General features: G+C 39.7%; 2 protein-coding genes and 2 non-coding genes across 4 annotated transcripts; 2 read left to right on the forward strand and 2 right to left on the reverse strand.

Moving 5' to 3' along the window:
* The first annotated feature begins 10,744 nt into the window (after positions 1 to 10,744).
* On the forward strand, positions 10,745 to 15,589 carry LOC148565744 (uncharacterized). The gene is made up of 2 exons (XM_088487223.1): positions 10,745 to 12,923; positions 13,236 to 15,589. The coding sequence occupies exons 1-2, from the start codon at positions 10,745 to 10,747 to the stop codon at positions 15,587 to 15,589; spliced, it is 4,533 nt and encodes a 1,510-aa protein (XP_088343349.1).
* A 1,091-nt stretch (positions 15,590 to 16,680) lies between these two features.
* On the reverse strand, positions 16,681 to 17,375 carry LOC148565745 (uncharacterized). Its single transcript, XM_088486571.1, has 2 exons — positions 17,181 to 17,375; positions 16,681 to 17,109 (listed from the first exon to the last, which is right to left on the reverse strand). The coding sequence occupies exons 1-2, from the start codon at positions 17,373 to 17,375 to the stop codon at positions 16,681 to 16,683; spliced, it is 624 nt and encodes a 207-aa protein (XP_088342697.1).
* Positions 17,376 to 27,848: 10,473 nt separating this feature from the next.
* Positions 27,849 to 27,957, reverse strand: LOC148565746 (small nucleolar RNA R71). The gene has a single exon (XR_015885372.1). It is a non-coding gene; the product is annotated as a small nucleolar RNA R71 (small nucleolar RNA).
* Positions 27,958 to 52,543: 24,586 nt separating this feature from the next.
* Positions 52,544 to 52,651, forward strand: LOC148565747 (small nucleolar RNA R71). Its single transcript, XR_015884307.1, has one exon. It is a non-coding gene; the product is annotated as a small nucleolar RNA R71 (small nucleolar RNA).
* Positions 52,652 to 72,089: the final 19,438 nt, after the last annotated feature.

The following is a 72,089-nucleotide window of genomic DNA, read 5'->3' on the forward strand; positions in this document are numbered from 1 at the left end:
TCATATATAAAGCTTACATGTAGCCAAGTTAATTCACATTCTCAAGGAGTCATGTATATATATATATATATATATATATATATATATATATATATAGCCAACCCTTAAACAATAAAGCATTTTAGCAAATGAGATGGGAAAGAAAACATTGTACAAACTTGCAAAACAATTAGTAAATTTAAGCACAGATATATGTTGATGAGTTATTGAACCCTCACTGGATTTTGTGTTTACTCTCTAGTCACTCAATGTTTATTGGGTTTATTCACTCTATTTTTCTTTTTATTCTTACTTTCTATAGCTTTGTTCTTCATCTAACCAATCAACAATTATAGAATATAGTCATACCAAAAAGTCATGAGGTCTTTAATTGAGGTTGTAATGGGGTCAAGGTAAAGGTAAGGATTTATGTATAGGGTCAAGTGAGCTAATAAGTGAATCCTTAATTAGACTAAGATCTCACCTAACATACATATTTAGTAAAACAAAAATCTTTTTACCTATTTTCCCATATTATTCCACTTATTGTTACATACTCATGTTTCACTTTTTATTTTTTTATTCCATGTGCGTTGCTTTTATTTTGCATTGGGGAATTTCTTTTGTATCCCCCTTTTATTTAAATGCTGAAAAATAACTCTTCTTTTTTTTTTTTCAAGGCACATGGCAATTAAATCACTTTGATTTTCTCATGAGCATGCTTCCCAAATTTATTTTATTTCTTTTAACTTCTCTACCTTTTGTTTCTATCATCCATGTTCCCAAAAGGTTTCCCACATTTAACTCTATTCATGATTTTCTATCTTAAGCTAACCAAGGATTCACTTGGGATTTTCTTTTGTTTTTCTGCTTAGGGCTAGTAATTTGGCTAAATAGAATAAAGGGGTTTTAAAAGGCTCAAGGGGGCTAACAAGGGTGATGTAAAAGGTAGGTTAAATTGGGGTAAGTGAGCTGAAATCAAATGATAGCCTCAATCATTCTCTTGGTATGTATCTACATTCTATATTCTATAATTGGACATATAGATTAAAGCAAAGTAAAGAACATCAGAATAAAAAGAAATGAAACGCACAAAAATGAAATTATGGTTTGAATGCAACCATACAATTAAGCTCAAGACTCACAAGCTGTGTGTTCTCTAGCTCAAGCAGCATATATCATTCATATATGTTATGCAGGTTTAGTTAAAAATTCCCATTATTCTCATAAAAAAAATTATTTAGGGTGGCTTTTAAAGTTTTAATGTTCCTCCTTGATGAAATGTTGTCAGCTTAACTACATCATGTAATGCTATATATAAGGTTTGTGGATTTAAATCTGATATGTTCAATTTCCTAGCTTACTTACTTTTTATATTTTTCTATTTAAACTATACTATCTTATGCTAAAAAGGGTAAACTATACTAATTAATCCACTAATAAATCAGAATTGCAAACTAAACTAAATAACTAAAATAAACTAAATGGCTAAAATATGAACTAAAGATGCAAAATGCAGAAAATAGAGTAAAAATACATAAAAGCAATGTATAAGTACTCAGAAAATAACAGTAAAAAGAAAAATACAGAAAAATATTCAAAATAAAAGAAAAAAGTATGTAGTAGTTCACCAAAATAAACGCCAGAGATGGCGACCTCCCCACACTTAAAAGGAAGCATCGTCCCCAATGCTCAATCAAGCCGGGTATGAAGGAGTGTCATCACTGGGAGGGATGGTAGCTGGAGTCTCAGTGGTGGTGGTGGGCTGAGAGTCTGGCTGCTGTGAAGGAGGTGCTGACTAGATCGGGATCTCAAGATCCGCAGCCTCAATCTGATGTGGGACCGCTGCCTGTGGTGCGGCTGGTGTTGCCTCCTAGGGATGGGTCTCTACCTCAGGTGCATCCGTCTCCTCCTCAGATGCCTCGGATGGTGTGTCAGGCTCGGAGGGGATGTCACCGGATCATATCATCAGCTTTAGGTGCTCATAGCATCGCTTGTTGCGACGCTCCATCTGGTCAAGTCGTCGGAACAAGCAGTGCACCAGATGATAGACGGGTTCTGTGGCAGGTGGAGGTGCAGTGGTGGTAGCAGGGGTAGGTGGTACAGCAGTGGAGGAAGAGGGTCCAGCAGACGGTGGGGCTGACTCATCAGTAGCAGTGAATGGTGGTGGTCTGTGGCCCAAGGCTAAGAAGTTCCGGCTGTGCGGAATGATCTTCATGCAATCCGCCGCTAGTGGTCTCTCATCGGCAGCCTCCCATGGCACGTCAGCTCGACGGCCAAGCTGTGTAACTAGATATGGAAAAGGGAGGGTGCCTCGGATGTGGACCCTGGCCATATAATGCCGAATGAAATGTGGCAGATAAAGGTCCTTACCCTCCAGCACACACCAAAGGAGGGTGATCATAGCAGCCGGGATCTCCGTCTCGTGAGTACTCGGCATCACATAATTACTCAAGATCTGATACCATAACCGAGCCTCATCGTTTAAGTATGCTCTCTTGATCCCTCTAGGCATGGTAGTGTTCTGACCCATCTCCCAAGGGACTGTCGGGTCGAGAGCTATCCGTGCCTTTACAGCATCCCAATCAAACTGCATCTGACGCATGTCCTCCTCAGCTTTTGAATAACCATGAGGCTGATCGGACTTGGCTGGGAGCTGGAGGATGTCCTCTAAGGCCTCTTCAGTGACCAGAATTTGTTTTCCTCTCAGGTTTACGGCATCTAGGGTGGTGAGGTAGTAGTTGCAGTAGAATTCCCGGACCCAAGATGCGTTGACCTCTGTCAGTGTTCTTTCCAGAAAGAACCAGCCCCTTTGCTTGATTTGCTCAGTGGTGTACTGCTGGAGTGCTTCTGGAATCTTCAGAGTTCGTTCCAGGTATAGATTTCTGGAGTTTGCAAAAGCCGGGTACTTCAGCTCACAGTACCGGTTTGCAAATTTTATAGGATCATTTGTAGGGAGCAGCTGGTCAGCTTTTTCCTGCTGTGTGAAGTTCTTCTCCCGCCATGAAGAATCGTGCATGAGGGCAATGATGGACTGGGAGGAATCTCCTCGTTTGCGCTTGCCAGTAGCCTTGCCTTTTCCTTTCCTTTGTGAGGCAGACATCCTAAAAAACAGAAAATCAGGATATGGATAGGAAGCAATTAGGCAATTAAACAAAGGAAACTCAAAGCGGCAAAGGAGAAATAAAATAAGAAAAATGAGTATATGAAATGTGATTGAATGTATGTTAAATGGAAAAATAATCAATATGCCATGGGTAGAAAGTTAGAGGAAAGTGAAAATAATCAGAAAAGAGATCAAAAGGGTTTGTATGGTTAGAATTTGAAAAAGAAATTTGTAAATTAAAATTAGTGAGTTAGTAAAGTGCGGGTTAAAGTAAGTGGCATAGAAAAATTCCATATAACAAGGATTCATAGGTAAGAATAGAAGTACTCATGATCGAACAAGGAAAACAGGGTGATGCTGATTCGAATAGAAATAAAGAAAGCAAAAATTGGAATCAGTGAATCACAAATGCAGTTTATGAACCAGGAAATCAAAGAGGATAAGAAAGCCTGCCATAGCATTCATGAAATGGTTTGGGTAAAGCAGAGTAAAACAGAGTTCAGAAGTGCCAAACCAAAACATGAATGAAAACAATTTACAAAAATTTGGGCAGCATTCCGGCTAAAATTGGATTGTCCCAGAAAATAAACAGCAATCATAGCAGTTCATATGAATTAAAAACTTGCTGCAGTTACCAGTAATGAATAGAAACAGGAAAATTTAGAGTAACAAGCAGCAATTGCAAGAAATCACAGCATATGAACGAGGTCACAGGAACAGCAGAATTGCAGTTATGATAAAACAGAAACAGGAACAGTGCAAGTAAACAGACCTAGATCCACTAACCACAGCCTAAGCTACCTAACAACCTAAAAATCCACTACAGCATGCATATCTATCTATCCTAATGATGAACAGAAACGGAAAAAATTACAGAAAAACGACGAACGGATAAAAGGGGGTTGCGTTTTGCGGAACCTGGTAGGCGGAAAGGGTGGAACGGGGAAGAAGGTGGCTGCGGTGGCGTCCGGCGTGGTGGCGGGGCACGGTGTCGCGGTGGCGGCTGAGGGGGGCAGTGGCGGAGAGAGGGTTTAGGGTTAGTGATAGAAGAAGGGGGGTTTGCGGGTGGGTGGCGGAGAGGGGAGGCGCAGCTGGATGGCCGGCGGTGGTGGGCGGTGGTCGCGGAGGGCAGTGGTGGAGAGGGGAGGAGAGAGGAAGAAGGAAGAAGAAGGGAGGGGAGGGGGTGGTACGGCGGCGGTGTCTGGACGGCGGCGGCGTCTGGGTGGTGGCGCGGTGGCGGCTGGGTGGTGCTGGGTGGTGGCTGGAGGAAGAAGAAGCAGAGAGGGAGAAGAAGGTTGGGGGTGGGGGGCTGCGCGACTGATAGGGTTCGCGTGGCTGGGGGGGTTATATTTTCGAATCCACGCGGTCGCGTGGGGCACGCGGTCGCGTGGTTGGGGTGAAAATGGGAGTGACGCAATCGCGTGGGGCGCGCGATCGCATGAGAGGGGGGAAAGAGCAGTGACGCGATCGCGTGGGTCGCGCGATCGCGTCGATGGAATTCGTGCTAAACGCACGACTCCAGCGTCGTTTTAGCACAACTCTCTATCTCCTTTTGGGGTGATGTGCAATCCATGCGACGCGATCGCGTCGCTCACGCGGTCGCATGGGATTGGTATTGTGCAAGTGACGCGATCGCATGGGGCATGCGATCGCGTGGGCCAATTTGTGCGAAACGCACAAGGGCCGCCCGATTCCAGCCTAACTTTCTGTTCGTTGGATCCTTACGCCGATATATATGTCACGCGGCCACGTGGGTCACGCGGTCACGCGGGTGGTGTTTTTCGCAATATGACGCGATCGCATGGGGCATGCGATTGCGTCGTGCACCCTTTTATATATATATATATATATGAAAAATGTAGAATGCAATGATTAACATGAATGTTATGCATGATTCCAGGTTTAATAAATTAAAATGAAAAAGGAAAAATGAAAGCAATTAACAAGAAATAAATTGAAAAAGAAGCGACCATACCATGGTGGGTTGTCTCCCACCTAGCACTTTTATTTAAAGTCCTTAAGTTGGACATTGGAGGAGTATCCTATTATGGTGGTTTATGTTTAAATTCGTCCAAAAATCTCCACCAGTGCTTGGAATGCCAATAGCCTCCGGGGTCCCAAACTAAGCAAGCAAAGCTTCTGAGCAGCTCCAAACAGATTTTCAGGCTCCCAGGACTACGAATGTCAGGATAGAGTCCAGGATTCCAAGCCTTGCTTTTAAATCCGCCTCCGTCTTGATCTGCATGTTTCCATTCGGGCGGGTTAAAAAGTAGAATCTCACCTTGGTGACCAAACGTTTTCCGTGATCCATGTAATTGAGCATGATACCAATCCGTGTACTTCGAGGTAAAGCGTGGGACCTTATTGAACCTTGTGCACCAGCTCTGAGTACGAGCCATTTCCCGCTTACTCTTAAAGCCGCAGAGAGCTCTAAGCTGGCCATCAGTTTCAAGCAAACCATATTCAAGTGAATAAGTGAAGTTATAAGTTAAGGATTGTACCCACTTGAAGCTTGTATTAGGTGGTAATGGCCTTGGGATAGGTGTTTTTGGTGGTTCTACAAGTTCCGTTTCCTTGTGCTCTTCTGTGAATTTCTCCACTTCTTTGCAAAGATCTTCAATTGTATCTGTGTCCTGGTCAAAGTCTTCGGTGTCTTCCTCATCACTTGAGTCATAGATTGGAGGTTGAGAGAAATCTACCTCCGCATCATATTCATATTCACTTGGGGAAGATTCTTCAATCTCAGAGAATTCACTTGCGGATGCAAGTTCATCACTAAGGGAGCTAGACTTGTGACTATCATCATCAAGGGAATTTGCTTCTTGGATTATTCCATCTGATTCCTCATAAACGACTTGCCTTGGAGATTGTACAGTATCCTCCTTAGCATCAACTGTAGCATCCTGGACGGAGTTTTCCTCAATTTTGGATTTCCATGGAAGTTCAGCATCTCCTAGGTCTTCAACCAACTCTTCTTCTTGAACAATGACAGCTTCTTCTAATTGTTCTAGTACAAATTCATGCTCTGTCTTGTCCACTAGAGTTTCTGGCAATTCCTTCATGCTCTGCTCTTCATTGGGTTGTCCATATGGGGCTGTGGCTAATCCTTGTGTATTTGAGCGCCTAGAAACCCATTGAATTATCGCTTGCTCCAGTTGTTGAATGGTTGTTTGAAATTTATGTACTGTTTCCTTTAGGCGATCCTCTGCTTCTCGGGTTGCTGGACTTGGACATGATACAAAGGAAAGTGGTGGTGATTGGGAACGATTGGATTGGTATTGGGGTAAGGAAGGATCATATGGTGGCGAATGGTGAAGAGAAGCTTGTGAGTGTGGTGGTTCGAGGTTATGTTGAAAGGATGGTTTATATGCACGGGGTGGGGCTTGTTGGTAGTTACAAGGTTGTCCACCATGTCTTTCAGCTGGGTATGCACTGTAGAATGGTCTTTGTCCAGGATATCTCAGAGGGTGTTGCTGCCAAAAGGGTTGATTAGATCCTCTTGGTTCTATCCATCCTTGATTGGTCTGACCTTGATGCACATTCCTGCTGTAACTTCTATTTCCCTTAACAATATTAGAACCATACTCAAAGCGAGAGGGGTGAGAGTTCATAGTAGCAAATAAAGATAAAAAGGAAAAACAAAAATAAATAAACAAGCAAAAGAAAAATATTTACAATAACCAATAATAAGGCACACGTTAGCAGCTCCCCGGCAACGGCGCCATTTTGACGTTGGGATTTTTGCAAGTAAAGAATGTCATAAAAACAGTCGCGTTGTAGATATAGTCTCTAAACCGACAGAAATTCCTTCATACAAACGTTTTGGGTGTCACAAGTAACAAACCCCTTTAAAAATTGTTAACCGAGTATTCAAACCTCGGGTCGTCTTCTCAAGGAACTGCGAGGAAGTATGCTCTTATTATTGGCTATAAAGGTTGTAATCGGGGTTTAGAAGATGAGAAGCAAGTAATTTAAATGACAAGTAAAGTAAATGGCAATTAAAATAAATAAATACTGTAAAGAAGACTTTTAGCAAGGTAAGAGAAATTGGAGGTCCAACTTAGTTATCTCTCTCAACTACAACGAAGGTTAAATCTAAATTCCACTTGGTCAACCTTTACTAAAGCAAAGGAAAGTCAAGGGACTAATTAAATTGACCTTTGAATCCTATTTATTTCCTAAGAAAGGGTTGAGATTACTTAAGTTCAGCTCAATTAGCAAGATAACGATTATCAGTTATGTTGAGTTTGATAACTGTTGAGTTACTGAATTCTTAACCAGGACCAAAAGGGGAAAAAGTAAAATTGCTGGAATAATAAAAATGTCCTTAGATGGGAAGCAATGGTAACTTAAATCAAGAGAACAATCATAAACTGAAAATACCTCAATTATCATTAATTCAAATAACAGTCTGTAACATGGAAGAAATTCATAAATTCAATTATAAAGATAAATAGCCAACTCAGATACTGAAATAAATAAATAAAATAGAAGGGAAGTTTAAAACAAAGAAATATAAAACCTAGATTGAGAGTCACTCTTAAAGCAAGAAGAAATCCTAATCCTAAGAGAGAGAGAGGGGAGAAGATCTCCCTCTCAACTAAATCTAAATCATTGAAAAATAAAATATGCGAGCTCCCTTTGAATGGATGCATTCCCACACTTTATAACCTCTGGTCTATGCTGTCTGTACTTGGATCTGGGCCAAAAAGGGCTTCAGAATTTGCTGGGGGCGTATTCCGTAAATTCTGATATGTGGCCTCTGTCACGCGTCTGCGTGGGTCACGCGGTCGCGTCATTCGGAGCTTTTCCTTGCCATGCGGTCGCGTCAGTCATGCGACCACGTCATGTGCGTTCTGCTTAAGGCGCGCGGTCGCGTCAGTCATGCGGCCGCGTCGCTGCTGATTCGTGCTTGGCACGCGATCGCGTCGTCCATGCGATCGCGTGAATACCAGTTTCCTTCAAAGCTCCGTTTTGCCTTCTCCTTCCATTTTTGTATGTTTCCTTTTTCATCCTTTAAGTCATTCTGCCTTAGAAAACCTAAAACTACTCAACACACTAATCACGGCATCGAATGGAAATAAAGGTCATTAAAATAATTAATTTTTAAAGCTTAGGAAACATGTTTTTCACAATATGACATAATAAGGAAGGGAAAGTAAAACCATGCAATTAATGTGAATAAGAAGGTGAGGGATTGTATAAATCACTCAAATTAAGCACAAAAGAACTCATGAAATATGGGTTTATCAGTCACCAATTGATCAATTCAAGCTAAGAATGTAAAAAGCTAAATTAAAATCATAAGTCTGAAATACCTCAAATTGCAATGAATATAAAATCAAATCTAACATTGGAAGGTTCATAAACCAAATTGGGAAAATAAGTAATTAACAAGTGAAATAGATAAACCAAAGCACTAGAATAAATAAAAGTAGAAGAGAAACTAAATTAAAGGAACATTAAACCTGGAATGCAGAAGAAGTAATCCTAAAACTAAGAGAAATCCTAAATCCTAAAGCCTAGAGAGAGAAGAGAGCCTCTCTCTCTAGAAACTACATCTAAAACCTCAAATCGTGAGTTATGAATGAATGCTGAATGAATGAATGGATTCCCCCACTTTGTAGCCTCTAATATGTGTTTTCTAGGCCGAAAACTAGGTCAAAAACAGCCCATAAATTGCCCCCAGAGATTTTTGATACGTCTAGCACGCGGCACTGTCACGCGTACACGTCATCCATGCGTACGCGTGGATTGAATTTTTGCCAGGTCACGTGTACGCCGTGATCCACGCGTGCACGTCACCCAACATCTAGACAACTATGACAAATTATATATCATTGCGAAGCCCCAGATGTTAGCTTTCCAATGTAACTGAAACCGCCTTATTTGGACCTTTGTAGCTCAAGTTATGGTCACTTAAGTACGAAGAGGTCAGGCTGGACAGCTTTAGCAATTCCTTCAATTTCTTGTATTCCTTCCACTTTTTCATTCTTCCTTTCCATCCTCTAAGTCATTCCTGCCCTATAAACCTTGAAAACACTTAACACACATATCATGGCATCGAATGGTAATAAGAGAGGATTAAAATTAGCTAAATTAAGACCAAAGAAACATGTTTTCAATCATAGCACAAAATCAGGAAGGAAAATGTAAAACATGCAATTTACATGAATAAGTGTGAGAATAGTGGATAAAATCCACTCAATTAAGCACAAGATGTACCACAAAATAGTGGTCCATCAAATCTTCCCACACTTAAATATTAGCATGTCCTCATGCTAAGCTCAGGAGAAGCTATAAAGGAGTGAAGGGGAATGGTAAAACTTATGAAATACAACCTATTTATATGAATGTAACTAAATGCAAAAATACTTCTACCTACTTGGTTGAAAGTAAACAAATCTTTTAAGAACAATTATGAACTGGATTTCACTAATTCAAATCACAAAATAAAGTACAAGTAAACTTGCAGAAGAAAATAGTTCATGAAAGCCGGGAACAAAGAATCGAGCATCGAACCCTCACCGGAAGTGTATACACTCTAATCACTCAAGTGTTTAAGGTTTGACTCTCTCAATTCTCTACTAACCATGCTTTCTAAGGCTTTCTTTTCTTCTACCAATCAACAAAGAATTAATGCACAGATACACATATCAAGAGGTCTTTTAAGGGTTGTAATGGGGTTAGGGTCAAGGTAGGATTGTATTTGGCCAAGTGGACTAATTAACTTAAACTTTTCCCACCTAACTTAAGACAATCTATGTAATCACAATACAAAATCTAACTACTCATTTACTATGTTTACCACATATTCATGCATCCGATTTTGAGTACAGTACATATGCATTGCTATTGCAATTTACTTTGGGACATTTTGTCCCCTGTTTATTATTTTCTCCCTTTTTTTTCTTTTTTTTCTCCCCTTTTTTTTATTTTTATATTTTTTTCTTTTATTTTTCTCAATGCATATTGATACGTCACCCTTATCCTCGGTTGCACAAAAAGCTCGGCACGTGAGCCAATAATCTCGGCCCCGCATCGGTCACCCAAAATACTCGGTGAGCAAATCTCTGAGGCTGGAGACACAGTAAACAAGCTCGGAACAAGAGCAGATAAGCTCAACCACACCCGTCCGAATAAAAAGACACGTGCATCATAAAGCTCGGTCCCGTATCAGCCGTCCGAAAATCTCGGCACGTGATCAGGACCGAAGCAGCATCACCCAATTAAAAATAAGAAACGTGCCTAGATAGTTTATAGCACCAAAACAGAATATCATAACTAACCTATAAACCAGGACTTATCCACTAACGGGCAAAAGCCAACCCTTATAAAACCTAGCTAATATACTCGGCTAGGGTTCAGGTTCTATCACTCTTATTCACTCACTCTTTTCTGTTAACTCACTCACCGTGAATCACTACTGACTTGAGCGTCGGAGTATCTTGTGCAGGTATTCCCGCCGCGGTGTTTGACTTCCGGCCGACGTCAAGCTCTTCCTCCTCGGTGTCAACTCACTCGGAAGCGCTCAAGCTCGGCCTCCCCAGTGTTCGGACGAATCACTTGGCGCCCACCGTGGGGCCCGAATACATCGAACCCCACTGTTTCCTTTGTTTAGTCTCTTACTTTATTTTGCAGGATTCCCGATCCTCGGACATGGCTGACAAGGAAAATCCACAACTCTCACAGGATGACCTCCTGGCTCAGATTACTGAGCTTCAGGCGGAGGTACGGAGGATAGCTGAGCTCTCAACACAAAACAATGGAGAAAACTCCAAAGGCTCGGCTCAAAGTGCGGCGGACCCTTTAAACGTCATCCCGCCAAAGGAGAAGTTCACCCTTGACAACCCTTTCTCAGAGGAAATCACAAACTACCAGATGCCGAAAAACTTCACGCTGCCCACCGCGCTAGAACCGTACAAGGGGTTCGGCGACCCTCGGGCCCATGTGAAGAAGTTCCAATCAATGATGTTTTTCAACGGCCCTAACAATGAGCCCGTTCTCTGCCGAGCATTCCCCACGTACCTAGATGGTGCTGCGTTGCTATGGTTTTCTAAACTTTCTGCAGGTTCGATCTCATCCTTTGAAGACCTCGCCAGATCATTCATTGATTACTTTGCTGCATCAAGAATCTATGTTCATGGCTCGGACTACCTCGGCACCATCAAACAAGGTCAGCACGAGAGCCTGAAAGACTACATGACCAGATTCGCGGACGCCACTATGGAAATCCAAGACTTGGACCCGGCCGTTCACCTGCACGCTCTCAAAGCTGGCCTCAGGCCTGGCAAATTTCGGGAGACCATTGCCATAACAAAGCCGAAGACGCTAGAGGAATTCCGAGAAAGGGCGGCAGGTCAAATGGAGATCGAAGAACTCCGAGAAGCTCAAAAGCCAGACAAACAACCACATCGGAGAGACGAAGAAAGGACATTCAGATCGCCAAGCAACAGGGACACTAAGAAACCTTCTAAGCCCGCGTCCAAGTACAACACATACACCAGATTCAACACTAGAAGAGAGAACATCATCAGAGAAATCCTCAACGCCAAAATCATAAAGCCACCAGCCCGAGCAGGGAACTACCATGATCAAAGGTTCGTGGACAAGACGAAGCACTGTGCTTTCCACCGGAAGTTCGGTCATGCTACGGATGACTGCATCGTTGCAAAGGACCTCCTAAAAAGGCTAGCACGCCAAGGGCTGCTGGACAAATACGTCGAGACCCGGAAAGGCAGAGGAGGAAACGCGGATAGAGGAGAACATAAACAACCAAAGGCCGACGACAAAAAAGAGAGGACGACTCCTGATCCACCAAGAGGAGTCATCAACCATATATCAGGGGGATTCGCAGGTGGAGGAGAAACAAGCTCGGCCAGGAAGCGAAGCTACAGAGCAATGCTGGCAATCGAAGGAACTATACAACCAAAAAAGGACAAAGAACCAGATGTCACAATATCCTTCAACCAAGCAGACTTCAAATCGGCAAGCCCTAACCTCGATGATCCCGTGGTAATTTCAATCCAGGTCGGAGAACTGTTGGTAAGAAAGACATTGTTAGATCCAGGTAGTAGCGCAGATGTTTTATTTTACTCTACTTTTACAAAGATGAAATTATCAGAAAAATTAATACAGCCCTCCTCCGGAGAGCTAATTGGGTTCTCCGGAGAGAGAGTCCCCATCATGGGACAAATATGGCTAAAGACCACAATGGGAGAAATCCCTATGTCAAAGTCAATCGATATTCAATACCTGATAGTAAACTATTACAGCCCTTACAATATTATACTTGGGAGACCCGCCCTGAATGTATTCAGGGCAGTGGTGTCCACATTACACTTGTGTGTCAAGTTTCCAGTGCAGGGAAACAAGATCGCTACGGTGCATGCCGACCATCAAGAAGCTCGGCAATGCTACAATGCTGGCCTAAAATCAATACAAACAAAACAGGAAGCTCGGTCCCAAGTTCAAGCAATCCACACGTCCACCACCACAGCAACACTAGCCGATCTAGACCCGAGAGAAGACCTCGGCGAAAGACCTCGGCCAATGGACAATCTTCAACAAATAACACTAACGGCAGACGACAAACAATGCACATATGTCGGAGAGGCATTAGAAGGGGCAGACCGAGCAAGACTCATTCACATACTGCGCCAGAACGCCGACCTTTTTGCATGGACACTAGATGACATGCCCAGAATCAACCCAGAAGTCATCTGCCACAAGCTAGCAATCGACAAAACAATCCGACCAGTTGCACAGAAGAAAAGGACCCTCGGAGAGGAGAAAAAACAAGCAGCACTCGAAGAAACTCAGAAGCTCCTCAATGCAGGTTTCATCAAAGAAATTCGCTTCACCACATGGTTGTCCAACGTGGTAATGGTAAGGAAGAGCTCAGGTAAATGGCGCATGTGCGTCGACTTTACAAATTTAAATAAAGCTTGCCCTAAAGATGCATACCCATTGCCTTGCATTGATAAATTAGTTGATAACGCCTCTGGCTTCAAAGCTTTGAGTTTTATGGATGCATACTCTGGCTATAACCAGATTCTAATGCACCCAAAAGACCAAAGCAAAACAGCTTTTATAACAGAGCATGGGAACTTTTGTTACAAGGTAATGCCCTTTGGCCTAAAGAATGCAGGTGCAACATACCAAAGGCTGATGGACAAAGTATTCCAACAGCAGATAGGCCGCAATATGGAGGTCTATGTAGACGACATGGTAGCAAAAACACCTATGCAGGGGTCACACTGCGACGACCTAGTAGAAATCTTCAAACAACTCCGAGCATATAACATGAGACTCAATCCAGACAAATGCGCGTTCGGAGTACAAGGAGGGAAGTTCCTCGGGTTCATGTTGACATCTCGAGGCATCGAGGCCAACCCGGAAAAATGCAAAGCCATACTAAACATGACAAGCCCAAAAACGGTAAAGGAAGTCCAACAACTTGCAGGAAGAATAGCTGCTCTATCACGCTTCCTACCAGCAGTAGCAAGCCGATCTTATAACTTTTTCCAGACATTTTCTAAAGGCAGAAAATTCACCTGGACTGACGAATGTGAGAACGCTTTTACCGAACTTAAACAACACCTCACATCACCACCAATCCTCCAAAGGCCAGAGACAGGTAAGCCACTATATTTATACCTATCAATATCTAACCATGCTATAAGCTCGGTCTTAGTGACAGAAACAGGAAAAAAGCAAAGCCCGGTATACTTCATCAGTAGGGTACTACAACCAACAGAAACAAGGTACCCGAAGATAGAACAACTGGCGCTGGCACTAATCACCACAGCAAGGAGATTACGGCACTACTTCCAAAGCCACACAATCATAGTGCGAACAGACCAACCGCTAAGACAAATACTAACCAGACCCGAGCTCGCCGGCAGATTAATAAAATGGTCGGTCGAGCTCTCCGAGTTCGACATTCAATACGAATCAAGAAAAACACTGAAGTCACAGGTGCTAGCCGACTTCATATCAGAAATGACCAATGACACACATAATACAGAGGTCAGATGGAGCGTACATGTAGATGGAGCATCCAACAAGGAAGGCAGCGGAGCGGGGATACTACTCAAGGAAGGAAACAAAGTGGTGGCCGAGCAATCACTGCAGTTCCGCTTCAACGCAAGCAACAATCAGGCGGAGTACGAAGCCCTACTCGCTGGACTAAAGCTCGCCTTACAACTACAAATACCTCGGATAACAGCCTACTGCGACTCTTCATTAGTGGTACATCAAATAAAGGGCGAATTCCAGGTAAAAGATCCTTTGTTAGAGAAATATTGGCTCGTAACAAAGGATCTAATTTCAAAATTTAAAGAATTTAATATTATCCATGTAAACCGAGAACAAAACACCAGGGCCGATGTGTTATCTAAGTTAGCCACAACTCGGCAAGCCGAAAAGACATCGGCACTGTCCCAGCTAACACTCGACAAACCAAGTTTTGAGCAGGATACAATTTTGAGCATTACACAGGTCCCAGATTGGCGAATACCTTTCCTCAATTATATAAACACAGGCACCATACCAAATAACGAACCAAACTTGCCCCTCTTCCGACGAAGAGCAAGCTTCTATACAGTGCTCGGAAACACCCTATACAGGCGAGGATATTCACAACCACTGCTCAAGTGCATCAGCAAAGAGGAAGCCAAGGAGGTTATGGCTGAAACACATGAAGGAGCCTGTGGCAACCATATTGGCGGCCGAGCACTAGCAGCAAAAATCTTGCGAACAGGTTACTATTGGCCGACGATAAAACAGGACTGCATCACAAAGGTCAAAGCATGTGATAATTGTCAAAAGCACGCCACCCTCTCAGAGACTCCGGCCGAGGAGCTCCATACCATAGAGGTAAGCTGGCCTTTCGATAGGTGGGGATTAGACATCCTCGGACCCTTTCCGAAAGCGCCAGGCCAGGTAAAGTTCCTCTTAGTGTCAATTGACTATTTCTCTAAGTGGATAGAGGCACAACCACTAGCCCACATAACAGCAGAAAAAGTGCGATCTTTTCTATGGAAAAATATCATATGCAGATTCGGTATCCCAAGAGAAGTAATCTCGGATAACGGAAGACAATTTACAGACCATAAGCTCGCCACTTTTCTGACACATTTCAACATCAAACATCACTTCAGCTCAGTTGAGCACCCACAAACTAACGGACAAGTCGAATCAGCTAACAGAATTATCTTGCAGGGATTAAAGAAAAAGCTCGGGCAAGCTAAAGGAGAATGGGCCGACCTCATCCCCGAAATCCTATGGGGTTACAACACCAGCATTCAATCTGCCACAGGGGAAACTCCCTTCAAATTGGTATATGGCGCAGAAGCGCTCATTCCAGTAGAAGTCAGCGTCCCAACGTTAAGAACCGAGCTCTATGATCAGCCAAATAATCAACAAGCTCGGTTAGCCGAATTGGACCTCATAGAAGAAGACAGAGACATCTCCACCATAAAGCAGCGGGCCAGAAAATGATACCTAGAGCAAAGACACCACAAAAGAGTAGCTCATAGGTCATTCAACAATGGAGACCTTGTACTCAGACGAACAGAAGATGCACGGAAACCACCAGCACATGGCAAATTAGCAGCAAATTGGGAAGGACCCTTCCGAGTCCTTCAAAACCTCGGAAAGGGGGCTTACAAACTAGAAACCCTTAGAGGAGAACAACTTCCAGGAACATGGAACGTCTCTTCTCTAAAGAAATATCAGTCTTGACATAGCCTGTATAATAGCGAATGATGGTACTCTTTTTCCCTCCGAAGGTTTTTTCCCAAAACGCAAAGGTTTTACTCGGAAAGGGTTTTAATGAGGCCGGACGCAACAAATCATTGTACCCATACAACTTATGTGCAATCAAAACAGTTCCCGTTTTGACAGTTAGCATACGTTCCAGTCAGTAAACATTTCAAGTATCCGAGCATAATCCTCGGAACCCTAACATCACAAGCCAAGTTTTTTCCAATGAACAAACTAATCTGAGCTTCATACTCAGAATTCAACATACGCATACCGAGCACAATACTCGGACAAGTAAAAAACTAACACCTTTTTCTCTACTATGCATTCCAATAAATGAACATTTAAAAATTAATCCGAGCTCTATACTCGGAGAGAAACGCGCACGTTCCGAGCATGATTCTCGGAGAAGAAGAAGATAAACAAAATATTTCGAGCGAATCCTAAGGGATTACTTTACCATAACCCTTATATTTGAGCTACTGCTCTCTTTACCAACAATCATCAAACGCAAACACACATATAATTGCAATCACGGCACAACATATGATTCTCATTACGATTGTAGGAGCACCATATTTTATAAAAGCCAAAGCTATAAATCACAACATTAGAGCGCCCGCTCTCATTTTTAAACAACTTCGTTCAAAAGAAATGGCTTATACATACATTTCATCATCATACTCAAAATACCAGAGAGCCATCATTAAGCCGAGCTATAAGCTCGGAAGCCAGAGTATCATCAAAATATTCAGGAAACACCCAAAAAGACAAAACAAGAAAATTCTACAAAACAATACTACACACAAAGTCCACAAACTTAACACCTATTCAATTTTGTCACCAATACTAGATCCCTCGCCCTCATCAGCAGCGGCGGCCTCATCGTCCACAAGTTGCCCACCCACAACCACTTTCGTCGCATCAAGCTTATCAACGTCTGACTCAGGAAATAATACACGGACTTGAGAAGCGGCACGCTCAAATCCCTGTGCAAAAGCCTCATAGACTTCGGCTTGCAACTCTTTAATCCGCAACCCTAAACGATCATTTTCAACCTTAGCAGCTTTCACCTCCTCTACAGATGAAAGCCGAAGGCGTTTCTCCTCAGACAAATCAGCAGACAGCTCTGTGATGGTCCTCTCTTTCTCCTCCAAAGCCAGGGAGAGCTTGGTAACATCCATAGCAGACTTATTTTCCTTCTCAAGGGCAAGCTCCTCAGCACGACCAACAGCCACTATGCGCGCACCAATCACCTGAGAAAAGAGAAAACAAATCATAACAGCATCAACAACATTAACATACAAAAACAAACTACAACTCTTACCTGTAGAAAACGGCTGACTCCTACATGCCCGATGTCCTCAATCATCTTCATATCGTCCGGAAAGCAGCAGAGCTCATCCGCCATAACAGAAAAAGGATACAACTTACCCCATAAAGACCGACTATGTACATCCTCTGAATACCCATGCAGTTTCTTCTGAGACTCATAAGCAGACTCCACTCGCTGAAGCTCCATAGAAGACTCTCCCTCCTTCAGATAAGCCTCAGCAATCTTCTCTTTCGAAAGACCCCTCTTTCGTTTAGACTTAAGGGCAGGCTCCGGCTGAGTCACAAGACCTTTATCAGCATTGGTAGCCGAACTTTCTTTTTCAGCTTTCCTCCGCTGACTAAAGAATGACTTCAGACCAGCAGTAGTAATCGTAGGCGCCTTGTCACCTGCACAGAGAACCAACAGAGTAAGAACAAACTAGGGCAAAACAGATGAACAAAGCAAAAACTACTAATTTACCTAGATATCTCAGAACCGCCTCTCTATCAAGATCCCATTTTAACAACTCGGACACAGATAGTAACCCCCTTGGGCCCAACTTCTCAAACAGAAATTCCATCACAAGTTGATCCTCAACAGACCTATCATCCACGTCTAAGGCTTGCACAGGTTCGGAACACCAGTATAGAGGGAACTTCTCAACAAGAAACTCATTTAGATAGAATGGAAACTCCTCGGGTACACTCCTCACTTTGACATACATGGTTTTGAAATCCTTAAAAGAAGATTTATAAAGACCAAAGATAGCGCGGCGGGGGTAGCTACTAAGATTGACCCAAAGACCCCGATTAACCCCTTTAGCCTGAAACAAAGAGAAGAACAAACGAAGAGAGGGCGGCTGCTCAAGGAATTCCATCAAAATCTCAAACGCCCTGACAAATCCCCAGGAATTAGGGTGAAGCTGGCTCGGAGCACAATTTAACCAATATAAGACGCCACATTCAAACTCAGTGAAGGGAAGTCTAACTCCTAGTTCGGTAAATAAGCAACTATACATATAGAAAAAAGCCCAATCACTACGACAATGGAAGACACGATCATCAGCATCACAGGGCAGTATCTCTATCTTAATCTCACCTCCACTTTTAACCCAAACATTAGAACCCAGCACTTCAACAGACTCCTTATCACTAAACTGAGAAACATAACCCCTAACCTTAGTATCAACCCAATTATAGCGATCACCCCCAACAGCCTCAACCTTCTCTTCTTCCATGGAAAGAGCACAAAACAAAAATGAGATAGGGAGAGGGAAGGAAAACGCAAATCAGCACTCACCTTTTTTGCTCATTCTCTCCAAATTGCAGAAATCACCAACACAGAAAAAGAGACAATGAGAAACAAAGGCAACCAAGTTTATTGCAAGGAAGCAGTTACATATGAAACGTTGCCCTTTAATCAAAACCATCAAAAACCCACGATCAGCAATCTGCAAATCAGACGGTCAGGGATTCCTTGGAACGCGCGAGCACAATCAAATCAATCACTCATGAGGGCGCGAAAAATCAGAGTAACCATTTAATGCATTTAATGCTACAAAAAACGCTTCAAAACCAACACCCCACTAAGATGAGCTCGGGGGCTCCAGGGACCACATATGAGACATAGTCAGCAACCGAGGATTCAGCACTCTTGGTCCAAAAGCTCGCCTTAGTCTTGTCCGTACCAAGGCAAGCTTGGGGGCTATGATACGTCACCCTTATCCTCGGTTGCACAAAAAGCTCGGCACGTGAGCCAATAATCTCGGCCCCGCATCGGTCACCCAAAATACTCGGTGAGCAAATCTCTGAGGCTGGAGACACAGTAAACAAGCTCGGAACAAGAGCAGATAAGCTCAACCACACCCGTCCGAATAAAAAGACACGTGCATCATAAAGCTCGGTCCCGTATCAGCCGTCCGAAAATCTCGGCACGTGATCAGGACCGAAGCAGCATCACCCAATTAAAAATAAGAAACGTGCCTAGATAGTTTATAGCACCAAAACAGAATATCATAACTAACCTATAAACCAGGACTTATCCACTAACGGGCAAAAGCCAACCCTTATAAAACCTAGCTAATATACTCGGCTAGGGCTCAGGTTCTATCACTCTTATTCACTCACTCTTTTCTGTTAACTCACTCACCGTGAATCACTACTGACTTGAGCGTCGGAGTATCTTGTGCAGGTATTCCCGCCGCGGTGTTTGACTTCTGGCCGACGTCAAGCTCTTCCTCCTCGGTGTCAACTCACTCGGAAGCGCTCAAGCTCGGCCTCCCCAGTGTTCGGACGAATCACATATGATTGAATTATTGAATGCATGAACATGTTCTAAACATTTCTTTCACATTTTCATAAAGAAGTTTAACATACTTAATTTCCAAAACCAAACGTTTCCAAACCCACTTTTCCCACACTTAATTCATGAGCACTCTCACTAGTCTAAGCTAACCAAGGATTCAAATTAAGGACATTATTATTTTCTACTTAGAGTTAGTGATGTGCTAAAGTAAAGAACAAAGGGGTATAATAGGCTCAACATTGGTTTGCAAAGGATAATAAAAGGGTAAGACCATATGGGTATGTAAGCTCAGTGAAACAAAGGCCTCAATCATATAAGTGCATGCATACATTAAACAATGGAAATATAGAATTAAGCAAGACAAAGATCACAATTTTAGAGAGAACAACACACACCAAAAATAAAATATTGGTTGATAGAATGCAACGAATTCAAATAGGCTCAAAATCTCACAGGTTTTGTGTGTTCGAACTCTAAACCATGTTCCAGTATAATATTCCTTTAAGCAAGTTTATCAAAAATTTTAAATCAAATTAGTGAAATGTTATAAAAAGTTTCTTGAAAAAGAAAATATTACTTTAACCAAGTGGTGGTAAATATGCACAAAATCAAATAAATATGCAATCAAACATGCAATTGCAACAATGAACAAACAAAGAAAATAAAACATTGCTGTTGAGAAGGAAATAACTAACCCACAAAAGTCGGTATCGATCTCCCCACACTTAAAGATTGCACCGTTCTCGGTGCATGCTGATATGTGCAAGTGGATGGGCGGCTCCAACTGACGCTTTTCCCCATAGATTGTGCAGATGGACTTGTCTGTCGCCCCCTTGAGAAGTTTCTCTTTTTCTTTCCAGGTGGCCATCCTAAAAGAAGAGGAAAATAAGAAGATAGAAAATAGATAAAATATGGGTAGGTTAATGCAAATAATGAGGGTCTCAATTATATGGTAGCTACAACATGTAAGTGAGAAAACAGTAGAAGCAAATGGCATATCAATAGTGCAAAAAAAATTGCAACAAATGGGGGAGAGGGAGTGGGTAATACAAGATAGTATAAGTGCACATCAATGAAAATAGAATGCAAGTATCATAAAAGAATAGCATTGAATTATGAATAATAATACCCAATCAGAATAAAACAAGTCATGAAGCACCAGAATAATTCAAGAAAAGATGCAACAGTTGAATAAGAAAATTTAACACCAATGGAAAAATAATAAATATACAAAAGAAAATAAAAATATGCACAAAATTAAAATACAATGAATGAAAGTAAATAAATTAAGTAAAATAGAATGAAAGTGAATAAGGATGAGAAGAAAGTGAGAAAGGAAGAAGAAGAGAGTAAGAAAAGAGGAGGAAAGAAGGAGAAAGGAGAGAAGAAAGGAGAAAGGAATAAAAAACGGGACGCGACGCGCGCTCGGGCATCACGCGCACGTGTGAAAATAGAGACGGCCATGCGACGCGTAAGCATCACCCATGCATACGCATGGGTGGCCAAAAGTGCAAACTGACGCGTGCCTTCTCGCACTACTCCAGCACCATGGCCACACAACTCTCTGTTCAATATGCTTTTTACGCCGATTTTCATTCCCATGCGTACGCGTCACTGACGCTTATGCGTGGGTTGAACTTTTCTGCGGGGGACGCGTACGCGTGAGGTACGCGTACGTGTGGCGTGGCTTGTGCGCCACGCACCCCCTCCCGCGCATCTCTCGCGCAACTCTCTGTTCATTGGCGCATATACATACGACGCGCGTGCGTCAATCCCTTTTTTTTAATGCATGAAAAATGCAGAATGCAGATGATTATACAGAAATTATGAATGAACACTGATGAAAATAAAATGAAAGATCATACCATGGTGGGTTGTCTCCCACCTAGCACTTTTAGTTATTGTCCTAAAGTTGGACATTTGGTGAGCTCGTTGTCATGGAGGCTTGTGCTTGAACTCATCTTGGAATCCCCACTAGTGTTTGTAATTCCAATAGCCTCTGGGATCCCACACTAGTTGCATAAAGCCTTCAAGCAAGTTAAAGCAAGTGACAAGGCCCCAAGAGTGTTGAATGCTAGAATGAATTCCGGGGTCCCAAACCTTACTTTTGCACCCGTCTTCTTGTTGATCATCATTTTTTCCACTTGGGTGGTGAGCAATCGGAATTCTCACTGAGACACCCAAACAACCTTCTAGACCCACTCAATTGAGAATTATACCACCCTTTGTACTTCAATTTGGAGCATGCAACCATATTGAACCTTGCATGACAACTCTTACCCCTAACCATCTCCCTCTTACTCTTATAGCCACAAAGAGCTCTAAGCTGACCATCTGTCTCAAGTAAACCATATTCAAGTGGGAAAGCAAAGGTCAAGGATAAGAATTTTACCCACTTGAATGTTGTATTGGATGGTAATGGCTTTGGGGGAGAGGTCTCCAACAGCTTTGGCAAGGTGATTTCAAGCTCCATTCCCTCGTGCAATCCCTTGGCAACTTCCACCTCTTTGCGAGCTTCTTCAGTTTCAACCTCTTCCTCTTGGTAGCTTTCTTCCAATTCAATCTCTTCTTCATTACTTACCAATGGCATGGGAGGTTGTGCTTCTTCTTCTTTAATCCCCATCTTTTGATCAACCTCTGCAAAGTCTTCAACCATGATATGTCTCAGAGGTTGTACAACCTCTTCAACATCAACATCAAACACCTTGAAAGGAGGCTCTATGACTGGACTTCCCCATGGAGGTTCTGCATCTCCCAAGTCTTCAACCACTTCTTCCTCTTCAATAATTACTGCTTTATCCAGTTATTTTAGTATAAAATCGTACTCATCCTTGATGATTTCCTTTCCATGACAACTCTTTTCAACTATTTCTTCATCTTCAAGTACAAAATCCAGCTCCTCCTTGTTGACTTCCACCTCTTGACAACTTCCTTCAAGGGTCTCTCCTACCTCTACCTTTAGGGCCTCCTCTAGCTTCTTATGAAGTATGAATTCGCGAAGACGAACCCTTCTCTCTTGTTCCATGTCAATAGCATGACTGGAATCATCTTACTCTTGGATTGATGGATGTGGGTGCTCTTCCATGGAGGGTGGTGATGGGATGAGAAGATCATTATGTGGTTGAAAAGGAAGCGCACTAGAGTTTGAGGGCTGAATATTGGAGGTAGAGGGTTGATTCATGTGGGATATAAGATTTTGGAGTATAGAGGTGAGACCAATGATGTTAGAGATTAGTGTGTTGTTATCCAATGGAGGTTGGGGTGGATAGGAGGGTTCAATTGTTGGGAAAAAGGGCTCATAATACGGAGGTGGTTCTTCTTGATAAAGATATGGAGATGGTGAATATTGAGGTGGTGGTTCTGGGTGTGGTTCATATGGTGGTTGGTGTGGTGGATAAGGATTAGGGTCATATGGAGGTGAATGGTGGAAAGGGGCTTGTGAGTATGGTGGTTCAGAGTTATGTTGAGGAGGGGGTTCATAAGCATATGGTGGGGCTTGTTGGTAACTACAAGGGGTCCACCATATTCATCATTTTGGTACGCTCCCTGGAATGGCTCTTGACCATAGTAATTTGGTGGAGGTGGTTTGTCACGAAAGGGTCCACCATAACTATTGTCTTGGTATGCATCACAGAATGGTTGTTGGTTATAGCGCATTGGAGGGGGTTGTTGCCAAGAGGGTTAATCAAATCCTTGTGGCTCCTCCCATCTTTGATTCTTCCAACCTTGATGTCTGTTCTCATTATAGCTTCCATTCCTTACAACAACATTGGAACCAAACTTAAAGCCAGAGGGGTGAGAATTCATAGTAGCAAAAGAAATAAAAACTAATAGAAATTAATGAAAATAAACACCTAAAACTAGAAACACTAACAAAGAAACAAAAAAGCAAATATTTACAATAACCAATAATAAGGCACACATTTGCAATTCCCCGGCAACGGCGCCATTTTGACGAACAGATTTTCTGTCAGTAAAGAATTCACAAATAAGTTCTCGTTGCAAGTATAGTTTCTAAACTAACAATAATCCTTTCGTACAAAAGTTTGGTTGTCACAAGTAACAAACCCCTAATAAAATTTGATAACCGAAGTATTTAAACCTCGGGTCATCTCTCAAGGAATTGCAAAGAGGTGTATTTATTATTGGTTATGGAAGATTATCTTTTTGGGGTTTTTGAATAATGAACAGGAAAAGTAAATTGTAAGAATTAAAGTAATAACTAATAAAGCTCTTAGCAGGGTATGAGAACTGGAAATCCCATCCTAGTTATCCTTATCAATTGTGATGAGAATTGTTCATTATTCCCACTTAGTTAACCCTTACTAAATAAAAGAAAGTCAAGTGGACTAATCAATTTGATTCCTCAAGTCCTAGTCAACTCCTAAGGAAAGACTAGCTTTAGAGGGATCCAAATCAACCAGCAAATTCCAATTATCAATCAACAAAGGAGTTTGATAACTCAAGTGTCACCAATTGATCAATTCAAGCTAAAAATGTAAAAAGCTAAATTAAAATCATAAGTCTGAAATACCTCAAATTGCATTGAATATAAAATCAAATATAACATTGGAAAGTTCATAAACCAAATTGGGAAAATAAGTAATTAACAAGTGAAATAGATAAACCAAAGCACTAGAATAAATAAAAGTAGAAGAGAAACTAAATTAAAGGAACATTGAACCTGGAATGCAGAAGAAGTAATCCTAAAACTAAGAGAAATCCTAAATCCTAAAGCCTAGAGAGAGGAGAGAGCCTATCTTTCTAGAAACTACATCTAAAACCTAAAATTGTGAATTATGAATGAATGCTGAATGAATGGATTCCCCCACTTTGTAGCCTCTAATCTGTGTTTTTTGGGCTGAAAACTGGGTCAAAAACAGCCCAAAAATCGCCCCCAGCGATATCTGATACGTCCAACACGCGGCACTGTCACGCGTACGCATCTTCCACGCGTACGCGTGGATTGAATTTTTGCCAGGTCATGCGTACGCGTGATCCACGCGTGCGCATCGCCCAACCGCCAGGCAACTATGGAAAATTATATATCTTACGAAGCCCTGGATGTTAGTTTTCCAACGCAACTGGAACCGCCTCATTTGGACCTCTATAGCTCAAGTTATGGTCAGTTAAGTACGAAGAGGTCAGGCTGGACAGCTTTAGCAATTCCTTCAATTTCTTGTATTCCTTCCACTTTTTCATTCTTTCTTTCCATCCTCTAAGCCATTCCTGCCCTATAAACCTTGAAAACACTTAACACACATATCATGGCATAGAATGGTAATAAGAGAGGATTAAAATTAGCTAAATTAAGACCAAAGAAACATGTTTTCAATCATAGTACAAAATCTGGAAGAAAAATATAAAACATGCAATTTACATGAATAAGTGTGAGAATAGTGTATAAAATCCACTCAATTAAGCACAAGATGTACCACGAAATAGTGGTGCATCAAATGCCCAAGAACTACCTCCTTTCTGGCGTTCAACGCCCCAAGGAGATTCAAGCCAGTGTTGAACGCCCAATCACCCCCTTTGGGGTGTTCAACGCCCACCAAGAAGCATAAGGAAGCGTGGATCAACCCTCTAATGGGCATTCAATACCCATCCCTCAAGCTGGACACCAAGCTCAGCCCAAGCACTTAACCAAAGTGGGCCCAAAAGTGGACTTTTGCACCTCTAGTCTAGTCTATCATATTTTTGTTCTTCATAGTTATTAGGTTATTATATATATAGGAGAAGATCACCCTTGTTGAGGATCTTCCTTCAACCCGATCTTTTGCCCTTTTGCATGTTTACTACTACTTTCTGTAAGTTATGAGCTACTAAACCTCCTAAGTTAGGGTTAGGAGCTCTGCTGACTCTCATGGATTAATAATATTACTGTTTTTATATCAATACACATTTGATTCCATACTCTTGTGCATTTTTCGTTCTTCATCTCATGAATTGAGGATGAACTGTGACATTCATCCTTGTTCTACATGGGTTCCGTGTGAGTCTTGACTCGGATAGCATTGAACCACAGCTAGAGAGTGCACTGCGGATTCCAAGAGCGTACCTAGGAGACTTTGGATTAGTGACATAAAATCCCGTTGACCATGGGTTACTGAGGTCTCTGTGGTGTTAAGGCTAGAGTCAGAAAAGAAGCATTCCCTGATCCGGAAGATCCGACCTTGTCTGTGGCATTTTGAGTAGGATTGCGAAGGGGAATGGATTGCTTAGGTCTTCACCTTCGGCCCTAGTGGGAAGCCATGAGTTAACTTTATGAGAGGACATGAGTTGCTCGGATATGGTTTAGAAGAGATTAACTTGATGAGAGAACATGAGTTAGTCACTTACGGCTGCCATTGAATGAATCATTCATTGTTGAAGTAGACAGTAAGAAAAGTTAATCCAGAAAGAATACGTATCTCCGAAGCCTTAACTGAATCTCTATCATTGTTTTCACATTAATCTGGTATTTTGTTTCCTATAATTTTCATTTATGCTTTCAAACAAACAACCATCTTTTCTAATCGCCTGACTAATATCTACAAGATAGCCATTGCTTGCTCAATTCGACAATCTCCGTGGGATTCAACCCTCACTCACCTGAAGTATTACTTGGATGACCCGGTGCATTTGCCGGTTCATCTATGCGAAACTTGCGGATTCAATTTCGCGCACCAAGTTTTTGGCGCCATTGCCGGGGATTATTCGAGATTGACAAGCTATCGGACTATCTTGTTGCTTAGGTTAGGTACTTTTTACGGTTTAGTTACTTTTTTGATTGTGTCTTTTGTTTTCCTTTCCAAAAAAAAATTCAAAACCTTTTCTTTTCTTAAGTAATCTTTGTCTTTTATTTGAGTCTCATTCAGTTTTTAAGTTTGTATCCCGTCTGTTTTCATCTTTTTTTTTTAATTTACGAAAATTGTTCTTGAGTGTTCTTCATTGTGTTCGAATTGTTCTTGATATTTTTCTTTGTTTGATTTAAAAATCTTTAAAGTTTGGTGTCTTTTAGTTGTTTTTCCTTTAATTTTTGAAAATTAGTGTCATTTGATCTTAAATTTTTAAGTTTGGTGTATCTTAGTTGTTTTTCTTTTTCTTTAAAATTCGAAAATCCAAAAAAAAAATATCTCTTTTATCTTTGTTCAAATTTTCGAAATCCTAGCTATCTTTTCTTATCTTGATTTAAAAATTCTAAGTTTGGTGTTTTCTTGTTAGTAAAGTTTAAATTTTAATTTCAAATCTTATCTTTTCAAATCTTTTTCAATTCTTTATCTTATCTTTTGTTTATCTTTCTTTAAATTTCAAATATATTATCTTATTTTAATTTCAAATTTCAAAATCAAATCTTTTCAAATTTCGAAATCTTTTCAAATCTTTATCATATCTTTTTACTTTACATCTTCAAAATTTTAAATTTCCAAATTCTTATCTTTTTAATTCTTTATCTTATCTTTCTTTTTAAATTTTAAAAACTTACTTATCTTATCTTCTTTTTAAATTTAAAACTTTTAAACTTTAATTCTCTACTTTCTTTTAAAATTGAATTTCAAAATCAAATCTTTTATTTTCAATTCTTGTTGGTTAATTAGTTACTTGTTTTACCTTATTCTCTTTCTATTTCTTTTCTCTTTCTTCTTTTTTGAAAATTTCATCTCTCTTTCCCTCTCTATTTTCGAAAATATCTCCTATTTTCTCTCTATTGATTTTTGACAACTATCCTTATTAAAGGACATCTTCTTTTCTTTTTCTCTTGACCTATCTCTCTAATAAAGAACCTCTATACTCTGACATAGAGAATCCTTTCTTCTTCTCTTCTTGCATTCTTTTTTCTTGTTTATGAGCAGGAACAGGGATAAAGAACCTCTCTTTGATCTCGATCCTGAACCTGAGAGGACTCTAAGGAGGCGTTTACAACAAGTTAGAGCCCAATACTCTGGAGGAAACCTCACGGAGCTCTTTGAACAAGAAGCAGAGAATACAGAAATGGTAGCCAATCTCAATGAGAAAAGAGATTCAAGGAAGGTCCTAGGTGACTTTACTGCACTCACTTCTAATTTCTATGGGCGCAGCATCTCTATACCTGCCATTAGTGCAAATAATTTTAAGCTGAAGCCTCAACTGGTCACTCTAGTTCAAGAGAACTGCCAGTTTCATGGACTTCCACAGAAAGATCCCAACAGATTCATCTCTGATTTCTTGCAGATCTGTAATACTGTCAAGACTAATGAAGTGGATCCAGAGATTTACAAGCGTATGCTTTTCCCTTTTGCTGTAAGGGACAGAGCAAGGTTATGGCTGGATTCTCAGCCTAAGGAAAGCCTAGACTCTTGGAAGAAGGTGGTCAATGCATTTTTGACCAAGTTCTTTCCACCTCAGAAGCTGAGCAAGCTTAGGGTGGAAGTTCAAACCTTCAGACAGAAAGAGGATGAATCCCTCTATGAAGCATGGGAGAGGTACAAGTAACTGATCAGAAAGTGCCCTCCTAACATGATTTCAGACTGGACCATGCTAGAAATCTTCTATGATGGCCTCCCTGAACTGTCCAAGATTGCATTAGACCACTCTGCTGGTGGATCACTCCACTTGAAAAAAATGTCTCTGAGAGGAACACTGTGAACAATGGGGTAGCTCAGAAAAGAGGAGTGATGAGAGAACTTTTGTGTGGTCTAGAAATTTGCGGATAAATCCTCGTTGCAAGTATAGTTTCTAAACCTTCAAAAGTCCTTTCACACAAACGTTTTGGGTGTCACAAGTAACAAACCCCTTAAAAATTGTTAATCGAGTATTCAAACCTCGGGTCGTCTTCTCAAGGAATTGCAGGGAGGTATGTTCTTATTATTGGTTATGAGTCTTGTAAATTGGGGTTTTGGAAGTAAGGTGGGAATATGTTATATGACAAGTAAAATAAAATAATAATAATAAAATCTCTTGGCAAAGCATAAGAATTGGAATTTCTATCCTAGTTATCCGTATCAGGTGTGAAGAGAATTGGGTTTTAATCCCACTTGGTCATCCTTTATTAAACAAAGGAAGGTTAAGTGGACTGATCAGCTTGATTCTCAAGTCCTAGTCAACTCCTGTGGAGAGACTAGTGTTAGAGCAATCCTAGCTCAAGCAAAATCTGCCAATTTTAATCACTTGCTGAGTTTGATAACTCAAGTATTACCAATCACTTGACCAAAGCCAAAAGGGAGAAAAATATCTAAATTAAATTGAAAGCAATCTTAAACAGAGCATCAATATAAATAAAGCAAAGCAATCTTAAATCTGAAAATACCTCAAATAAAATACATTCAAAGTAGTAAAATCTAATATGGAAAAGTTCATAAGCCAATTGGAAAAATAAATAAAAATAAAGAACTTAGGATTGAGAGTCGCTCCTAAAACTAAGAGAAATCCTAAATCCTAATCCTAAGAGAGAGGAGAGAACCTCTCTCTCTAAAAACTATATCTACTCCTAAAATTGTGAATTATGAGAGCCTCCTCATGAATGGATGCATTTCCACACTTTATAGCCTCTAGTATGTGTTTTCTGGGCCACAAACTGGGTCAAAAACAGTTCAGAATTCGCTGGTTTCGAATTTTGCCACGCTGGTTTTTCGTCACTGCAACGCGGCCGCATGGATCACGCGGTCGCGTCGCCTAGCGTCAAAGGAACCATAGCATATTATATATCAAATCGAAGCCCCAGACGTTAGCTTTCCAACGTAACTGGAACCGTATCATTTGGACCTCTGTAGCTAAAGTTATAGCCGTTTGAGTGCAGAAAGGTCAGGCTGGACAGCTTAGCAATTTCTCCAACTTCTTGCATTCCTTCCACTTTTGCATGCTTCCTTTCTATCCTCTGAGCCATTCCTGCCCTGTAATCTCTGAAATCACTTAACACACATATCAAGGCATCTAATAGTAATAAGAGAAGATTTAAACATAGGGAACTTTAAGGCCAAAGAAGCATGTTTTCAGTCAAAGCACATAATTAGGAAGGAAATATAAAACCATGCAAATATTATGAATAAGTGGGTAAAGAGTTAATAAAAATCACTCAATTGAGTACAAGATAAACCATAAAATAGTGGTTTATCAACCTCCCCACACTTAAACATTAGCATGTCCTCATGCTAAGCTCAAGAGAAGCTATAAAGATGAAGAGGGATGATAGAATGTATGAAATGCAACCTATGAATGTAACTACATGCAAAAATGTTTCTACCTACTTGGTTAAAAATAAACAAATCTTTCAAGAGAAAATATGAACTGGATTTCACTAATTCAAATCATGAAAATGAAGTACAAATAGACTTGCAAGAAGAAAATAGCTCATGAAAGCAGGGAACAAGGAATTGAGCATCGAACCCTCACTGGTAGTGTATACACTCTAATCACTCAAGTGTTTAAGGTTCGATTCTCTCAATTCTCTACTAACCTTGCTTTCTAAGGCTTGCTCTTCATCTAACAATCAACATAAATTTAATGCACAAATACACAAATCAAGAGGTCTTTTAAGGGTTGTAATGGGGTTAGGGTCAAGGTAGGACTGTATTTGGTCAAGTGGACTAAAATCTGAATCCTTAATTAACTTAAACTTTTCCCACCTAACTTAAACAATCTATGTAATCATAATACAACATCCAACTATCCATCAACCATGTTTTTCACATATTCATGCATTCTAATTTCAAGTACAACTCATATGCATTGCTTTCACCACATATTTTGGGCATTTTTTGTCCCCTTTTACTTATTTGCTCTTTTTCTTTTCTTTTTCTCTCTTTTTTTTCTTTTATATATATATATATATATATTCTCAATGCATATGATTAATTTATTGAATGCATGAATCATGTTCTAAACATTTGTTTCCAAAAGATATATAATACCCAATTCTTAAACCAATTGTTTCCAAACCCACTTTTCCCCACACTTAATTCATAAACACTCTCACTAGTCTAAGCTAACCAAGGATTCAAATTAAGGACATTATTATTTTCCGCTTAGAGTTAATGATGTGCTAAAGTAAAGAACAAAGGGGTATAATAGGCTCAAATTAGTTTGCAAGGAATAATGAAGGGTAAAGGCCATATGGGTATGTAAGCCTAGTGAAACAAAGGCCTCAATCATATAAGTGCATGCATACATCAAACCATGGAAATATAGAATTAAGCAAGACAAAGATCACAATTTTAGAGAGAAAAACACACACCAAAAATAAAATATTGGTTGATAAAATGCAACCAATTAAATAGGCTCAAAAATCTCACTGGTTTTGTGTGTTCGAGCTCTAAACCATGTTCCAGTATAATATTTCTTCAAACAAGTGTAACAAAAAATTTTATTCAAATTAGTGAAATGTTATAAAAAGTTTCTTGAAAAATAAAATATTACTTTAACCAAGTGGTAAAATATGCAGAAATCAAACAAATATGCAATCAATCATGCAAATGTAACAATGAACAAACAAAGAAAATAAAACAATGGTGTTGAGAAGAAGGTAACTAACCCATGGAGATCGGTATCGACCTCCCCACTCTTAAAGATTGCACCGTCCTCGGTGCATGCTAAGATGTGCAAGTGGATGGGGGTTGTGGTTTCTCAGCTGGGCTCTTTTTGTTCCTTTCCTTGCTATTGATTTGGGAGTAGCTTTCTCCTTTTCTTTTTTGGTGGCCATCCTGAAAAAGGAAAGAGAAAGTAAATTAAATTCAAAGAGATATATATAGCAAGGAAGAGAACGGAAGAGTGGTGATGGATGCACATTAGGATGTAATTGACATTAACACATGCTCTCGAGTACATGTGAAAAGCCAGCAATGAAAAATAGCCAGTGCATCGAAAGATAAGTGGATGCAAGGTGTTTATTGGCATGCTGAAAAAGGGCATGAGTAGCATAGACCAAGCATTACTTGTAATAAATTACCATGTTTGTATTGACAATTATATTAAAATAGTAAAGGGAGCTTATGAAAAGCAAGCATTGAATAGTATAAAGTATAATAGAGAAGTGCATAATGCCATATGGGCTTTTTCACAAACACATAGCATATATGGTAAATAAGCTATTTGAAAGTATTAAATTGAACATGCAAGCAACCCTTTAAAAATATAATTGCCAAATAATTTTGTAATAATCCACAATGACCCAAATAAAATTCCAACACCAATGAAAATAATGCAATGAATGAAAGTATGCAAATAAACTAAGTAAAATAAAATGGAGGTGAAAGAAAATAAGAAAGGAAGAAGAAAGAAATAAGAAAAGATAAGAAAAATAAGGATTAGAGAAGAAAAGATAAGAAATTTGGCTGATCTGGATATTCTGTGCGCCGCTTGTGACGCGGACGCGTGAGTGACGCGGTCGCGTGGTGCGCAAGAAGGTCAGGTGACGCGGACGCGTGGGTCACGCGATCGCGTGGACTGTTTTGTGCGATTGGCGCGAGTGCAGCCTCGCGGTCGCGCAACTCTCTGTTCGAAACTCTTTTTGCCAAAATTCTGGGTAACGCGATCGCGTGGTTGACGCGATCGCGTGAATGGCCATCATGGGGATATGACGCGGGCGCGTGGTGAGGTTTGGGCTTCCAGAGCGAGTCCAGCCCAACTCCAGCTCAACTTTCGGCCATGCACCCGGTTGATGTCGATTTTTAGGTCAAGCGGCCGCGTGGGTGATGCGGTCGCGTGGGAGGCCTGTTTCTCATATGACGCAGACGCGTCAGCGATGCGGTCGCATGGATCAATATGTGCCATTAGCGCGCCTCCAGCCACGCTTTCGCGTGACTCTCTGTTCAACCTTATTTTCTTCCGAACGCACATACGACACAGACGCGTCGGCGACGCTGTCGCGTCGCGTGCGAAAATCCCCCTTTTTTTTCTCTTTTTTTTTTAATAACTAAATAAAAACAAATAACCTCTTAATTTATGGAAAAGTAAAAATAAAAACAAAAATAAAAATAAATAAACAAGCAAAAATCAAAAAAATATTTACAATAACCAATAATAAGGCACACGTTTGCAATTCCCCGGCAACGGCACCATTTTGATGAGAGAACTTTTGTGTGGTCTAGAAATTTGCGAATAAATCCTCGTTGCAAGTATAGTTTCTAAACCTTCAAAATTCCTTTCACACAAATGTCTTGGGTGTCACAAGTAACAAACCCCTTAAAAATTGTTAACCGAGTATTCAAACCTCGGGTCGTCTTCTCAAGGAATTGCAGGGAGGTATGTTCTTATTATTGGTTATGAGTCTTGTAAATTGGGGTTTTGGAAGTAAGGTGGGAATATGTTATATGACAAGTAAAATAAAATAATAATAATAAAATCTCTTGGCAAGGTATAAGAATTGGAATTCTTATCCTAGTTATCCTTATCAGGTATGAAGAGAATTGGGTTTTAATCCCACTTGGTCATCCTTTATTAAACAAAGGAAGGTTAAGTGGACTGATCAGCTTGATTCTCAAGTCCTAGTCAACTCTTGTGGAGAGACTAGTGTTAGAGCAATCCTAGCTCAAGCAAAATCTGCTAATTTCAATCACTTGCTGAGTTTGATAACTCAAGTATTACCAATCACTTGACCAAAGCCAAAAGGGAGAAAAATATCTAAATTAAATTGAAAGCAATCTTAAACAGAGCATCAATATAAATAAAGCAAAGCAATCTTAAATCTGAAAATACCTCAAATAAAATACATTCAAAGTAGTAAAATCTAACATGGAAAAGTTCATAAGACAATTGAAAAAATAAATAAAAATAAAGAACCTGGGATTGAGAGTCGCTCCTAAAACTAAGAGAAATCCTAAATCCTAATCCTAAGAGAGAGGAGAGAACCTCTCTCTCTAAAAACTACATCTACTCCTAAAATTGTGAATTATGAGAGCCTCCTCATGAATGGATGCATTCTCCCACTTTATAGCCTCTAATCTGTGTTTTCTGGGCCGCAAACTGGGTCAAAAACAGTCCAGAATTTGCTGGTTTCGAATTTTGCCACGCTGGTTTTTCATCACTGCGACGCGGCCGCATGGATCACGCAGTCGCGTTGCCTAGCATCAGAGGAACCATAGCATATTATATATAAAATCGAAGCCCCAGACGTTAGCTTTCTAACGCAACTAGAACCGCGTCATTTGGACCTTTGTAGCTAAAGTTATAGCCGTTTGAGTGCAGAGAGGTCAGGCTGGACAGCTTAGCAATTTCTCCAACTTCTTGCATTTCTTCCACTTTTGCATGCTTCCTTTCTATCCTCTGAGCCATTCCTGCCCTGTAATCTCTGAAATCACTTAACACACATATCAAGGCATCTAATGGTAATAAGAGAGGATTTAAACATAGGGAACTTTAAGGCCAAAGAAGCATGTTTTCAGTCAAAGCACATAATTAGGAAGGAAATATAAAACCATGCAAATATTATGAATAAGTGGGTAAAAAGTTAATAAAAACCACTCAATTGAGTACAAGATAAATCATAAAATAGTAGTTTATCAAGGAGTCATGGAGGTTGACACTTTGAATGCCATATTGGCTCAGAACAAGATCCTGAACCAACAGGTCAACATGATCTCTCAGCACCTGACTGGATTGCAAGCTACAACTGGCTGCACGCAAGAAAACTCCTAGGAAGGGGATGCCTATGATCCAGATCAACCCATGATGGAGGAGGTTCACTATATGGGAAATTCCTCAGGGAATCCCTATACTGAGCCTTATGGAAACACCTACAACTCATCATGGAGGAATCATCCCAACTTTTCATGAAGGGATTAACAGAAGCCTCAGTAAGGCTTTAACAATAATCAAGGTGGAAGAACCCAGAATAGGTTCAACAACAGACCATTCTCATCTTCTCATCAACAGATGGAGACTTCTAAGCAGAGCCTCTCTGACTTAGCTACTATAGTCTTTGATCTCTCTAAGACCACTCACAGTTTCATAACAGAGACTAGGTCCTCCATCAGCAATCTGGAGGTACAGATTGGTCAGCTAAGTAAGAGGATCCCAGAGATCCCTTCTAACACTCTTCCAAGTAACACTAAAGTAAACTCAAGAAAAGAGTGCAAGGCCCTTAGTATAGGATCTGAGGCCAAAACTGAAGAAGAACTCCTGGCGCTGAACGCCAGTGAAGGAGTAGATGGGCGTTCAAAGCCTAAAGAAGAGCAAGTCCTGGCGTTAAACACCACAATGGGAGAGGATGGGTGTCCTACGCATACTAAGGACCCCCTTGTTGAAGAACTAAAAGCAACCAGCACTCATGAGGAGACAATAGAGATTCCTTTCAATGCCTTGTTGCAGATTATAGACTCTGAAGAATACTCCTCCTCTGATGAGGAAGAGAAAACTAGGGAGGAGCAAGTTGCTCTGTACTTAGGAATTCTGATAAAGCTGAATGCCAAATTATTTGGGACAGAGACATTGGAGGACGAACCTCCCGTGCTTACCAAGGAACTCAATTCCTTGGTTCAGTAGAAACTACCTCAAAAGCTGTCGGATCCCGGACGCTTCCTAATCCCTTGCACCATAGGGACAATTACCTTTGAAAAGGTTTTATGCGACCTAGGGTCAAGCATAAACCTCATGCCTCTCTCTGTAATAGAGAGGCTGGGAATTCTTGAGGTGCGAGCTTCCAAGATCTTATTGGAGATGGCAGACAAATCATTGAAAAAGGCATATGGTCTGGTAGAAGATGTCTTAGTAAAAGTTGAAAACTTTTACATCCGTGCAGATTTTATAATCTTAGATACTAGAGAGGACGAGGATGAATCCATCATCCTTGGAAGATCTTTTCTAGCCACTGCCAATGCCATAATTGATGTGGCAAGGGGAGAGCTCACTCTACAGTTATGAGAAGATCACATCTTGTTCAAGATGCCTAGACCTAACTCCCTCCCTAAAAGAAAGACAACTGTGCAATACTTGATGTTCTAACCCTCTCTCTCTCTGTGCAAAGCTTTACAGAGCCCCCAAACACCAAATCTAAGTTTGGTGTTGAGAAACCATCATCAAGAAATGAGAATGAAGGTACTAAGAAAAAGGTACCTAAAGGCTGGAGGGATAAGAAAATCCCCACTGAAGGCCTCTCACTTGGCATGAGAGTTGTCTTCACAGACAGCTCAGTCATTCCACATACCGTGAATAAGATCCTGTCTCTAGAACATGTGGAGCTCATCCATGAGAGCACAGAAAGGAAGTTCACTGTAAGGGGTGAAATTTTGAGTCCCTATCCATCCCCGTAAAGGGGCTAACTGTCAAGCTAGTGACGTTAAAAAAGTGCTTGTTGGGAGGCAATCCAACCATAACTAAAGTATTTCTATTTTTCTTTAAGTTTATTTCTAATATTAGTCTATATTCATAATTGTTCCCTTTAAGTTTGTGATTATGTGCAGTAGTCAGAACAAAGAGAAAGACATTCAGAGATGGAAACAGAACACCCTGGAGTAAAATCGTTGCTGGCATTGAATGCCAGACAAGGAAGCAAGAAGGGCGTTCAACGCCCTGTATAGGTAAGAAAGATGGTGTTGAATGCCACACAGGGAGAATTCTGGGCGTTTAATGCCTAAGAAGGAGCAGAGACCTGGCATTGACCACCAGAAAGGAGACCTTAATGGGCGTCCAACGCCCTACAGGGAGCAAAAAGCTGGCGTTGAATGCCAACCAGGGAGCAGAGGTTGGGTGTTCAACGCCCACAAGGGGCAGCGAATTTGAATTTCCTAGCTTCTCAGGACCAGTGGGTCCCACAGAAACTCTACCTACCGCACCTTCTTTTCTCTCCTACTTTCCCTCTTTCCCATACACCCTCAACCAATTACATCACATCACCTTTTTCTCTTCCCAACACCCTTCATCACTTCCATCCATCAATTCCCACCAACCATACCCACTTCAAATTCAAACTTTCCCACCCATCTTTACCCCCCATTTTCAAACCCAACCCTCTCCCACCCCTATAAATAACCCTTCCCACAACCCTTCCACCACACACCTCATTCACACTAGCCTCCACTTGGCCGAACCTCTCTCTCTCTCTCTCTCTCTCTCTCTCTCTCTCTCTCTCTCTCTCTCTCTCTCTCTCTCCCTCTCTCTCTCTCTCTCTCTCTCCCTCTCTCTCTCTCTCTCTCTCCACTATTCTTTTCTTCTTCTACTCTCTTCTTCCCTTTTGCTTATATTTGCTCGAGGATTTGCAAAAGCTTTGCTTTTTGACTTCTACCATCCCTAAGTATGGCACCAAAGTCTGGTGAAACCTGAATAAAGAGGAAAGGAAAGGCCATTGCCTCTGCTTCCGAAACTTGGAAAAAGGAGAGATTCATCACCAAGGCTCATCAAGACCACTTCTATGAAGTAGTGGCAAAGAAAAGGGTGATTCCGGAAGTCCCCTTTAGGCTAAAAAAGAATGAGTACCCGGAGATCTAATAAGAAATCCGGAGAAGAGATTGGGAAGTTCTGACCAATCTTATCCCAGAAGTTGGGATCTTAATGGTGCAAGAGTTTTATGCCAATGCTGGGGTCACCAAAAAGAATGACACTAGTGTGAACCCACATCCCAAAAATTGGTGCACCATGGTCCGAGAGCGACTCTTGGATTTCAGTCCGAAATGTGTAAGGCTGGCACTCCAATTGTCATTAATGTAAGGAAACCCACATCCTTATACTAGAAGAGTCAATTTTGATCAAAGGCTGGACCAAGTCCTTTCAGACATTTGTGTGGAAGGAGCTCAGTGGAAGAGGGATGCTCAAGGCAAGCCTGTCCAACTAAGAAGGCTTGACCTCAAGCTCGTAGCTAGAGGATGGTTGGATTTCGTCCAACGCTCTATCATCCCTACTAGTAACTGGTCCGAAGTGACTATTAACCGAGTCATCATGATTCACTGCATTATGCTTGGGAATGAGGTGGAGGTACATGAGGTGATACCTCAAGAGCTGTACAAGGTGGCAGAAAGGCCCTCCACCCAAGCGAGGAGAGCCTGTGTAGCCGCCTCCAGAAATCCCTGAGATGTCTCAAGGGATGTATTTTCCTCCCTAAAACTATTGGGACCAACTAAACACCTCTCTAGGGGAATTAAGCTCCAACGTGGATCAACTGAAGTTGGAACACCAAGAGCATTCCACCAACCTCCATGAAATAAGAGAAGAACAAAGAGCTATGAGGGAAGAGCAACAAAGGCAAGGACGAGATATAGAGGAGCTTAAATGCTCCATTGGATCCACTAGAGTAAGCAGTAGCCGCCATCACTAAGGTGGTCACGTTCCATTCCCTTGCCTATGTTAATTTTCTATTTTCCATTGTGTTTTATTGTCTGTTTTCTATTTGTAGTGCATGATCATCTTTGTTTATGTCTTAAAGCTATGAAATATCCCATGTATCTCTCACCATACTTAAAAGAAAATTTTATTCAAAAGAGAAAAGTGAGATACATCATTTTCAAGTTATATAATAAGAATAGTCCAATTATTTGATGTGGTGGTCTTGCTTTTACTTTCTGAATGCATGAATTAACAGTGCATATTTGGTGTTGGAGTAAAGTGTGTTGGCTCTTGAAATAATGATGGAAAAGGAGAAGTATTATTGGTGATCTAAAAAATCAAACAAATATTGATTCTTGAAGCAAGAAAAAGCAGCAAAAAGAAAAAGAAAGAAAAAGCAAAAAAAAAAGATAGAGAGCAAAAAAAAAAGTCAATAGCTCTTAAATCCAAAAGGCAAGAGCAAGGGTCCAAGGATTTGAGCATCAATGGTTAGGAGGGTCTAAAGAAATAAAATCTTGGCCCAAAAAGTTCAAATGAGCTACTTCCCCTAACTAAATGTTTGTGGTGTGAAGGTGTTAAGTGAAAAGCTTAAGACTGAGCAGTTAAAGTCATGATCCCAAAAGCAAAAGAGTGTGCCAAAGAACTATGGGTACCACTGTCTGGGGATTCTATCCAAGCTGAATCACAATCCAATTGGGTTCACCCAGTTAAGTGCCTGTGGCGTTTATGTATCCGATGGTAATACTGGAAAACAAAATGCTTAGGGTCAAGGCTAGGCTTAAGAAAAAGCTGTGTTCAAGAATCAAGAAAAGTTGAAGTAAGAGAGTCAATAATATCATCTGGATTCTGAATCCCTAGAGACACCAATACTTCTGAGCTTTAAAGGAAAGTGAGATGCCAAAACTGTTCAGAAGTAAATAATTACTAGCCCCGCTCATCAATTGGAACTGAGCTTCATTGAAAACTCTAAGATTTATTATATCCTTCTCTTCTTTTTAATTCCTACTTTGTTTTTGGTTGCTTAGGGACAAGCAACAGTTTAAGTTTGGTGTTCTGATGAGCGAATATTTTATACGCTTTTTGGCATCATTTTCATATTGTTTTAGTTATGTTTTGTTTAAGTTTCATTATATTTTCATAGGTTTTAGTGAAAAATTCACATTTTTGGATTCTACTTTAAGTTGTTGTGTTTTCTGATGATTTCAGGTAAATTCTGGCTGAAATTGAGGAGTTTTGGCAAAGTCTGATTTAGAGACAAGGAAAGCGTAGCAGATGCTGTCAGATTCTGACTTCCATGAACTCAAACGAGCATTTCTGGAGCTACAAAGGTTCCAATGATGCATTCTCAATGGAGTTGAAAAGCTAACTTCCAGAGCTTTCCAGCAATATATAATGGTCTATACTTTTCTTCGAATGAGCCTGCCCATACTGGGCATTGAATGCCCAAGAACTACCCCCTTTCTGGCGTTCAACGCCCCAAGGAGATTCAAGCCAACGTTGAACGCCCAATCACTCCCTTTAGGGTGTTCAACGCCCACCAAGAAGCATAAGATAGCATGGATCAACCCTCTAATGGGCATTCAACACCCATTTGTCAAGCTAGACGCCAAGCTCAGCCTAAGCACTCAACCAAAGTGGGCCCAAGAGTGGACTTTCGCACCTCTAGTCTAGTCTATCATATTTTTGTACTTCATAGTTATTAGGTTATTATATATATAGGAGAAGATCACCTTCGGCCATAGTGGGATCGCAAAGGGGAGTGGATTGCCTAGGTCTTCACCTTCGGCCATAGTGGAAAGCCATGAGTTAACTTGATGAGAGGACATGAGTTTCTCGGATATGGTGGACTGCTATGGTTTAGAAGAGAATAACTTGATGAGAGGATATGAGTTAATCACTTATGGCTGCCATTGAATGAATCATTCGTTGTTGAATTAGACAGTAAAAAAAGTTAATCCGGAAAGAATACGCATTTCCGAAGCCTTAACTGAATCTCTATCATTGCTTTTACATTAATCTGGTATTTCATTTCCTTTAATTTTTGTTTATGCATTCAAACAAACAACCATCTTTTCTAATCGCCTGACTAAGATCTACAAGATAGCCATTGCTTGCTCAATTCGACAATCTCCGTGGGATTCGACCCTCACTCACCTGAGGTATTACTTGCAGGACCCGGTGCACTTGCCGTTTCATCTGTGTGAAACTTGTGGAGTTCAATTTCGCTCACCAATTTATCTAACACAAAATGATGTGTTTGTGTTTTTATAAACCTCAAGTGTCTTAAAAAATATATATACTATACCTAATTTTAGTATTTGATGCTTGTTTGACAACTGGCTTATAAGATTGCATGCAAAATCTTGTTAAAAGATGGTGGTGTGTTGTTGAATTAGACGATGGTGTTAAATGTTAATGTGGACTCAATCTTCATAGTGGTTTTTGAGATTCACAACTTTCATCAATTTAGGGTGAGTTTGGTTTCCGTTTTTATTTTCTGTTTTTATTTTTAGTATTTTCTGTTTTCTGGATTTTGTGAAGGAAAAAGTGAAAACAAGAGGTGAAAATAAAATAAATAGAATTTTATTATTTTCACTGTTTTCACTTTTTCCATCAAAAAATTCAGAAAACAAAAAACATTAAAAATAAAAACAAAAAATTAAAACGCAAACCAAACACACTTTTAGTCTCTCAAATTCCAATTTCACTATAGTGGTTTCCATAGATTATGCACTAGGCACCATAGTAGTTCCTAGAACCCTTTTCTGGCATTGAATCGGCAAATGTAGTGATAATGTAACACTCGGTTGACCCCTTTTGGCTGGCTCCCCCTTTTTTATAACCCTAAAACCCCCGATTTATTCATTCCCATTTGCTATTTTATTCTTCTTCCTTTGGCTCCAATATTGTTCTTCATCTGCAATTTCTTGTTGTGAAGCCATGATAGGAGATGGGAGCATGACAATTAGGAGTTCAATTTGCTCACCTTCCAATGGGTATTAGGGAGGATGCAAAACTGCATGGGTGCCCGAATGGTGTAGTTGTAGCTACCGTACTATTCTCCAATGGGTTAGGACATATTTGAATCTAAATAAACCATTTTTTGGATGTCCTAATTACAATGTGAGTTATGAAAGTAGGGTTATGTTGATTTTTGTCTTCTTTCCCTAATTGCTATGTTGCATGGGTAATTGGCTTTGGTTGATTTCAAACGAGTCGGAAGAGGTAGTGTGTGCTGTTTGTGTGGACGAATATTGGGCAAGATGAAGTGGCTGGAAAATCAAATTCTATTAGTGAGAATGATAAATTGAAGATGAACTTTGTGTGGATACTTTGGAGGTTAGAAACTAATGTTATGAGTTAAAAATTGATTCTCCACTTGTTAGTACTGGTTGTGTTTGTAACGCTAGTATTCTTGACAGTGATATATTATAATGTGTGAGTGGGTTGTGCAGTTGGCTAATACACTTAGTTAAAGTGTGAGAAGATGCGGGTAATGAATAAAATTAGGAATGAAAATTTAAAATTGCTAAAATTCTGTTTATTCCTAGTATCCAATGTCACATTATAATTAACATTTTCATTAATCATTGTATAACTAAGACATCAAATAGAAGATTGAAACAACCAAAGAATCATGAGTAATATTTAGGGATTTGGGGGAGGGGAGAGGGAATTTCTAGGAGCCTTTGATCTATTTGATATAGTATTCTTGGCCATATTCAGTATCTACCCAGACCCTTCACCTTCATCATCCAAATACACCACAAACTCTTTACCTTTTAATACTTATGGAATTGACACAACATGCGCATAATATATATTAACCACTCCTTGTTCTTTTTGTCACAAATGACCAAATATCTTAACTTACTGTCATTGTTTAAAATTTAAATTCTCTAGACCTTTCTCAAGGCTACTCCTAGGAATATACTACCAGCAGTGTTGTATATGACTATATCCAAGCTCCTTGTGATAGTTTTTCACAGAGAGGACATCTAGAGTTTTCACATCAAGATTGCCCAGACAAGTCCTATTATCTGGAGAATATACGAATCTCCCTTCTTCATTTTTTTTAAATTGCCCCCGTGATAAAACAAAATAGTCAGCATTTCATTCATCTACAAAAAAGTCCAAAATCATTAATACAAAATCCAGAAATACATATACATTCACAACGTAATGCAGATGTATGCTTTAGTACAATAGTTTAACTACAAGAATCATATCCCAACTCCTAAATAAGTTTGTATCAACACTAGGCCCATCCATATCCCTATCCATGTTCCATTTGCAAAAAGCAAAGCAACACCAAAAAACTTCAATCTAATAGAAAATCTAACAAATCCCTAGAAATTACACTAGTGAAAAAAAACTCCAGTGACACTCATAATGTGATTATAAAGAAGAACCATTAATGTAAAAATAAATCTTGTACCCATACCTTCGTTCAGAATGAAAATGGAGCAACCACTTGCTTCTAGAAAAGATGAAGATGATCTTACTCAAACCTTGCACACAAAATAAAGAACCCCATAAACGCAAATCCTAGAGTAGAGCCATTGATGAGAAAAGAATAAGAAGAATGGAAATAGAGAGGATGAATAAGTGTTTATGTTTGATCACAAACCATTTTAGATGCTCACCAGGGCCAGAACGACATCATTTTTGCTCTCATTGAGCACCAAACAAACACATCGTTTCACACCAGCCCAACTTGTCAACGAAAGGTTCTAAGGACCACTGTGGTACCCAAAGCTCAATATGAAGGGACAACTACAGTGAGATTGGGAGTTTGGAGACCTAATTAGTAAAAGTCGTGAATTTCAGTGGCCACTATAAAGATTTGGTAGTATGGTTTGAGAGCAAACCCTTTGGTTAGGGAAAAATAAGCCCATGGTAAAATAATTTACAAAGGTTGTGTTTGTTTATGGACAACGAGACAAGGATATAAAAACACAAAATTATGTTCAGTAGATAAGATATTGACACAAATATTATGTCCCGAAATAGTGAATTAATATATTTTGTATTCTTAATAGAAAAGACACATAGACACTAATAAAAAGTAATTTATTATTTTATTTTTAATTATTTTTATCAATTTTTTATAATGATATTTTTTCTAAATTCTTTGTATAAAGAAAACTAAGAATAAATTGGACTTTCATAATTTTATTCTTGTTTTATGTTTAATTTATCACCAAAGAAAATATAAAAACACTAATTTTTGTATATTTGTGTGTTCTGAATTTTGTTCTTAATGCCTTCTTTTGTTTCATTTTTGTTTTGTGCTTTTAACCAAAATGCAACCGAAAAGACTAGTTCAAACTAGTTTTTAACAATCCTGCTAGATAATTGATAAACCACTATTTTCTGGTTTATATTGTGTTTAATTGTGTGGTTTTATCATGATCCTGACCCACTTATTCATTAAAATAGCATGCATTTATATTTCCTTCCTGAAATTATTACATGAGTGAAAATTGCTTCCTAGAGACTTTTAATTATACATTTTACTTCTCCTTTATTCCATTCGATGTCGTGATCTGTGTGTTAAGCGTTTCAGGCTTTATAGGGCAAGAATGAGTTGGAGATTGGAAAGGAAGCTAGCAAAAATGGAAGGAACACAAGAAATTGAGGAGATGACCAGTGAGAAGCGATGCGGCCGCATGGACAACGCGACCGCGCGGAGAAGATCAAATCGTAGTGACGCGGCTGCATGGATGATGCGACCGCGCGAAATGAAAAAGCACGAGCGACGCGGAGGCGTGGACGACGCGCCCGCGTGGTGAAGCGAAACGCGAATGATGCGTCCGCATGAGCGACGCGATCGCATGGCATGCGCGATCTGCATAATTTGCAGAATCGCTGGGGGCAATTTTGGACCCTATTTTGACCCAATTTTTGGCCCAGAACAGCAGACTAGAGCCAGAGAACATGCAGAAACCAGGAACAACATTCATTCTACACAGTTTTAGTTTTTAGATCTAGTTTTACTCCTCCCCTAGGTTTTCTCTCTACACATTCATAGTTCTTAGGATTTAATTTTCTCTTACTTTTTTTGGCATTAGAACACTGAGAAGAGTTATTACCTCATCAATAAAGGACACTTTTTCTCTGATTAATAAAATAGCACACTAGTTTTACTCCTCCCCTAGGTTTTCTCTCTACACATTCATAGTTCTTAGGATTTAATTTCCTCCCCTAGGTTTTCTCTGATTAATAAAATAGCACACTTTTTTGCAACTCGTTGGGAGATGACCTGGGATTCATACTCCCAGTATTTTAATTTCAATTTTCTGTGACATCTTTCTAAATTGATAGGCGGATTTCTGGCGAATTAAGAACTATACTTGCAACGTATATATTTTAACAATTTTTAATTCGCCAATTTCTGCCCGCATCAATTTTTGGCGCCGTTGCTGGGGAGTTGCAATAGAGTGCTAAAGTTATTAATTAGAATTTATTTATTTGCATTTTATTTTATTTTGCTACTACGAGCTGCATGTTTCTTTCGCTAGATGTCGCGTTCACTTCCTGATCCATGCTTGCCAATATTCGATCCTGAGATTGAAAGAACTATCTCACGAATAAGGCGAGCTCGGCGTCGGTTAGTCCTCTCTGAGGGCGGATTTGAAACGCCATCTGAGGAAGAAACCAGCCCCCGTTCTACTGATTCGGTTGATTTACGTACAAGTAACATGGCGGCAGCCAGAAGAGTTACCATCCAGGAGGAAGGAACCCCTGATTTTACAATGCAACCGTTTCAAGCGCATCACCCAGCGGTGGCTACAGATTTCGAAATAAAGACCGCACTGCTCAATTTGATGCCCAAATTTCATGGCTTACCTGCTCAAGAGCCTATCAAGCACCTGAGAGATTTCCAAGCAGCCTGTTCTACTGTCAGGCGAGATGGTACAGATGAAACTTCAATTCTGCTGAAAGTTTTCCTGTTTTCTCTTGAGGGAAAAGCAAGAGAGTGGTACTATACTCAACTCCTAGCAAATGTATCCAACTGGGATACGCTTAGAAAAGAGTTTTTGGAGAAATTCTTCCCATCTGAACTTACTGATAAACTGAGGAAAGACATTTCCACGATTGTTCAAGATGACAACGAGACTCTCTTTGAATACTGGGAACGCTTCAATAGTCTTCTGGAGGCATGCCCCCACCACATGATCGACAAGATAGTGTTACTCAGCTACATCACACAGGGTATGAGGCCCCAAGATAAGACCACATTGGAAAGTGCTAGCAATGGGTCTATGAAGAAGTACAAAACCACTGATGAGGCATGGCAATTGATCAGCGACTTAGCTGAATCTACTAGGAACCACAGGCAAAAACAAGGCCGTTCAAAAGTCGTTGCAGAAGTATCCTCTAGCAGAGAGACTACTGCTTTATCTCAGAGTATCTATGAAATGACCAACTTGCTGAAGCAGATGCAATTGAATCAACAACAAGTTCAGCAAGCTCAACCTCCTTCACCACAGTAAAACCAACAGTTAGTCCCACAGAGAGTCTGCGGAATTTGTGCTAATTATAGCCATTATACTGATGAATGCCCGCAACTCCAACAGGAAGACAACATGGTGGCATCCACTCATAACTTCTATGACCGCCCCAACCAAGGGTACAATCAAGGTGGAAATAATAACCATGGATGGCAAGACAATTCTAACTAGAATTGGAGGGACAATAATAACAGAGGAGGCAGAGATAATCAGGGAAATCAGAGGTGGAATAATAACAACAGGTAGCAAAACCAACCTTACAGAGCACCTCACCTGAGGCAATCCCAAGGACCACAGAATACCCAACAGCAAACCTCTCAATTCACTCATCCTTCTTCATCTCCTAATGAAGAGTTACTAAAAATTTTTGAGCGAAGTCAACAGACCATGGAAAATAACATTAATGCCAGTCTGAATGGTCTGACCGCTACTTTGCAAGCTCTTGTCTCATAGATTGGATCAATGCAAAATTCCAGTAACCAACCTTCGAGCTCCACTGGAATCCCCTCTCAACCATTACCAAATCCAAAGGGAGGCATTAATGCCATCACCCTGAGGTCCGGAACCACACTGCAGGAGAGGAATCAGGAGGAGCCAAGCCCACCAGAACACGCCTCAGCTGAAGAGGTCGTAGAAATAGAAGATGTTGAAGAGGAAGAGGACATACAGGACATAACTGAAAAAGAAGAAGCCCAACCATAGGAGGAAGTACCAAGAGGCGCAGACACTGCAGAAAACACCACTCCCATTCCATTTCCACAATTTGCAAGGAATCCCAGGAAGCAGCTGGAACCCGATCCCAAAATGGTAGAAATATTCAAAAAGGTTGAGGTAACTGGTACGCGGAATTGTGATTACACTTTAATTATGTAAAGTTCATTGCTCTTTCTTTCCCTGGTAATGGCGCCAAAAACATGATGCCAAAACCACGGTTCACAACTCCGTGTAACTGACCAGCAAGTGCACTGGGTCGTCCAAGTAATACCTTACGTGAGTAAGGGTCGAATCCCACGGAGATTGTTGGTATGAAGCAAGCTATGGTCACCTTGCAAATCTCAGTCAGGCGGATATAAAACAATTATGTGGTTTTCGAATATTAATTAATAAAATAGGGATAGAGATACTTATGTAATTCATTGGTGAGAATTTCAGATAAGCGTATAGAGATGCGTTTGTTCCTCTGAATCTCTGCTTTCCTGCTATCTTCATCCAATCAGTCTTACTCCTTTCCATGGCTGGCTTTATGCAAGGGCATCACCGTTGTTAGTGGCTACATCCCCTCCTCTCAGTGAAAAATATGCTCACATGCTCTGTCACAGCACGGCTAATCATCTGTCGATTCTCGATCATGCTGGAATAGGATTCACCCTCCTTTTGCGTCTGTCACTAACGCCCAGCACTCGCGAGTTTGAAGCTCGTCACAGTCATTCAATCATTGAATCCTACTCAGAATACCACAGATAAGGTTTAGACTTTTCGGATTCTCTTGAATGCTGCCATCATTCTAGCTTACGCCACGAAGATTCTGATTAAGAGATCTAAGAGATATTCTTTCTAGCTTATTTCATGTAGAACGGAAGTGTTTGTCAGGCACGTGTTCATAGGGGAGAATGGTGATGAGCGTCACACATAATCATCACCTTCATCACGTTCTTGGGTGCGAATGAATATCTTAGAAGCGAAATAAGATGAGTTGAATAGAAAACAGAAGTGCTTTGCATTAATCTTTGAGGAACAGCAGAGCTCCACACCTTAATCTATGGAGTGTAGAAACTCTACCGTTGAAAATACATAAGTGATAGGTCCAGGCATGGCCGAGATGGCCAGCCCCCAAAACGTGATCACAGGATCAAAATACAATCCAGGATCCAGGATGCCAAATACAATAGTAAAAGGTCCAATTTATAATAAACTAGCTACTAGGGTTTATATGAGTAAGTAATTGATGCATAAATCCACTTCCGGGGCCCACTTGGTGTGTGTTTGGGCTGAGCTTGAGTGTTGCACGTGTAGAGGTCCTTCTTGGAGTTGAACGCCAGCTTTTGTGCCAGTTTGGGCGTTCAACTCTGGTTTTGGATCCTTTTCTGGCGCTGGACGCCAGAATTGGGCAGAAAGCTGGTGTTGAACACCATTTTACATCGTCTATCCTTGGCCAAAGTATGGACTATTATATATTGCTGGAAAGCCCTGGATGTCTACTTTCCAACGCAATTCAAAGCGCACCATTTCGAGTTCTGTAGCTCCAGAAAATCCACTTTGAGTGCAGGGAGGTCAAAATCCAACAGCATCAGCAGTCCTTCTTCAACCTCTGAATCTGATTTTTGCTTAAGTCCCTCAATTTCAGCCAGAAAATACCTGAAATCACAGAAAAACACACAAACTCATAGTAAAGTCCAGAAATGTGAATTTAACATAAAAACTAATGAAAACATCCCTAAAAGTAACTAGATCCTACTAAAAACTTACTAAAAACAATGCCAAAAAGCGTATAAATTATCCGCTCATCACAACACCAAACTTAAATTGTTGCTTGTCCCCAAGCAACTAAAAATCAAATAGGATAAAAAGAAGAGAATATACTATAAATTCCAAACTATCAATGAAACATAGCTTCAATCATATGAGCGGAACTTATAGCTTTTTGCCTCTTGAATAGTTTTGGCATCTCACTTTATCCATTGAGGTTCAGAATGATTGGCATCTATAGGAACTCAGAATTCAGATAGTGTTATTGATTCTCCTAGTTCAGTATGATGATTCTTGAACACAGCTTCTTTATGAGTCTTGGCCGTGGCCCTAAGCACTTTATTTTACAGTATTACCACCGGATACATAAATGCCACAGACACATAATTGGGTGAACCTTTTCAGATTGTGACTCAGCTTTGCTAAAGTCCCCAATTAGAGGTGTCCAGGGTTCTTAAGCACACTCTTTTTTTTGCTTTGGACCTTGACTTTAACCGCTCAGTCTCAAGTTTTCACTTGACACCTACACGCCACAAGCACATGGTTAGGGACAGCTTGGTTTAGCCGCTTAGACTAGGATTTTATTCCTTTAGGCCCTCCTATCCACTGATGCTCAAAGCCTTGGGATCCTTTTTATTTTCCCTTGCCTTTTGGTTTTAAGGGTTATTGGCTTTTTGCTCTTGCCTCTTGGTTTTAAGACCTTTTGGCTTTTCTGCTTGCTTTTTCTTTTTCTTTCTTTTTTTTTTTTCTGCAAGCTTTGTTCTTTGTTGCTTTTTCTTGCTTCAAGAATCACTTTTATGATTTTTCAGATTATCAAATAACATGTTTCCTAGTCATCATTCTTTCAAGAGCCAACATATTTAACATTCTTAAACAACAACTTCAAAAGACATATGCACTGTTCAAGCATACATTCAGAAAATAAGAAGCATTGTCACCACATCAATATAATTAAACTAAGTTCAAGGATAAATTCAAAACTCATGTACTTCTTGTTCTTTTGAATTAAAACATTTTTCATTTAAGAAAGGTGATGGATTCATAGGACATTCATAACTTTAAGACAAAGTTATTAACTACTAATGATCATATAATGAAGACACAAACATGGATAAGCACACAACATATAAAACGAAAAACAGAAGAAATAAGAACAAGGAATGAATCCACCTTAGTGATGGTGGCGTTTCCTTCTTGAGGAACCAATGATGTCCCTGAGCTCTTCTATGTCTCTTCCTTGTCTTTGTTGCTCCTCCCTCATTGCTTTTTGATCTTCTCTTATTTCATGAAGCATGATGGAGTGCTCTTGATGTTCCACCCTTAGTTGTCCCATATTGGAACTCAATTCTCCTAGGGAGGTGTTGATTTGCTCCCAATAATTTTGTGGAGGAAAGTGCATTTGAGGCATCTCCGGGATCTCATGTAAATGAGCTTCTTGCGCCTCTTGAGCTCCATGACTGGGCTCTCTTGCTTGCTCCATATTTTTCTTAGTGATGGGCTTGTCCTCTTTAATGAGGATATCTCCCTCTATGTCAATCCCAGCCGAATTGCATAGGTGGCAAATGAGGTGAGGAAAGGCTAAACTTGCCATAGTGGAGGACTTGTCAGCCACCTTGTAGAGTTCTTGAGGTATAATCTCATGAACTTCCACCTCTTCTCCAATCATGATACTATGGATCATGATGGCCCGGTCTATAGTAACTTCAGACCGGTTGCTAGTGGGAATGATTGAGCATTGAATGAACTCCAACCATCCTCTAGCTACAGGCTTGAGGTCCAATCTTCTTAGTTGAACCGGCTTGCCTTTGGAGTCAACCTTCCATTGAGCTCCTTCTACACATATGTCCATAAGGACTTGGTCCAACCTTTGATCAAAGTTGACTCTCTTTGTGTAGGGGCGTGCGTTCTCTTCCATGTTTGGCAAGTTGAACGCCAACCTCACATTTTTCGGACTAAAATCTAAGTATTTCCCCTGAACCATTGTAACATAGTTCTTTGGATCCGGGTTCTTACTTTGATCATGGTTCTTGGTGATCCATGCATTGGCATAGAACTCTTGAACCATTAGGATGCCGACTTGTTGGATGGGATTTGTTAGAACTTCCCAACCTCTTCTTTGAATTTCATGTCGGATCTCTGGATACTCATTTCTTTTGAGTTTGAAAGGGACCTCAGGGATCACCTTCTTCTTGGCCACAACATCATAGAAGTGGTCTTGATGGGCTTTGGAGATGAACCTTTCCATCTCCCATGACTCGGATGTGGAAGCTCTTGTCTTCCCTTTCCCCTTTCTAGAGGATTCTCCGGTCTTAGGTTCCATCAATGGTAATGGAAAAACAAAAAGCTTATGCTTTTACCACATCAAACTTAGAATTTTGCTCGCCCTCGAGCAAGAAAAGAAAGAAAAGATGAAGAAGAAGAAGAAGAAATGGAGGAGATGGAGAGTGGTAAGTATTTTCGGCCAAGAAGGGTGTAGAGGGGTGTGTTGTGTGAATTTGATGAAGAATGGAGGGCTTTATATAGGGAAGGGAGGGGGGGTTAAGGTTCGGCCATATGGGTGGGTTTGGGTGGGAAATTGGTTTTGAATTTTGAAGGTAGGTGGAGTTTATGAGGTAGGTGTATGGGGAAGAGTGGATGGATGTGAGTGGTGAAAAGGTGATGGGGAAGAGAGTTTGAGGTGATTGGTGAAGGGTTTTTGGGGAAGAGTGTTTATGGGGTTGTGTGAAAGAGAGTGGTGAGAAGAAGTGAGTGGAGGTAGGTGGGGATCCTGTGGGGTCCACAGATCCTGAGGTGTTCAAGGATTTACATCCCTGCACCCATTAGGCATGTAAAAATGCCTTTGTACCCAACTCTGGGCATTCAGCGCCAGGTTGGTGGCCATTTTGGGCGTTCAACGCCCATTTGTGTGCCATTTCTGGCATTGAACGCCAGAACCATGCCTGTTCTGGCGTTCAGTGCCCAGAAGCTGCCCATTTTGGGCGTTCAGCGCCAGAACCATACTCTGTTCTGGCGCTGAACGCCAGACAGATGCTCCTCCAGGGTGTGATTTTTCTTCTGCTGTTTTTGATTCCGTTTTCAATTTTTATATTTATTTTGTGACTCCCCATGATCATGAACCTACAAAGACATATAACTAAGAAAAATATAGTTAGATAAATAAAAATTGGGTTGCCTCCCAACAAGCGCTTCTTTAATGTCAATAGCTTGACAGTGGGCTCTCATGGAGCCTCACAGATGTTCAGAGCATTGTTGAAACTCTCCAACAACAAACTTAGAGTTTGGATATGGGAGTTCAACACCAAACTTAGAGTTTGACTGTGGGGGCTCTGGTTGACTCTGTTTTGAGAGAAGCTTTTTCTGCTTCCTCTCCATGGTTGCAGAGGGAGATCCTTGAGTTTTAAACACAAGGGAGTCATCATTCCATTGAAGGACTATTTCACCTCTGTCAACATCAATCACAGCTCTTGCTGTGGCCAGGAAAGGTCTTCCTAGGATGATGGATTCATCCTCTTCCTTTCCAGTATCCAGGACTATGAAATCAGCAGGGATGTAAAGGCCTTCAACCTTTACTAACACGTCCTCTACTTGTCCATAAGCCTGTTTTCTTGAACTGTCTGCCATCTCTAATGAGATTTTAGCAGCTTGCACCCCATAGATTCCCAGTTTCTCTATTACAGAGAGGGGCATGAGGTTTATCCCTGAACCAAGGTCACACAGGGCCTTAAAGATCATGGTGCCTATGGTACAGGGTATTATGAACTTTCCAGGATCCTGTCTCTTCTGAGGCAATGTCAGTTGATCTAGATCACTTAGTTCATTGATGAACAAGGGAGGTTCAACTTCCCAAGTATCAATGCCAAATAATTTGGCATTCAGCTTCATGATTGCACCAAGAAACTTGGCAGTTTGCTCTTCAGTAACATCCTCATTCTCTTCAGAAGAGGAAAACTCATCAGAGCTCATGAAGGGCATAAGGAGGTTCAATGGAATCTCTAAGGTCTCTAGATGAGCCTCAGAGTCCTTTGGTTCCTCAGAGGGAAGCTCCTTATTGATCACTGGACGTCCCAGGAGGTCTTCCTCCTTGGGATTTGCGTCCTCCACTCCCCTTGTAGGTTCGGCCATGGTGCTTATGTCAATGGCCTTGCACTCTCCTTTTGGGTTCTCTTCTGTATTGCTTGGGAGAGTACTGGGAGGGATTTCAGTGATCCTTTTACTCAGCTGACCCACTTGTGCTTCCAAATTTCTAATGGAAGACCTTGTTTCATTCATGAAACTCACAATGGCCTTAGATAGATCAGAGACTAAATTTGCTAAATTAGAAGTATTTTGTTCAGAGTTCTCTGTCTGTTGCTGAGTGGATGATGGAAAAGGCTTGCTATTGCTAAACCTGTTTCTTCCACCATTATTAAAGCCTTGTTGAGGCTTTTGATCCTTCCATGAGAAATTTGGATGATTTCTCCATGATGAGTTATAGGTGTTTCCATAAGGTTCACCTAAGTAATTCACCTCTGCTATTGCAGGGTTCTCAGGATTATAAGCTTCTTCTTCATAAGAAGCCTCTTGAGTACTGTTGGATGCAGCTTGCATTCCATGCAGACTCTGAGAGATCATATTGACTTGCTGAGTCAATATTTTATTCTGAGCCAATATGGCATTCAGAGTATCAACTTCAAGAACTCCCTTCTTCATAGGCGTCCCATTACTCACCGGATTCCTTTCAGAAGTGTACATGAACTGGTTATTAGCAACCATGTCAATGAGTTCTTGAGCTTCTGCAGGTGTTTTCTTTAGGTGAATGGATCCACCTGCAGAAGTGTCTAATGACATTTTTGATAGCTCAGATAAACCATCATAGAATATATCCAGGATGGTCCATTCTGAAAGCATGTCAGAAGGACACTTTTTGGTCAACTGTTTGTATCTTTCCCAAGCTTCATAGAGGGATTCACCTTCTTTCTGTCTGAAGGATTGAACATCAGCTCTAAGCTTGCTCAACTTTTGAGGAGGAAAGTACTTGGCTAAGAAAGCCGTGACCAGCTTATCCCAAGAGTTCAGGCTGTCTTTGGGTTGAGAATCCAACCATAATCTAGCTCTGTCTCTTACAGCAAAAGGGAAAAGCATGAGCCTGTAGACTTCAGGATCTACTCCATTAGTCTTAACAGTATCACATATCTGCAAGAATTCAGTTAAGAACTGAAAAGGATCTTCAAATGGAATTCCATGAAACTTGCAGTTCTGCTGCATCAAAGAAACTAATTGAGGTTTCAGCTCAAAGTTGTTTCCTCCAATGGCAGGAATGGAGATGCTTCTTCCATGTAAATTGGAATTAGGTGCAGTAAAGTCACCAAGCATCTTCCTTACATTATTATTATTTTCGGCTGCCATCTCCTCTTCCTGTTCGAAAATTTCTGAAAGGTTATCTCTGGATTGTTGTATTTTAGCTTCTCTTAGTTTTCTCTTCAGAGTCCTTTCAGGTTCTGGATCTGCTTCTACAAGAATGTTCTTATCCTTGCTCCTGCTCATATGACAAAGAAGAGGGCACAGAAAAAAAAATAATAATAATATGGATCCTTTATATCACAGTATAGGGATCCTTTTATGAGTGGAAGAAAAGAGGGAGACAAAGAGTGTGATGTAAAGAAAGAAACACAACTGTGAGGATGGCAGAGATGTGAGATGAGATGTTAGTAGATGAATAAATAAATAGAATAAGATGGGAGAGGGAGAATTTTCGAAAAATATTTTTGAAAAAGAGTTAGTGATTTTCGAAAATGGTTTTTGAAAAATGTTAGTATTTTTCAAAAATTTTTTAAATTAAAAATAAAAATAAGAATAATTAGTTAATTAAAAAGAAATTTTTGAAAAAGAGGGAAGATATTTTCGAAAATTAGAGAGAGAGAGTTAGTTAGGTAGTTTTGAAAAAGTTAAGAAACAAACAAAAAGTTAGTTAGTTAGTTGAAACAAATTTTGAAAAGATAAGAAGTTAGGAGGTTAGAAAAGATATTTTGAAACCAACTTTTTGAAAAAGGTAAGATGAGAAGATATTTTAGAAATTAGTTTTGAAAAAGATTTGATTTTTTAAAATCTCAATTAATGACTTGATTCATAAGAAATCACAAGATATGATTCTAGAACTTAAAGTTTGAATCTTTCTTAACAAGCAAGTAACAAACTTCAAATTTTTGAATCAAAACATTAATTGATTATGTTATTTTCGAAAATTTGGTATAAAAATAAGAAAAAGATTTTTGAAAAATATTTTTGGAATTTTCGAAAATAACTAAGAATTTTGAAAAAGATTTGATTTTTGAACAAGATTTTGAAAAAGATAGGATTTTCAAATTGAAAATTTGATTTGACTCATGAGAAACAATTTGATTTTTTTAAAAGTTTTGAAAAAGTCAATCCAAATTTTCGAATTTTGATGAGAGAAAATGGGAAAGATATTTTTTTGATTTTTTGAAATTTTTATGATGCAAGAGAAAAATAAGAAAAATGATGCAATGCATGAAATTTTTAGATCAAAACAATGAATGCATGCAAGAATGCTATGAATGTCAAGATGAACACCAAGAACAGTTTGAATGCCAAGATGAACATCATAGACACAATTTTGAAAAACTTTTAATGCAAAGAAAACATGCAAGACACCAAACTTAGAATTCTTTAATGCTTAGACACTAAGAATTCAAGAATGCATATGAAAAACAATAAAAGACACAAAACAAAAAATCATCAAGATCAAACAAGAAGACTTACCAAGAACAACTTGAAGATCATGAAGAACACTATGAATGCATGAGAATTTTTGAAAAATGCAGGATGCACATGCAATTGACACCAAACTTATGACATGACTCATGACTCAAACAAGAAACACAAAAAATGTTTTTGATTTTTATGATTTTCTAATTTTTTTTATTTTTTTATTTTTTTTGAAAATTATATGAAAAAGAAGAAAAAATAAGGATTCCAAAATTTTTAACATGAATTCCAGGAATCTTGCATTCTTAGTCTAAAGCTTCAGTCCAGGAATTAGACATGGCTCACTAGCCAGCCAAGCTTTCAATGAAAGCTCCAGTCCAAAACACTAGACATGGCCAATGGCCAGCCAAGCTTCAACATTTAACATCAGAGTATATTGCTCTTGATAACAAATTGCTGCCTCAGTCCAAATAAATTTAGACATGGCTTTACAGCCAGCCAGGCTTCACATGCTTCATGAAACACTAGAATTCATTCTTAAAAATTTTGAATAAAAATTTTGAAAACATTTTTATATTATTTTCGAAAACAGATGAGAAAATTTTAGAAATACTTTTGAAAAATTTTTTTGAAAATAAAATAAAAAGAAAATTACCTAATCTGAGCAACAAGATGAACCGTCAGTTGTCCAAACTCAAACAGTCCCCGGCAACGGCGCCAAAAACTTGGTACGCGGAATTGTGATTACACTTTAATTATGTAAAGTTCATTGCTCTTTCTTTCCCTGGTAATGGCGCCAAAAACATGATGCCAAAACCACGGTTCACAACTCCGTGTAACTGACCAGCAAGTGCACTGGGTCGTCCAAGTAATACCTTACGTGAGTAAAGGTCGAATCCCACGGAGATTGTTGGTATGAAGCAAGCTATGGTCACCTTGCAAATCTCAGTCAGGCGGATATAAAACAGTTATGTGGTTTTCGAATATTAATTAATAAAATAGGGATAGAGATACTTATGTAATTCATTGGTGAGAATTTCAGATAAGCGTATAGAGATGCGTTTGTTCCTCTGAATCTCTGCTTTCCTGCTATCTTCATCCAATCAGTCTTACTCCTTTCCATGGCTGGCTTTATGCAAGGGCATCACCGTTGTCAGTGGCTACATCCCCTCCTCTCAGTGAAAAATATGCTCACATGCTCTGTCACAGCACGGCTAATCATCTGTCGGTTCTCGATCATGCTAGAATAGGATTCACCCTCCTTTTGCGTCTGTCACTAATGCCCAGCACTCGCGAGTTTGAAGCTCGTCACAGTCATTCAATCATTGAATCCTACTCGGAATACCACAGACAAGGTTTAGACTTTCCAGATTCTCTTGAATTCCGCCATCATTCTAGCTTACGCCACGAAGATTCTGATTAAAAGATCTAAGAGATATTCATTCTAGCTTATTTCATGTAGAACGGAAGTGTTTGTCAGGCACGTGTTCATAGGGGAGAATGGTGATGAGCGTCACACATAATCATCACCTTCATCACGTTCTTGGGTGCGAATGGATATCTTAGAAGCGAAATAAGATGAGTTGAATAGAAAACAGAAGTACTTTGCATTAATCTTTGAGGAACAGCAGAGCTCCACACCTTAATCTATGGAGTGTAGAAACTCTACCGTTGAAAATACATAAGTGATAGGTCCAGGCATGGTCGAGATGGCCAGCCCCCAAAACGTGATCACAGGATCAAAATACAATCCAGGATCCAGGATTCCAAATACAATAGTAAAAGGTCCTATTTATAATAAACTAGCTACTAGGGTTTACATGAGTAAGTAATTGATGCATAAATCCACTTCCGGAGCCCACTTGGTGTGTGTTTGGGCTGAGCTTGAGTGTTGCACGTGTAGAGGTCCTTCTTGGAGTTGAACGCCAGCTTTTGTGCCAGTTTGGGCGTTCAACTCTGGTTTTGGATCCTTTTCTGGCGCTGGACGCCAGAATTGGGCAGAAAGCTGGCGTTGAACGCCAGTTTACGTCATCTATCCTTGGCCAAAGTATGGACTATTATATATTTCTGGAAATCCCTGGATGTCTACTTTCCAACGCAATTGGAAGCTCGCCATTTGGAGTTCTGTAGCTCCAGAAAATCCACTTTGAGTGCAGGGAGGTCAGAATCCAACAGCATCAGCAGTCCTTCTTCAACCTCTGAATCTGATTTTTGCTCAAGTCCCTCAATTTCAGCCAGAAAATACCTGAAATCACAGAAAAACACACAAACTCATAGTAAAGTCCAGAAATGTGAATTTAACATAAAAACTAATGAAAACATCCCTAAAAGTAACTAGATCCTACTAAAAACTTACTAAAAACAATGCCAAAAAGCGTATAAATTATCCGCTCATGAGTAACCGTTCCTCTTTTTGATGTTATTCAACAATACCTAAATATGCAAAGTTTCTAAAAGATTTATGTATACATAAGGATAAAATTCATGAATTAGAAACTATTCCTTTAGGTAGTTCCATATCTGCTTTAATGGGAGGAATACCTGAGAAGTGTAGTGACCCAGGTCCTTGTATAGTTAGTTGTACTATTAGTGGAGTAGTAATTTATGATTGCATGTATGATTTAGGAGCGTGTGTTAGTATAATGCCTTTGTCTATATATGATATTTTGAGGCTCCCTCCCTTAAAAAGGTCGGCAGCTCGTTTTGTGTTAGCAGATAAAAGCATTATTACAGTGGCTGGAGTTGCTGAAGATGTTTTAGTGAATATTAAAGGGCTTACATTTCCCACTGATTTCTATATCTTGGAGATGCCCCATAACGATTCAGATAAGTCATCATCAATCCTACTTGAAAGACCATTTCTGAATACATCAAAATTCAAATTGGATGCTTTTTCAGGAACATACTCTTTTGAAATAGATGGCCGAATAGTAATCTTCAATCTAAATGGAGTTATAAACAACCCTCCAAAAGATCATTCTATCTTCCAGTGTGATGTCATAGATGAAACTGTAGCTGCAGTTCACAAGGAAGAATTAGAAGAGAGGCACACTGGACAAGGTCCAAGTGTGGGGATCCTCTTGATTGACAATGAGGGCACTTCGACATTTTCACAAGTTCCAGACAATCCAGAGCCTGCCCATGATCAGAAGTTGGAATTAAAACCTCTTCCTCCACACCTCAAATATGCTTATCTTGAAGATGAGCAGAAGTTTCCAGTTATCATTGCAAGGGAACTCACTTCATCAGGAAGAGCAGTTACTTGATGTACTGAGGAGGCACAAGAAGGCAATTGGGTGGAGTTTGGCAGACATAGTAGGCATCAACCCTCAAGTATGTGAACATAGAATATTTTTAGAAGAGGGTGCAAGACCTGTCCATCAACCCCAAAGAAGATTGAATCCCACTATCTTAGAAGTTGTCAAAAAAGAAGTGACCAGACTATTGGAAGCAGGTATCATCTATCCCATTTCAGACAGTGAATGGGTTAGCCCAGTACAAGTGGTGCCCAAGAAGTCTGGAGTCACTACAATAAAGAATGAGCATGGAGAGCTTATAGCAACTAGAGTTCAGAATGCTTGGAGAGTCTGCATTGATTACAGGCGTCTCAACCAAGCCACCCGTAAGGATCACTACCCACTTCCATTTATTGATCAAATGCTGGATCGCCTGTCAGGTAAATCACATTATTGCTTTTTAGATGGTTACATAAGTTATTTTCAGATTCATATAGCTCCTGAGGATCAGGAAAAGACCACTTTTACATGTCCTTTTGGGACTTATGCTTACAAGAGAATGCCCTTTGGCTTGTGCAATGCACCAGCTACTTTCCAAAGGTGTATGATGAGTCTTTTCTCTGATCTTATTGAGGACTGTATGGAGGTTTCTATGGATGATTTTAGCATTTATGGTGATTCTTTTAGCCTTTGCTTAGATGGATTATCTAGAGTATTAGATAGATGTGTTAATACAAACCTTGTATTGAATTTTGAAAAATGTCATTTTATGGTAAAACAAGAGATTGTATTAGGACATGTGGTATCTAATAATGGAATTTCTGTAGATCCAGCAAAGGTGAATGTTATTTCTAGTTTACCTTACCCCTCCTCTGTGAGGGAAGTTCGTTCGTTCCTTGGCCATGCAGGTTTTTACAGGAGATTTATTAAGGACTTTAGTAAGGTAGCACTTCCCTTATCCAGATTACTACAGAAGGATATTGAGTTCGAGTTCAGTGACAATTGCAAGCAAGCGTTTGATAAGCTGAAGGCCGCCCTGACTCAAGCTCCAATTGTGAGAGGACTAGACTGGAGCCAGCCGTTTGAAATCATATGCGATGCTTCCAACCATGCAGTAGGAGCAGCGCTGGCTCAGTGCGAAGGTAAGGATCCTTTTGTTATTGTTTATGCATCTAAGACTTTAGACGCTGCCCAGTCCAATTATACTACTACTGAGAAAGAGCTTCTTGCTATTGTTTTTGCTCTGGATAAATTCCGAGCTTATTTACTTGGTACTAGAGTAGTAGTGTATTCGGACCATGCAGCTTTAAAGTATCTATTATCTAAAAAGGAGTCCAAACCAAGGCTTATACGTTGGATACTGCTATTACAAGAATTTGATTTAGAAATAAAGGATAGGAGTGGTAACCAGAATTTAGTGGCAGACCACTTGAGTCGTCTTGAGCACATTAAGGATGATTCTAATCCTATAGATGATAATTTTCCATTTGATAACCTGCAAGCAGTATCTGAAGTATCCCCTTGGTATGCACCTGTAGCTAATTATCTAGTTAGCCGCACATTTCCTCCAAACTTTTCTAAGCATCAAAGAGACAAGCTGAAAAGCGAGTCTAAATATTATATATGGGATGACCCATATTTATGGAGATGTGGCGCTGATCAGGTAATTAAACGGTGTGCCTCAATCAGAATTCCAGTCCATCTTAGAGGCCTGTCACTCATCTGAGAGTGGAGGATATTTTGGCCCTCAAAGAACTGCTAGAAAAATCTTGGATTGTGGATTCTGGTGGCCTACTCTTTTTAGAGACGCTGCTGAATTTTGTAAATCTTGCCCCCCATGCCAAAAATTTGGTAATATATCCAAGAGGGGTGAGATGCCTCAACAATATATGCTTTTCTATGAAATTTTTTATGTTTGGGGCATTGACTTCATGGGTCCATTTCCAAATTCTAATGGTAATTTTTATGTTTTGTTAGCTGTGGATTACGTTTCTAAGTGGGTGGAAGCAATTCCTACCCACACTGATGATGCTAACACTGTTGTTTTCTTTGTGAGAAACCACATTATTTGTCGCTTTGGATCACCACGAGCAATCGTGAGTGATCAAGGCACCCATTTTTGTAACAGGAGACAAACAGGATTAATGAAGAGGCATGGGATAATTCATAAAGTTGCGACAGCATACCATTCTCAGACCAATGGGCAAGCCGAGGTATCAAATAGAGAGATAAAGCGTATCTTGCAGAAGATAGTAAAGCCTCATAGAAGAGACTGGAGTACCAGGCTACAAGATGCACTCTGGGCATACAGAAAAGCATACAAAACACCCATTGGGATGAGTCCTTTTTGCTTAGTTTATGGAAAAGCTTGCCATCTCCCAGTTGAAATAGAGCACAAAGCCTTTTGGGCAGTCAAGGAGTGCAATATGGGAATTGAGAAAGCCGGAGCTGAAAGGAAGTTGCAACTGCAAGAACTGGAGAGCCTTCGCCTAGAAGCTTATGAGAACTCAAGACTACACAAGGAGAAGATGAACGCTGTACATGACCAGAACATCAAGAGGAAAGAGTTCCAACCTGGGGACTCGGTCCTCCTTTACAAATCTCGACTGAGGCTCATGCCAGGCAAGTTGAGATCAAGATGGGAAGGTCCATACAGAATAGAGAAGGCCGAACCGTACGGAGTTTATCACCTTAGCCATCCTTCGAGCTCTGAACTTATCAAAGTTAATGGACATCGCTTAAAGCTGTACCATGGCGAGAAGCGGAAGAAAGACAAGGAACTCAAGATCTTCCTCTTGGAAGATCCCCACATAGCCAAAGACTGAGCTAGTGGAGCGTCCAACTTATGGACGTTAAAGCAAAGTGCTAGGTGGGAGACAACCCACCATGGTATGATCGTTCTTTTCTCTATTTTTAGTTTTCTTATCCAATAACTCTTCTCTTTATTAGTATATTTCGTGCATCTGCATTTACATATTTAAAAAAAAAAGAAAGAAAAATAATGCCACGCGATGCGACCGCATCAGTGACACGTCCGTGTCGCAAGGATAGAGGAGAAAAATAAAAACAAACAGAGAGATACGCAGGAGCAGGGCTGGAGGCGTGCCAATGGCCCAATTCACCCCACGCGACCGCGTCGCTGATGCGACCGCGTCATATGGGAATAATGGCCTCCCACGCGACCGCGTGCCCTGATTTTTGACGTAGAAAGGGTGCACAGCTGAAAGTTATGCTAGAGTGGTCTGGACTGGCGCTGGACGCGCAGTCCCCCTCACGCGACCGCGTGCCCCATGCGGCCGCGTCGTACATGCGATCGCGTCACCTAAAATTTGGCATTTAATGATTTTGAACAGAGAGTTGTGCGAGTGTGAGGCAACCCTCGCGCCACTGGCACAAAACTGGACGCGACCGCGTCCCTCACCTTAAGCGCAAGTCGCGCGACCGCGTGCCCCATGCGATCGCGTCGCTTGCGCCGCACAGCTCAACCTAATTTTTCCAATTATCATATCTTTTTCTTCTCCAAATCCTAATTTTTCTTTTCCCTCCTTATTTCTTCCTCTTCCCTTCTTCCTTCTATCTCACCTTTCACTCTCTCTCCCTTACCTCCATTAACAAGGTTTTATTTTCTTCTTCATCCTTTTCTTTTCTCTCATTCTTCTTATTTTATATGTTATTTTCTTTTCTTTTCTTTTTCTTTTCATTATTCATATTTTCTTTCTTCTTCTTTCCTTTTTACATGGTGTTAGAATTTTAATTGAGTCATTATTCTTCATTATATGCTTGTGGATTGTTGCAAATTATTTGGAAATTATATATTATTTTCTTTAAAGGGTTGCTTGCATGTTCACTTTAATACTTTCTATACCTTATTTACCATGCATGCTATGTGTTTGTGAAAAAGCCCATATGGCATTATGCACTTCTCTATGTTATTCTAATATTCAATGCTTGCTTTTCACAAATTCACTTTACTATTATATTAATTGAATTTAATTGTCAATACAAACGTGATGGTTTGTTACAAAGTAATGCTTGGTCTATGCTACTCATGCCCTTTTCCGGCATGCCAATAAACACCTTGCATTCACTTGTCATCATATGCACTGGCTATTCTCCTTTGATGACTTTTCACATGTACTCATGAGCGTGTGTTAATGTCAGTTACCTCCTAATGTGCATCCATCACCACCTTTTCCGTTCTCTTCCTTGCTATATATCTCTTTGAATTTAATTTACTTTCTCTTCCCTTTTTCAGGATGGCCACCAAGAAAGGAAAAGAGAAAGCTACTCCCAAACCCCCAGCAAGAAGAGGGACAAAAAGAGCATTAGTGGCAGAGCCTTCTTCAACTGCAGTCAAGCCCTCAACAAAAAGAGTTAAGAGGATCATAAAGGTTGATGAAAAGGAGAAAGCCTTTCAAGCAAAGGACACTGCGCGATTTTCCAATCGCTACTGTGAGCATATGTTTCCCATCTTGGCTGAAAGGAGTTACAACAATGAACACCTTCTTATCCTTCCGCCCAATATTGCTACTTTTGTTGAGCCGCAAATTGAACGAAGACAATGGGGTTTCCTACAGAGACAACCGAAGCAGGTCAATCTTTCTTGGGTAGTCGAGTTCTACTCTAACTTCCACCTACCTACCCTGCAGTCTGTCTTTGTCCGTCAGAAGCAAGTCCCCATTACAGAAGAGGCTATTCAACAAGCTTTGAGTCTTCCCCCTATTCCAGAAGGATTGGACGCCTTTCAAGAAGCTGCACTCAAGCGCCATATGTACCAATTTGACTGGGAAGCTGTTCTCAGAGTTATCGCACTACCTGGCAGCCGTTGGATCTACGGATACCATCGTACCCGCCCTAAGGGAATATCAGCTTCAGCACTTACCTTGGAGGCTCGCGTATGGGCACAGATCATGTCCCATTACGTCTTTCCGAGCACTCACGAGTCCTCCTTCACTGCAGACATGGCCGTTCTACTATGGTGCATCCTTACGGACCAGCCTCTAAATCTACCAAGACATATCCGGAATGCCATGGAACACGTACAAATTGCGGGCAACTTACCTTTTCCCGCCTTGGTCTCAGATCTTGTCTCAGCAGCTGGAGTTTCCTACAGAGCTAGAGACACCAAAGCCATGCTTCCACGGGATGATCAGTATGTCCCCAATGGGAAGTACCTCAGACTTCCAGCAGCCACTACAAGCCTTCCCACTGCTCCAGTTGAAGATATCCCTTCTTCAACACCACAAGCACCTACAACAGATGAACTGCTCCAGCAGATAATCAAAAGATTGGATCGGCAAGAACAGAAAACGAAGTTAAGAGAGCGCCGTAACGAGCGCCGATTCAAACACCTCAAGGAGCTACTCAAGAGACACTTCAAGGACTCAAACACCCCGGACTCCACTTCTTTTACCAGCACAGGGAGCCATGATGGTCCCAACTGTGGAGATACTGCAACCAGCCCACCCCTGTTCTTGACAGATGGCACCGAGAACGGTGCAAAGCCTTAAGTGTGGGGAGGTCGGTCAGTACCTGACTTCCGGAGGTAATTTCTCTTCCCTAGCACCAATAAATTAGGATATTTTAGTTAGATTTTCTTTCTTTTATAGAATAGGATAAATCGCATAGTAATAGGTTAGTTGCATGCATGCTCTACTTGATTGAAAAGACAATAAGTTTCTTCTAAGACTCTATCTTTGGAACAAAATTTTACTAATTTTTTAAAAAAAAAATTTATGATAAATCTGCTTGAAGTTGTATTTGGAACATGATTTTTGAGCTAAAGAACACACAACCTATGAAGATTTGAGCCTTTATGTATGGTTACATTATTTAACCATAAACATTTTATTCTTGTGTGTTTACTTCTCTATGATTGTAATCTATATTTTGTTTCATCCTATATGTCCAATATTTATTATATTCGTATGCTTGCATATGATTGAGGCCATCTTTTGTTTAAACTCACTTATCCAAATTAAGCCTACCCTTTTTAATTACCTTTGTTAACCACTTTGAGCCTTTAAATCATGTTTGTTCTATATTTCACTACATTATTAGCCTTAAGCAGAAAAACAATTGTATATCCCAAATTGAATCTTTGGTTAGCTTAAGATAGAATTGTGTGTGCTAGTTAAATATAGGAAATTGTGGGAACAAAAGTTATTAAGGGAATGTGTCATGATAATACAATGGGAATTTGGATACCTACTCATGTGAAACTATAAGAATTAAAAATCTATGTGCATTGATAAGCTATGTTTATTTTTATGTCTATCTAAAAAAAATCAATAAATAAATGAGGGGACAAAATCACCCCAATGCTGAATTAAGAATTCAAAGATCAATGCACATATGAAAAAAAATTAAAATAAAAAGTTGATACATGAGTATGGAATGCAAAAGGGAATTTTGGGTAGCTAGGTATGAATTCTAAGGTTACACTAAATATATATAGGTTAGATTAAAGCTTGGGTTAATTAAAGATTCAATTTATAAGCTCACTTAACCATATATGTACCCCTACCTCTACCTTGGCCCCATTACAACCCTGGAAAGACCTCATGATGTTTGCATTGGTATGTTAACTGTTGTTGATTGGTTAGGAGAAGAACAAAAGTTAGAGAACATGATTAGAAAAGGAAAGAGTGATTACCCTATACACTAGAGAGATCAGAGCATACATACATCATCAGTGAGGGTTCGATGCTTGAATTTCCATGTTCCCTGCTTTCATGAGCTATCCTCTTGCACCTTTGTCTGTTGATGTACGGAAAACGATCCGACACAAAACTCACCGGCAAGTGTACCGGGTCGCATCAAGTAATAAAACTCACGGGAGTGAGGTCGATCCCACAAGGATTGAAGGATTGAGCAACTTTAGTTTAGTGGTTGAATTATTCAAGCAAACAAGTGTTGATTGTGTGAAATTGTGTTGACAGGAATTAAATTGCATAGAATGTAAAGGGAAGTGGGTGATTTGAAGGAAATTAAAGGGAACAAAAAGAAAAAGAGTTGAATCTTAAAGTGCAAGTAATGTAAATTGCAGAAACTTAAAGTGCAAGAAATATAAATGACTTGAAAAATAAAAGGGGAATGGGAATTGGATCTGCAGGAATTAAACAAGGAAAAGCAAAACTTAACAGAATGAAGAATAATTGATGTAATTAATTGAACCGGATCTCAAAACTAAAAGGAAAATAAACTTGGTGTAGTAATTAAACAAGGAAATTAAAATGGAAACCAATAGATCTCAGGACCCAAGAGACTAGATAACTAAGTCTAGATCTCAATGCCTTCTTAGATCCAAATTTAGAGAGCAAATGCCAAATTAAAGAAGAGAGCAATGTAGAAATGTAAATCCAAGTTCAATTTTCCAGAAACTGCAGTAAGAAAAACAGAGAGATCTCAAGGTGAGATTGAGACAGAATTTTCTCAATTCTTCAACACCCAAGACTTAAGACAAGTGTAGATGAAATTGAAAAACAAGAAAACTAAGAGGAAGAGAATTCAATTCTCCTTCCCCAAGACTCAGAATCTCCAAACAGCTCAAAACCCAAAAGCTCTCTACTGTGAATACTATGAAAATTCTTAAAGAAAACTCTAAAAAAGCTCCTTTTAAAACTTCAAATCCTAAGCTATTTATACACTTTCTTCAAATGATCATTAAGCCTTGAATTGGGCCTTTAGTCTTGATGGAATTGGGTTGATAATAGCCTCCGTTGATTGTTCTTGGTGTTGGGAAGAAATCCTTTGTGAACCGGGCCATGAACCATTCACGTTTGAGTCAACGTTTGAGGCAAACGTTGACTCAAACGTCCCTTGTGTGAGGCATTATGCAGATAGCCCATTTGCTGTCATCCACGTTTGAGCCAACGTTTGAGGTCAAACATGAGCTCAAACGTGGTTCTTCCCAGGCTCCCTTTTGGCCAACGTTTGGCCCAACGTTTGAGGCAAACGTTGGCGCAAACGTAGCTCATCTAACCCATCAATCAAGGGTGCTCTTCCATGCTCTTTCTTGCCAAAATGTAGCCAACGTTTGACCTCATGTTTGAGGCAAACGTTGGCTCAAACGTTGCTGTGCCCAGGAGTGCTATTTCTCTTCTTTTTGGCGCCAACGTTTGACCTCACGTTTGAGGCAAACGTTGGCGCAAACGTTGGCTCCTTCCCCTGTCTCTTCTTCAGCCAACGTTTGCCTCAACGTTTGAGGCAAACGTTGGCGCAAATGTTGGCGACATCCAGGGGTGTTCTTCAGCTGCTTCTCACATTTGAGTTAACGTTTGAGGCAAATGTTAGCTCAAACGTTGATCCCTCTTTTCAAGCCCATTCTTGCAACCTTCTTCCAAGCTTTATTCCACCTATCATCAATCAACAATTGTATCAAAGCTATGCCATAATCATGAGAGTTGTTCTTCTTCTTGTCACATGAGCAATTATGGCACAAAAACTCATGAAAATGCATCAATTTATCCCTGGTTGGTTGAATCAAAGGAAACATGAAATTCAACCCAATTGGCTTACTTATGGCTTAAGAAAGTGCATAAAACTAAATGAAAACAAAGGAAAAAGACTAGTGAAACTAGGCTAAGATGACTTGTCATCATCTGTCTTACTGTATAATGATAGAATTAGTGGAATTTGATTTGTAATTGTTTTGAAGAGCTTATTTACTTTCAATCAAGTGGGCAAGAATCATATAGTTGCATTCATATATATAGGATTGCATTGCATTGCATGAGTTTCTACATGTTCATACTTGTTTATTTGATCTTCTTCAATTGAGCATGAGGACATGCTAATGTTTAAGTGTGGGGAGATTGATAAACCACTATTTTCTGGTTTATATTGTGTTTAATTGTGTGGTTTTATCATGATCCTGACCCACTTATTCATTAAAATAGCATGCATTTATATTTCCTTCCTGAAATTATTACATGAGTGAAAACTGCTTCCTAGAGACTTTTAATTATACATTTTACTTCTCCTTTATTCCATTCGATGCCGTGATCTGTGTGTTAAGCGTTTCAGGCTTTATAGGGCAAGAATGAGTTGGAGATTGGAAAGGAAGCTAGCAAAAATGGAAGGAACACAAGAAATTGAGGAGATGACCAGCGAGAAGCGACGCGGCTGCATGGACGACGCGACCGCGCGGAGAAGATCAAATCGCAGTGACGCGGCCGCATGGATGATGCGACCGCGTGAAATGGAAAAGCACGAGCGACCCGGATCGTGTGGCATGCGCGATCTGCATAATTTGCAGAATCGCTGGGGGCGATTTTGGACCCTATTTTGACCCAATTTTTGGCCCAGAACAGCAGACTAGAGCCAGAGAACATACAGAAACCAGGAACAACATTCATTCTACACAGTTTTAGTTTTTAGATCTAGTTTTACTCCTCCCCTAGGTTTTCTCTCTACACATTCATAGTTCTTAGGATTTAATTTTCTCTTACTTTTTTTGGCATTGGAACACTGAGAAGAGTTATTACCTCATCAAGACTTTGTCATTCTAGTTCGTTTTCTTTAATTGGCTTCACTCTTCCATGTTCTTTGCTTTGTTAATTTTACCATTGGAATATTTTTTAGGATTATTTAATACAAGGATCACCTTTATTTTTAATTGACTATTTCGATTTTTATTTACAATGTTTTCCCTTAATTCCTTTTTATATGCTATGAATTTTACATTCACAATGAGCGAGTAGTTCCCTAACTTGATGGGGAATTGATTGAAAGGAACCCTTGAGTTGGGAGGCTTGAAAGAAAAATTGTAATTGGGTTTATGGTTAGATTGCCTCCTAATCACTAACACCAATCCCTTTTAATTAAGTGGATTGCAACTTGTGAACGGACGTAGCATTCCAACTTGTTTGACTTTCCTTTACCTAGTGAAGGATAACTAAACAGGACAACCTTCAATTGTCAATTAATCTTGAGATTATTCCAACAATAATAGGGATTCCAACTAATCAATTCCCAGTCAAGGCTTTTATTTACATTATTCAAATTCACCAATTTAATTTCCTGTTTGCTCAATTCAACCCTTTTTGAAAATCTCTGATTAATAAAATAGCACACTTTTCTGCAACTCGTTGGGAGACGACCTGGGATTCATACTCCCAGTATTTTAATTTCAATTTTCTGTGACATCTTTCTAAATTGATAGGCAGATTTCTAGCGAATTAAGAACTATACTTGCAACGTATATATTTTAACAATTTTTAATTCGCCAATTTCTGCCCACATCAATAATCAACTAGGGTATCTACTAACTACAACCAACTATTAGTTATGTTGCAAAAAAGTCCAGAAAATACCAAAAACAACAAGTAATTCATTCCAAAAAGTCAATTTTACTACCATAGTAAAAAAACACGAACCACCTGAATCCCATATCACTTCACTGCCCTCTTGATAAACTCCAATTTTAGGGTTTATCTTGTGTTAAATTTAGTGAATTTTATCAACTTATCTCACATTTATTCAATGAAATAGCATGGTTTTGTAAATTTCTCCTAATTGTGCTTAAGAGTGAAAACATGCTTTTTATGCTCTTAAATTGCTAAATTTAATTTCTTTTAATTCCATTCGATATCTTGATGTGTTTGTTAAGTGATTTCAGGTTTAGAAGGCAAAGATTGGATTAAAGGAATGAAGAAAAAGCATGTAAAAGTGGAGAATTCATGAAGAAATGAAGTTTTGGAAGTCTGGCTAGTTCCGCGTACGCGTGACCCACGCATACGTGTGATACTCAGCACGCGACCTCATTAAATGCAATATGCTGGGGGCAAATTTTGGGCCTTCAAAAACTCAATCCAACTCATTTCTGAAGCTATTAGAGGCCAAATTCAAGAAGGATGAAGGAGGGGAGCAATTAGGTTAGGGTAGAAACATGTTTTAGGGTAGTTTTCTAGAGAGAGAAGCTCCCTCTTCTCTCTAGAATTAGGGTAAAATTAGGTTAATCTCTCTTAGATTTAGGATTTAATTCTTGTTTTCAATTAGTTTCCCATGCAATCTCTTGTTCTTACATCTTTATTCTCTTAGTTTTTCTTGTTAATTTCTGTTTTATGCCACTTTAGTTTATGAACCCTCTTGTTAATTTTCATTTCCTTTAATGCAATTGATGTCTTTTTATGTTTCCTATTGTTTAATTGAGTTATTATTGTTATTTTCTTGCATTTGGTAGTAGCAGATTTTATTCTTATTGCAATTTATTATGCTTTTATTTTTATGCACACCAAGTGTTTGATAAAATGCTTGGCTTAGGCTTTGAGTAGATTTTCATCATTCTTGGCTTGGAAAGAGAAATTAGGCAATCTTGAGTCATTAATACCCAATTTGGATTGGTGATCTAGGGTTGTTAGTTAATCTTGTTTCCACTGACATTACTTATGGATTGGGGTTAACTAGGCATATTTGACTTTCTTCCAATGTAAAGATAACGTAATAGGCTTAACTCTTGCTAATTATTGTATTATAATTAATGACTAGGATAGAAAATCTTGATTTTCAATCCTTTCCATGAATGCCTCTTTAGTAGTTGTTACCTTTAGTTGTTTGATGAGTTCATATTTGACAATAATTTTTTGCTTGAATTAGATGGATTTCATCACATAAATTCACACTTAACCACCAAAATAGCATACTTTTTGTGATTTCTCTCTAGTTTGGACCTAAAGGTGAAAACTTACATTCTTGTGCTTAAATTGGTCATTTTAATTCCATTTTTATGCTATTCGATGCCATGACATGTTTGTTGAGTGAGTTCAGATTAATTAGGCACGAATAGGTTGGTAGAAGTGGAAGGAAGCATGCAAGAAAGGAGAACACATGAAGAAAAACAAGGAGAAACACACAGTCAAGTGTGCGTACGCACAACACCCTATACCACAAGTGTAGCAATCAGCAAGTGTGCGTACACACAAGTAGAAAAATCAGCAAGTGTGCGTACACACACATCTGTGCGTACGCACAGGTACCAGCACATGACTTCATTAATGAGGCACGTGGCTCATGATTTTGGAGGACTCTTGGCCCAATTTTGGAAGCTGAAGGTTGGTTTGAAGTGCTATATGAAGGGGAAAACATCACATATGAAGGCATTAGCTTACATTAGGTTAGATTACATAGAGAGCATAATTAGGAGTAGGAGTAGTGTAGAGTAGAAAATGCTCTCTTAGGATTTTACTTAATTTCCATTGTAGTATTTTATAGTTAAGCTTTGATCTTGGATTTTGCTCATCTTTATTGTAAGTACTCTTTAATTTTCTCTTTAATTTCACTACTCTTACAACATTTTCTTCTATTTCAAGTTACTTTGTTAATATATGCAATTTTGGTTTCTTGAAGTTTTGATTGATGAATTTTGTCTTTTATGATTTCTATTTGCTTGATTGCATGTTTATTGTTGATATTGTGAATAGTTTGGTTATAGTTTTTATTTTCTTTTACAATTTCCCATGTTTTATTTTTATGCCCACAAGGTGTTTGTGAAAATGCCAACTTTAGAATTTGAGTAGATTTTCACACCTTGGCTTGGGAAATGAGTTCCTAGGATACTAGAGTCATAATGTCTGACATTTAGTGGTAATTCTTGGGTAGTTAGTTGGCTCTTGTTTCCATTGACACTAGCTTTTTACTAAGAAATTAGTAAGTTAGCTAGGACTTATGGATTAAGGTCAATTATACTTGCTTGACTTACTCCTCGATGTTAGGGGTTGACGAAGAGAGATTGACTCATCATAGTTGTCATAGTTGTGGTTATGACGATGATAGGATTCCTTAATTCTCATTCCCAAGTCAAGGCTCTTTTATGCATTTATAGCATTTTCACTAAGATTTTATCTTGCTTCCTTTTAATTGCATTAATTCCCTTTTTGATAATTTCCTAGTTCTTTTATTTCTTAGTTCTTTTAATCTTTCGTTCTATACTTTAAAACCACCTTTTCCTCACAACCAAGAGTGTGACATCTTAATTGCAATTCCTAGGGAGAACGACCCGAGGTTGAATTACTCTCGGTTATATTTGTATTTGGAAATTAAACTTTGCTTGTGGGAGTTAGTTGTTAGTTTAGACTATACTTTCAATGAAAAGATTCTATTTTGTAAAATTTTAGATCAACACTAATTCTCTCACATTAAAAACTTGGTGCTCGCCGGATCGTCGGTTAGGAAATTATCTCTTTCTCATGAGGAAAGATGGGATTTAATGTTGCATGTATAGTCCCAACCGACAAGGCGACTTGCAACCAAACTTTAGATTAGAGATGCCATAATTTAAAACCAATTTAAACCAGGAGTAGAATCCCAGGTCGTCTTCCCAAGGAGCTAGTGACCACAAGTGCACAATTTCGGTTGTGATAATTAAGGGGTTTTCAATAAAAAATGAACAATTAAAGGAATAAAAGAACACTCAAAATTGTAATTAATAAACTAATAAAGGAATTAAAGAACTAGCTATGTAATATGAACAAGTAAGGGTTGAAAGTGATTGATGTGTATATATGATTCAAAACATAAATGGCATCTTGGCTTGGGATAAGCTAGGGGATCCTTTCCTTGTTGTAACCACAACTATGACAATTATAATGGATTAATCTCACTTAGTTAACCCTTAACATCGAAGGATAGATCAAGTAAGCATAATTGTTCTTAATCCACAAATCCTAGCTCACTTACTAATTACCTTAGCAAAAAGCTAGTGTTAGTGGAAACAAGAACAATTAACAATCCCAGAATTATCACTAAATATTGGACATTACAACTCTAGTACCTCATATGCTCATTTTTCCCAAGTCAAGAGGTGAAAATTTACCTCATAATCAAAATTGATATTTTCACAAACACTTAGTGGGCATAATCATAAAACATGGAAAAATTAGAAAAATGCTTGAAACTATGAGCAACAAATGATCAAAAGCAACAATAGTAACTCAACCAAGCATATAATAATCATCTATCATCACATTCATCAACAAGAAATCAAAATTACAAAAAGTATATATATTAACAATATGTCTTTAACCACAAGAAAGAGTATCAAAATTATAGCAATAAAAGAGAGCAATTAAGAGATACTTACAATGGATGCTAGAAAAAATCCTAGATCAAAAATGGAAATAGCACTTGGAATATAAACCCTAATGAAAACCCTAAGAAAGTTGAGAGAAAACTTAGAAAAAACTAAAACCTAAAGCCTCCTAAAACTATCTAACACTGCTCCTAATGATATTCTATCTTCCCTCAAGTGTTGCCCCCTCCATATGAGCTCTAGGCCATCAGATTTGGGCCTCCAAAGCCTTCCAAATGCAAGCCACATGACTTTTAAATGAAAGCATGCGCTGATACCTATGCATACGCACAGTTGTGTACGTAAGCACACTTGGCCGAATCTCAGGTTGTGCATACGCACAAGAGGCTGTGCACACGCACACTTCGCAAAGCTTTTCTCCTTTATTTTCTTCATGTTTTCTCCTTCTTGCATGCTT

This window comes from Arachis ipaensis, chromosome B5, assembly GCF_059453495.1.
Source record: "Arachis ipaensis isolate K30076 ecotype BB chromosome B5, ASM5945349v1, whole genome shotgun sequence".
In the NCBI taxonomy this organism is placed as follows: domain Eukaryota; kingdom Viridiplantae; phylum Streptophyta; class Magnoliopsida; order Fabales; family Fabaceae; genus Arachis; species Arachis ipaensis.

Coding starts and splice junctions, on each gene's coding strand:
- LOC148565744 (XM_088487223.1), top strand. CDS start 10,745: ATGGCTGACAAGGAAAATCCACAACTCTCACAGGATGACCTCCTGGCT. Junction 12,924..13,235: donor TCAGAAGCTCCTCAATGCAG/GTTTCATCAAAG, acceptor TAAAGAATGCAG/GTGCAACATACCAAAGGCTG.
- LOC148565745 (XM_088486571.1), bottom strand. CDS start 17,375: ATGGAGCTTCAGCGAGTGGAGTCTGCTTATGAGTCTCAGAAGAAACTG. Junction 17,110..17,180: donor GAGTCAGCCGTTTTCTACAG/GTAAGAGTTGTA, acceptor CTCTTTTCTCAG/GTGATTGGTGCGCGCATAGT.